The sequence below is a fragment of the Phyllobates terribilis genome, unplaced genomic scaffold (genome assembly GCF_046119375.1).
Source record: "Phyllobates terribilis strain yellow unplaced genomic scaffold, ASM4611937v1 Scaffold_2__4_contigs__length_985480577, whole genome shotgun sequence".
NCBI lineage: Eukaryota > Metazoa > Chordata > Amphibia > Anura > Dendrobatidae > Phyllobates > Phyllobates terribilis.
The window spans coordinates 452,337,332-452,398,832 of NW_027362762.1; the positions used below are offsets into that span (position 1 = coordinate 452,337,332).

The 61,501-nt window shown below is 43.0% G+C and overlaps 1 protein-coding gene and 2 non-coding genes across 5 annotated transcripts; all 3 read right to left on the reverse strand.

Annotated features, from left to right (window-relative positions):
- Nucleotides 1-25,376: 25,376 nt before the first annotated feature.
- On the reverse strand, nt 25,377-59,338 carry PABPC4 (poly(A) binding protein cytoplasmic 4). Of its 3 annotated transcripts, XM_073665604.1 has the most exons (15): nt 58,671-59,338; nt 53,278-53,471; nt 53,080-53,195; nt 51,363-51,502; nt 51,009-51,103; nt 50,708-50,845; nt 46,906-47,001; nt 39,137-39,409; nt 38,973-39,060; nt 38,754-38,870; nt 34,856-34,974; nt 32,713-32,806; nt 32,474-32,604; nt 32,115-32,214; nt 25,377-25,654 (listed from the first exon to the last, which is right to left on the reverse strand). In XM_073665604.1, the coding sequence occupies exons 1-14, from the start codon at nt 58,861-58,863 to the stop codon at nt 32,128-32,130; spliced, it is 1,881 nt and encodes a 626-aa protein (XP_073521705.1). In that variant the 5' UTR covers nt 58,864-59,338; the 3' UTR covers nt 25,377-25,654; nt 32,115-32,127. The 3 variants fall into 3 exon arrangements, 2 of the variants coding, with proteins under 2 accessions (XP_073521705.1, XP_073521706.1); XR_012284508.1 differs by lacking the exons at nt 25,377-25,654; nt 32,713-32,806; XM_073665605.1 differs by lacking the exons at nt 25,377-25,654; nt 32,115-32,214; nt 32,474-32,604; ... (5 more) ...; nt 46,906-47,001; nt 51,009-51,103 and having other exon boundaries at nt 58,671-59,336.
- LOC141256944 (small nucleolar RNA SNORA55) lies at nt 38,307-38,438 on the reverse strand. The gene has a single exon (XR_012317883.1). It is a non-coding gene; the product is annotated as a small nucleolar RNA SNORA55 (small nucleolar RNA).
- LOC141256945 (small nucleolar RNA SNORA55) lies at nt 39,483-39,611 on the reverse strand. The gene has a single exon (XR_012317884.1). It is a non-coding gene; the product is annotated as a small nucleolar RNA SNORA55 (small nucleolar RNA).
- Nucleotides 59,339-61,501: the final 2,163 nt, after the last annotated feature.

Sequence of the window (61,501 nt, forward strand, 5' to 3'; positions counted from 1 at the left end):
CACAGCATTTGGCTAAATCTAGCAAAGCTAATCCTTTTTGGCCTATTGCAGAGTGTGTTAGTCAGTGGAGTAGCCTATCTGTGTTGCAAGCTATACCACCTGTGTATAGAATACCAATTTTTTTACTGCACCTAGTGAAGTAAAACCTTTTGGGCATAGTATCATTCTATTAGTCCATCTATACTGACCTCCATCAGGTTGCAAATTAAAAGTAATTTTTATCTGTATCTAGCTCTGAAAAAATATTTGGCCTTCTAGCAGTGTGTGGGACTTGTTCTATTAGTCCATCTATACTGAACTCCATCAGGTTGCAAAATGAATATAATTTTTTTCTGCATCTAGCTCTGAAAAAATATTTGGCATTCTAGCAGTGTGTGGGACTTGTTCTATTAGTCCATCTATACTGACCTCCATCAGGTTGCAAATTAAAAATAATTTTTATCTGCATCTAGCTCTGAAAAAATATTTGGCCTTCTAGCGGTGTGTGGGACTTGTTCTATTAGTCCATCTATACTGACCTCCATCAGGATGCAAATTAAAAATCATTTTTATCTGCATCTAGCTCTGAAAAAAATATTTGGCCTTCTAGCAGTGTGTGGGACTTGTTATATTAGTCCATCTATACTGACCCCCATCAGGTTGCAAATTGAATATAATTTTTTTCTGCATCTAGCTCTGAAAAAATATTTGGCCTTCTAGCAGTGTGTGGGACTTGTTCTATTAGTCCATCTACACTGACCTCCATCAGGTTGCAAATTAAAAATAATTTTTATCTGCATCTAGCTCTGAAAAAATATTTGGCCTTCTAGCAGTGTGTGGGACTTGTTCTATTAGTCCATCTATACTGACCTCCATCAGGTTGCAAATTGAATATAATTTTTTTCTGCATCTAGCTCTGAAAAAATATTTGGCCTTCTAGCAGTGTGTGGGACTTGTTCTATTAGTCCATCTATACTGACCTCCATCAGGTTGCAAATTAAAAATAATTTTTATCTGCATCTAGCTCTGAAAAAATATTTGGCCTTTTAGCAGTGTGTGGGACTTGTTCTATTAGTCCATCTATACTGAACTCCATCAGGTTGCAAAATGAATATAATTTTTTTCTGCATCTAGCTCTGAAAAAATATTTGGCATTCTAGCAGTGTGTGGGACTTGTTCTATTAGTCCATCTATACTGACCTCCATCAGGTTGCAAATTAAAAATAATTTTTATCTGCATCTAGCTCTGAAAAAATATTTGGCCTTCTAGCAGTGTGTGGGACTTGTTCTATTAGTCCATCTATACTGACCTCCATCAGGTTGAAAATTAAAAATAATTTTTATCTGCATCTAGCTCTGAAAAAATATTTGGCCTTCTAGCGGTGTGTGGGACTTGTTCTATTAGTCCATCTATACTGACCCCCATCAGGTTGCAAATTAAAAATAATTTTTATCTGCATCTAGCTCTGAAAAAAATATTTGGCCTTCTAGCAGTGTGTGGGACTTGTTCTATTAGTCCATCTATACTGACCCCCATCAGGTTGCAAATTGAATATAATTTTTTTCTGCATCTAGCTCTGAAAAAATATTTGGCCTTCTAGCAGTGTGTGGGACTTGTTCTATTAGTCCATCTATACTGACCTCCATCAGGTTGCAAATTGAATATAATTTTTTTCTGCATCTAGCTCTGAAAAAATATTTGGCCTTCTAGCAGTGTGTGGGACTTGTTCTATTAGTCCATCTATACTGACCTCCATCAGGTTGCAAATTGAATATAATTTTTTTCTGCATCTAGCTCTGAAAAAATATTTGGCCTTCTAGCAGTGTGTGGGACCTGTTCTAATAGTCCATCTATACTGACCTCCATCAGGTTGCAAATTAAAAATAATTTTTATGTGCACCTAGCTCTGAAAAAATATTTGGCCTTCTAGCAGTGTGTGGGACTTGTTCTATTAGTCCATCTATACTGACCTCCATCAGGTTGCAAATTGAATATAATTTTTTTCTGCATCTAGCTCTGAAAAAATATTTGGCCTTCTAGCAGTGTGTGGGACTTGTTCTATTAGTCCATCTATACTGACCTCCATCAGGTTGCAAATTGAATATAATTTTTTTCGGCATCTAGCTCTGAAAAAATATTTGGCCTTCTAGCAGTGTGTGGGACTTGTTCTATTAGTCCATCTATACTGACCTCCATCAGGTTGAAAATTAAAAATAGTTTTTATCTGCATCTAGCTCTGAAAAAATATTTGGCCTTCTAGCAGTGTGTGGGACTTGTTCTATTAGTCCATCTATACTGACCTCCATCAGGTTGCAAATTTAATATAATTTTTTTCTGCATCTAGCTCTGAAAAAATATTTGGCCTTCTAGCAGTGTGTGGGACTTGTTCTATTAGTCCATCTATACTGACCTCCATCAGGTTGAAAATAAAAATAATTTTTATCTGCATCTAGCTCTGAAAAAATATTTGGCCTTCTAGCAGTGTGTGGGACTTGTTCTATTAGTCCATCTATACTGACCTCCATCAGGTTGCAAATTGAATATAATTTTTTTCTGCATCTAACCCAGACAATAGTTTTGGCCTAATACCACAGTTTGGCCACTTAGCTCTGCTCGGCTCCCATCCACTGTTTTTTTGTGCTAACAACTCCAGAGTTGTGAATTAGTTAACCACCAAAATGAGTGGAAAAAGGCCTGCTGCTGGTGGAAAGGGGAATAGGCGTGTTGGGAAGGGGAAAAAAGGTTGTGTCCGTGGGGTAGGTGTTAAAGCAACAGTAACATCTGCAGAAGAAAGACCATCTTCCAGCCAAACTAAAATGTCTACTTCTTTTAGCGGACAATGTGATAAGATCCCTTTCTTACGGCCACGCCAATCGCTACAAATTCCAGATGAGGCACAAAAACAGCAGGTGCTTCAACGGATATCAAGTGCTCCTTTAAGTGGGCTCTCCTCCACATCAACTTCAACATCACAAATACTCCAGTCCTCAGAGGTGTCACCCCAATCGCACTTGCTTCCTCACAGCTCCCAAATCTCCAGCCGCCCGTCTGAGTATAAGGTAGAACAGATGGTTGAGTCTGCAGAGCTGTTTACTCATACTATAGCCTGGGAATCAGAAGTCGGCTCCAGCGCTTCTGTGAATCCAGACGAGGAAATGATCTGCACTGATGCCCAGAATCTTTATGAGTCGGATCCAGGACCAGACGCAGAAGGTTCTGACCATAATGTAGACCCTCATTCCCAAACTGTAACTCCTGTTGGTGGAGACAATGAGGAAGACGATGATGAGACTCAAATACCTGATTGGAGCGACAACTTTAGTTTTTTGTCAGGGCAGGAACAGGTTGGCTCTGAGGACGACGGGTGTGATAACACACAGGGTGATGATGATGAGGTTGGAGATCCCACTTACTGTCAACCCACAGTCAGCCAAGAGATGAGGTCAGCAGAGGAGGTGGAGGAGGATGCTAGTGACGACGAGGTCAGGTTGCGCCTTCCTGGACAGAGACGTAGTACTGGAAGCACGTCAACAACTGCATCCTCAAACACAACTCTGCCTCTGACCACAAGTCGTGGTGGCTCTTCAGGTCGCATGGGTGCTAAGCCTTGCATAGCCTGGGCATTTTTTCAGATCAATAAAGATGACCCAACTCGTGTTATCTGTAACATTTGTCAACAAAAGCTAAGTAGAGGCCAAAAAATACATAGTTTGAGTACTTCATGCATGAACCGGCACATGGACATGAAGCATAAGTTGCAGTGGGAAGCTCACTGTGCTACAATGCGGCCTAGCCGGCCGGGCTAACCACCGTCTGCCCCATCTTGTGCATCTGCAGCCTCTTCATCCTCTGTGACTGGGGGGACAGCAGTCATACCTGTTTTGGGACGCAGACCTGCCACCTCTTTACCCGCAACAGCCAGCGTGATTGGCAGGTCATCATTTTCTTTGGAGGTGGTAACACCAGCTGGTGTTGAGCGCTGTCCGACATCGATAGCACCACCTTTGGATCAAGGCAACCTAACATGTCCGCCTGCATCTTCCTCACAGACCGGCAGTTTGCCGGGGACACCCTTATCAACCCCGTCTAAGCACAACAGCCAGCACTCGGTCCCTCAGATGTGGACAAGTAAAAGACCATTTCCTCCTAGCCATGAGAAAGCTAAGAGGTTGAATTTCACCATCTGCAAGCTCTTGGCTACAGAAATGCTGCCTTTCCGCCTGGTGGACACAGAAGATTTTCGAGACCTTATGTCCGTCGCAGTGCCCCAGTACCAGATGCCCAGTCGGCACTACTTCTCAAAGAAAGGTGTGCCTGCGCTCCACCAGCATGTCACACACAACATCACCGCTTCTTTGAGAAACTCTGTGTGTGACAGGGTACATTTCACCACAGACACTTGGACGAGTAGGCATGGACAGGGGCGTTACATGTCGCTGACTGGGCACTGGGTAACTATGGTGACAGCAGGACAAGGGGCTGCTGTCCAAGTCTTGCCGTCCACACGAGTTGTGCGTCAATCCTCTTTATCTCAAAGTTCCTCCACTGCTTCTGCCTCCTCAACCACCTCTCGGTCCTCCACCTGCACCCAAACCCTGTCTGGTCATGCCACAAGCTTTCTAACTGCGCAGAAGGGATCCTGCACACCTCCTTACTACCTTACTATGCTGGCAGTAGGGCTCAACGTCATCAGGAGGTTTTTACTTTGAAATGTCTGGGAAATGTGAGTCACACAGCTGAGGAGTTGTGGTCAGCTCTGGAGAACCAATTTCATGAATGGTTGTCTCCACTGGACCTGAAACCAGGGAAGGCCGTGTGCGACAATGCTGCAAACCTGGGTGCGGCCCTTCGCCGGGGCAATGTCACACACGTGCCTTGTATGGCTCACGTGTTGAACCTGGTTGTCCAGCAATTTTTAGCCCACTATCCAGGACTAGATGGCCTTCTGCAGAGGGCACGGTCGCTGTGTGCTCACTTCCGCCGTTCGCATCCCGCAGCTCAGCGACTTACATCTCTACAGAAGTCGTTGGGCCTGCCACTTCACCGGCTAAAATGCGATGTGCCTACCCAGTGGAATTCAACTCTGCACATGTTGCAGCGACTGTGGCAGCACCGACAAGCCCTGGTGCAATACGTTCTGACGTATAGCCTGGGCAAACGAGATCCAGAGGTGGGGCAAATCACGCTGGAGGAGTGGTCTCAGATCAGGGACCTATGCACCCTTCTGCACAGTTTTGAAATGGCGACGAAGATGTTTAGTGCTGACGATGCCATTATCAGCATGACTATTCCGGTGATTTACATGCTGGAGCACATGTTAAACAGAATTCGGAGTCAGGTGGTGGCACAAGAGGAGGTGGAGGAAGTAGAGGAGGAGGAGTTGTATGCGGAAGGGCTAACATCTGCAAGGTCCAGACGGTCGGCAGCACCAAGGCGGCAGGCATGTTAGGGTGGGGGAGATGGTTTTACCAGGGCGCATGGTAGCAGCCAAACTAGTGAGGAAGGTGCAGGAGCCCAGGAAGAAGTGGAGGACGAACTGATGGAAGACTCATCAGATGAGGGAGACCTTGATCACATTTCTGTTGTGCGAGGTTGGGGGGAGAGGACAGAGGAAGGAAGCATGATTGTTACCTCGCCACCAACACAACAGGGACTTGGTACTCCTGGATGCGCAAGACACATGAGTGCCTTCTTGCTGCACTACCTGCAACATGACCCTCGAATTGTGAGAATTAGAAATAATCCTGACTACTGGGTTGCCACACTGTTAGATCCCCGGTACAAAAGTAAATTTGCAGAAATTATTCCTGCCATAGAAAGGGATGCACGCATGCAGGAGTATCAGCAGAGACTGTTGCAGAATCTTACATGTGCTTTTCCACAAAACACCAGTGGTGCACGTAGTGAATCTCACAGTTCCAACTTGCCAACTGTGGGACCGTCGAGTGTTCAGCACTCAAACCGTAACAAAAACACAGTATCTGCTGGTAACATCAATTTTGCGGAATCATTTCACCACTTTTTTAGCCCATCCTTTGCAAGGCCACAGGAGACAAGAAGTCTGACACATAGTCAACGCCTAGAGACTATGGTACAGGAGTATCTCCAAGTAAACATTGAAGCCATGACTGTGTCACTGGACCCTTGCTCTTTTTGGGCTTCCAATCTGGATAAATGGCCAGAGCTCGCCACTTACGCCTTGGAGATCTTGTCATGCCCCGCAGCCAGCGTTCTGTCTGAAAGTGTGTTCAGCGCTGCTGGTGGTGTGCTGACAGATAAGCGCACGCGGCTCTCCACTGATAATGTAGACAGACTCACGTTCATAAAGATGAACAAATCATGGATCCGAAATGACTTTTCTACCCCTGTGTCATCCTGGGGAGAGTAAAAGCTTGATGATTGGTTAAAATCACCTCACCAACCATTTTAACCTTTCAAATTACTAATCATGTTTATCTATATCTTGGCTGGAAAATAATTTGGGCTTTGTAGCAGTGTGCAGTACTGATTCTATTAGGCCATCTATACTAAACTCCACCAGATTTAAAATTACTAATCATGTTTATCTGTATCTTGGCTGGAAAATAATTTGGGCTTTGTTGCAGTGTGCAGTACTGATTCTATTAGGCCATCTATACTAAGCTCCACCAGATTTAAAATTAATAATAATTTTTAGCTGCATCTAGCCCGGAAAATAATTTTGGGGCTCCGAGATGCGCAAGACACATAAGTGCCTTCTTGCTGCACTACCTGCAACATGACCCTCAGATTGTCAGAATTCGAAGTAATCCTGACTACTGGGTTGCTACACTCTTAGATCCCCCACACTCTTCGATCAACCTTTTCATTTTAATAAAGACCAAAAAAATGGTCATTTTTGAAATTATAAGCATTAGCAGGTTATTAGAAACTGAAATCAAACAGTTTTCAACTCAAAACTTTATTCTAGGTTATGTTACATTTGCACATAGGACCCCTTGTTCGAAAGGAGCTTCTGAGCTCTCTCGTCCATTGAATTTGTCAGGTTTTGGATGGTTTCTGCTTCAATTGTTTTGCATGAGGACAGAATACCCTCCCAGCGCTGTTGCTTAGATGTGAACTGCCTCCCGCCATCATAGACACTCCTTTTGATGATGCTCCAGAGGTTCTGAATGGGGTAGAGGTCAGGGGAGCATGGGGGTCACACCATAAGTTTGTCCCCTTTTATGCCCATATCAGCCAGAGATGCATATGTGTTATGTGCAGCATGAGACGGTGCATTATCATGCATGAAAATGATGTTGCTGTGGAATACACGGTTCTTCTTCTTGAACCATGGCAGGAAGTGCTGTTTGAGAAACTCCAAATACATTATGGAGTTCATCTTTACCCCTTCAGGGATCCTAAAGGGGCCAACAATCTCTCTCCCCATGATTCCAGCCCAAAACATTACTCCACCTCCTCCTTGTTGGCGCTGTAGCCGTGTTTGCGTGGGGTGTCCATCAACCAGCCATCCTCCACTCCATCCATCTGGACCATCGAGCGTTGCACGGCACTCATCCGTGAACAAACAATTTTGAAGTCAGTCTTCATGTATTGTTTGGCCCACTGGAGCCATTTCTGCTTGTGTGCAGTGGATAGAGGAGGTCGACAGGATGGCGTATGCACAGCTGCAAACCTCTGAAGGACCCTGCATCTTGTTGTTCGGGGGACGTTGGAGGCACCAGCAGCTTCAAAAACTTGTCTGCTGCTATGACAAGGCTTTTTTGCCGCTGCTCTTTTAACCTGACGTAATTGCCTGTAGGAAAGAGTCCTCAATTTGCCCTTATCAGCACGCACACATGTGTACTGTGAATCAGCTACATACTTCTTGATTGTGCGATGATCAGGATGAAGTGTCTTGGCAATGTTGATTGTAGTCATGCCTTGACCTAAACACTCCACAATTTGTTGCTTCTCAGCAGTCGACACATCCTTTTTCTTTCCCATTTTAGCAGAAAATGTAGGCTGCTTAATAATGTGGGACAGCCTTCTTAAGTAGTCTTGCCTTTCATTGGACACACCTGCCAAACTAATTAGCACAGGTGTCTGCAATTGCTTACAGTGATATAAAGAGCCCTGACACACATCACCATCAATGAGTTTAACTGACAAACCAAAAAATTCTTACCTTATCACTCCTAAACACTTTTTGCATAATAATTTGGAACACAGTGTACATGTGCTTTTCCACAAAACACCAGTGGTTCACGTAGTGAATCTTACAGTTCTAACTTGCCAACCGTGGTCTGTATGGAGTTGTTCAATAAAGGACCCAAAATTAAGATAACATAGACGGGAGAGGTCTCTATGAATAGGAATTCCTAAGTATTTGATACCCTGTGAGGGCCTGGCAAAGGGAAAGTTGGACTGGATGGAATCCTGTATGGATTTGGGGAGGGACACATCGAGGGCCTCAGACTTCTCTGCATTGATTTTAAAATTTGACCATGTAACAAAGTGATCTATTTCAGCCATAACAGCAGGGATGGATATATGTGATTGAGTGATATATACTAGGACATCATCAGCAAATGCAGAGCACTTGTACTCGGTGCCTCCCACCTCAATCCACCTAATATTGGGGTTATGGCGAATTGATGAGAGCAGGTGCTCCGTCACTAGGATGTATAAGAGAGGGGACAGAGGACATCCCTGCCTTGTCCCATTGGTGATTATGAAAGGTGATGAAAATGTTCCATTTATCTTCAGCCTAGGTGACGTATTGCGATACAGGGCCGTGATTTTGCCTATAAAAGGGTCCCCTAGACCCCTACCCCAAGCTTTTTAAGAGAATAATATATGGCGTGCCAGGAGACTCTATGGAATGCTTTCTCAGCATCCAACGAGAGTATCTAATTACAAATTTTTAACTGCATCTAGCCCAGGAAATACTTTGTGCCTAGTAGCGGTGTCTGCTAGTCAGCGGATTATCCCAGCTGTTAAGCAAGCTACACCACCTGTAGTTGGGACACTTAATTTTTTCAAAGTAAATGGTTCGGGCCCCCGACACACTCAGTGAAGAGCATCGGGGAGGCACCCCAAGGCACAGGGGCTGGGACTGGCGGTAGGACGCCTTGCGGTGGACCGCCAAGCTCGATCCTTATAAAAGCTTTTTAACTGCAGCAGCTTTAGTGGACGCTACTGGAGCTGGAATTACCGCGGCTGCTGGCATGAGACTTGCCCTTCAATAGATCCTTGTAAAAGGATTTAAAGTGTACTCATTCAAATTAGAGAGACAATTTAAATTAAAAAGATTAGACCTGCCTCCACCGCAGGGGGGCTCGCTCGACCCACCAGCGGACAGGCACCAGTATTGGGAGAGGGGGGCTGGCAGTCAGGGTCCACTGCGGCTCTGGCACAAACCCGGCGACACGGAGGTCGCACGGGCAGGAACGGACTGGTCGTGTCGGCTTCGCACTTTTTTGGTTTTAGAAGGGCATGACATGCCTATATTTGTGTCTCCCCCTTCTTTTACTCCTCCACCTCTTTTCTTTTCGCATGACTATATGTACTTGTCACTTTTCCATGTGTTAGTTGTGTCTTCTGAGCAGTTTGTCAGCTTTTGGACACCTTTGAAGTGTTTTCTATGTGTTTTCTATGTGTTTTTGTTTGCCTGCCATTGGTTTTAACGGTGTTCGAAGGTGTTTGACGAACAGTTCGACGAACATACGGGTGTTCGACAAACCGAACCGAACTCGAACACTGCGGGGGTGGCTCAACACTACTCATCAGACCAAAGCACAGATTTCCACTGGTCTAATGTCCATTCCTTGTGTTCTTTAGCCCAAACAAGTCTCTTCTGCTGGTTGCCTGTCCTTAGCAGTGGTTTCCAAGCAGCTATTTTACCATGAAGGCCTGCTGCACAAAGTCTCCTCTTAGCAGTTGTTCAACAGATGTGTCTGCTGCTAGAACTCTGTGTGGCATTGACCTGGTCTCTAATCTGAGCTGCTGTTACCCTGCGATTTCTGAGTCTGGTGACTCGGATAAACTTATCCTCAGAAGCAGAGGTGACTCTTGGTCTTCCTTTCCTGGGGCGGTCCTCATGTGAACCAGTTTCTTTGTAGCGCTTGATGGTTTTTGCAACTGCACTTGGGGACACTTTCAAAGTTTGCCCAATTTTTCGGACTGACTGACCTTCATTTCTTAAAGTAATGATGGCCACTCTTTTTTCTTTACTTAGCTGCTTTTTTCTTGCCATAATACAAATTGTAACAGTCTATTCAGTAGGACTATCAGCTGTGTATCCACCAGACTTCTGCACAACACAACTGATGCTCCCAACCCCATTTATAAGGCAAGAAATCCCACTTATTAAACCTGACAGGGCACACCTGTGAAGTGAAAACCATTTCCTGTGACTACCTCTTGAAGCTCATCAAGAGAATGCCAAGATTGTGCAAAGCAGTCATCAAAGCAAAAGGTGGCTACTTTGAAGAACCTAGAATATAAGACGGATTTTCAGTTGTTTCACACTTTTTTGTTAAGTATATAATTCCACATGTGTTAATTCATAGTTTTGATGCCTTCAGTGTGAATGTACAATTTTCATAGTCATGAAAATACAGAAAAATCTTTAAATACCGTATATTCCGGCGTATAAGACGACCTGGTGTATAAGACGACTCCCCTACTTTCCTGTTAAAATATAGAGTTTAGGATATATTCACCGTATAAGACTACCCCTTTTCCAAGGCATACCAAACACCGGTAAAAATTTAAAAAAAACAGATTTGAATTTAACATGGTCCTTTTTTAATTTAAATTCTTATGACATGCAGGTATATAGCAGGAAAACTGTCACTCATAAACATAAGGCATACAACAACAACATTACTATCATCCATTTTCATCAGCGGCATACACCGGTACCCGACAATTTACAACAGAAAGAATAGAGCTTCACACATAGATTAGATAGATAGAAATATGTCAGTCACATATATATGAAGTACAGTGACATTGTTTCTTACTGTACTTGTCATTTAGTGTAAAGGATTTATTAAAAAATATAATAGTGTTTTCGTGCACCGTCTCTTTAAAAAAGCCGGCCGGCAATTCAGCATCTGTACCCGACAATTTAGAATAGAAGGAATAGAGAATCATACATAGATTAGATAGATAGAAACATGTCAGTCACATATATATGAAGTACAGTGACAGTGTTGATTACTGTACTTGTCATTTAGTGTAAAGGATTTATTTAAAAAAATAATAGTGTTTTCATGCACCGTCTCTTTAAGAAAGCCGCCGGCAATTCAGCATCTGTACCCGACAATTTAGAATAGAAGGAATAGAGAATCATACATAGATTAGATAGATAGAAACATGTCAGTCACATATATATGAAGTACAGTGACAGTGTTGATTACTGTACTTGTCATTTAGTGTTAAAATAAAGGATTTATTTTAAAAAAAATTGGCGTGGGGTTCCCCTTAATTTTAGTCTCTAGCGGAGGTTAAGCAGACAGCTGGGGCAGATGTTTGAAGCCTGGGAAGGGGGTAATACCCACGGAGCTTCCCAGACTACTAATATCAGCCCCCAGCTGAATACCTAGCCTTTACTAGCTATTAAAATGGGGGACCCCCCAAAAAAATGACGTGGGGTCCCCCCTATTTTAATAGCTAGCAAAGGCTAGGCAGACAGCTGGGGGCTGATATTAATAGCCCAGGAAGGGTGCCATGAATATTGGCCCCCTCCCAGGCTAGAAACACCAGCCGTCAGCCGCCCCAGAAATGGCGCATCCATAGGATGCGCCAATTCTGGCACTTAGCCTCGCTCTTCCACGCTGCCCTGGTGCGGTGGCAGGGGGTAATAGGGCTGGGGTTCATGTCAGCGCCAGCTGCCATGAAGCCCAGGTTAGTAATGATGGGCGTCTATAAGACACCCCCATTACTAACCTACAAAGTGTTAAAAAGAAAAAACACACACTACACCAAGAAAAAATAATTTATTTCAAATAAACCACACCATTTTATTTAATTCTTAGTTTACTAAAAAAAAAATAGTTACCTGTCCACGTTCCTGCGCTGATCTCCCATGCACAGCTGTCACATCTGGAGATGGTGACAGCTGTCATGGCTGCTGTAAGCTCACGCTGCCGGGAACACGTCCGCTCCCGGCAGCGGGAGCCACTGACTGAGGTCACCGGAGTGCATTCAGTCAGCGCAGCTCCGGAGACCTCCTTTACGGCACTGCTGTACCATGGGAATTTCTCACGATACAGCAGGGCCGTAAAGCAGCTAACCGAAGCAGCGCTGCCTGAACTCCGGCGAACCCGCTTATGCAATGACGGGGCTGCTTTACGGCCCCGTCATTCTAGCGGCGGCAGCGGTTCAGAGCGGTCACATTCTATGTGGCTGCTCTGAACTGGAGATCTTCGTGGGACACTCGTGGACTACTACGGAGGGGTAAGGATAAGGTTGTGGTTTATTATTTTATATTTTATTACAGGAGATCGATGGCTTCGGGGAATTAGGTGTCTAGGTGAGTATAGGTGTAGTTTTTTATTTTTTACTTTATTTTAGGTGGCGATCGGCGGGGACAGGTAATGTATGAACTAATTTATTGTAGGTAACCACTGGCCACCAATGACATGTATTTAACCACTTCGCGCCAGAGCCTGTTTTTGCCTTCGTGACCGGGCCAATTTTTTCAATTCTGACCACTGTCACTTTATGAGTTAATTACTCTGGAATGCTTCAACGGATCCCCCTGATTCTGAGATTGTTTTTTTTGTGACATATTGTACTTCATGATAGTGGTAAAATTTCTTTGATATCACTTGCGTTTGATTGTGAAAAAATCGGAAATTTGGCGAAAATTTTGAAAATTTTGCAATTTTCAAACTTTGAATTTTCATGCCCTTTAATCAGAGAGATATATCACACAAAATAGTTAATAAATAACATTTCCCACATGTCTACTTTACATCAGCACAATTTTGGAACCAAAATTTTTTTTTGTTAGGAAGCTATAAGGGTTAAAAGTTGACCAGCGATTTCTCATTTTTACAACAAAATTTACAAAAACATTTTTTTAGGGACCACATCTTATTTGAAGTGACTTTGAGGAGCCTTTATGACAGAAAATACCCAAAAGTGATACCATTCTAAAAACTGCACCCCTCAAGGTGCTCAAAACCACATTCAAGAAGTTTATTAACCCTTCAGGTGCTTCACAGGAATTTTTGGAATGTGGAAGAAAACAATGAACATTTAACTTTTTTTCACAAAACTGCTACTTTAACCTCAAATTTTTAATTTTCACAAGGGCAGCCAGAAAAAATGGACCCCAAAATGTGTTGTGTAATTTCTCCTGAGCACGCTGATACCCCATATGTGGTGCAAAGCCACTGTTTGGGCGCACGGCATGGCTTGGAAGGTAAGAAGCGCCATTTGACTTTTGGAATGGAAATTTGACTGGAATGGATAGCGGACGCCATGTTGCATTTGGAGAGCCCCTGAGGTGCCTAAACAGAGGAAACTCCCAACAAGTGACCCCATTTTGGAAACTAGACCCCTCAAGGAACTTATCTAGATGTGTGGTGAGCCCCTTGAACCCCCAGGGGCTTCACAGAATTTTATAATGTTGAAGTGTGAAAATAAAAAAACACATTTTTAACACAAAACTGCTACTTTAGCCTCAAATTTTTAATTTTCACAAGGGCAGCCAGAAAAAATGGACCCCAAAATGTGTTGTGCAATTTCTCCTGAGCACGCTGATACCCCATATGTGGTGCAAAGCCACTGTTTGGGCGCACGGCATAGCTTGGATGATAAGGAGCGCCATTTGACTTTTGGAATGGAAATTTGACTGGAATGGATAGCGGACGCCATGTTGCATTTGGAGAGCCCCTGAGGTGCCTAAACAGAGGAAACTCCCAACAAGTGACCCCATTTTGGAAACTAGACCCCTCAAGGAACTTATCTAGATGTGTGGTGAGCACCTTGAACCCCCAGGGGCTTCACAGAATTTTATAATGTTGAAGTGTGAAAATAAAAAAACATATTTTTAACACAAAACTGCTACTTTAGCCTCAAATTTTTAATTTTCACAAGGGCAGCCAGAAAAAATGGACCCCAAAATGTGTTGTGCAATTTCTCCTGAGCACGCTGATACCCCATATGTGGTGCAAAGCCACTGTTTGGGCGCACGGCATGGCTTGGAAGGTAAGGAGCGCCATTTGACTTTTGGAATGGAAATTTGACTGGAATGGATAGCGGACGCCATGTTGCATTTGGAGAGCCCCTGAGGTGCCTAAACAGAGGAAACCCACAACAAGTGACCGAATTTTACAATCTACTCCTCTGTATAAATTAATCTAGTGGTGGGAAAATAAGTAGATAGGTAAATGGTCACTAAACCCATAGATGAATTCCCACAGAGGTGTCATTTCTATAATGGGGTCACTTCAGGGGGGATTATGCTGTTCTGGCACTTTTCAGAGTACCAGAGCTAAAGAATCCCCCCTGAAGTGACCCCATTTTGGAAATGAAACCCCTCTGGGAATTCATCTATGGGTTTAGTGACCATTTTAACTCAATGGATGATTTCCAGAAACAAGCACGCAATGGAAGGTTTAGATTCTGGAGAACCCCCTCTGGAAATTAAGTGAGCTCTACTCGAATGTGTCATTCACTAAATGAACCAAATGTCTGAATGACAAATTGGGATACATTTTTACAGTTTAAAAACGTGGTTCTGTGTGGAAGATTTTAAAGCAGTCAGTGATGCATAAGGCTGGCAATGATGGGCATTGTGGGCAATAGTAGCGGGTATCACGCCTCATTCCTCTCTTAGTACATACACGACATCTTTTCTGGGGGTTCCTTCTTGTTTCCGTTGCTGGAATAAGTGCAATAAAATGTCGCTCAGTGAGTCTTTTCACATCCTCAGATTCTAATGGATGAGCGGGGCTAACACTTTGAAAGACAAGATTTTCAATTACCTTTTCTTGATAATCAAGAAAAGGATCTGAATTTCCTGCTTTTTTGTACAACACAAAAGAATTGTATGTAGCCACCTGAAACAAATAAATAACCAACTTTTTATACCAGGTATAGGACTTTCTTGATACCTGGTATGGCTGTAGAACCTGGTCTGCAAGGTCCACACCTCCCATGTGTTTGTTGTAGTCAATGACTGACACAGGTTTTTGCTTCGGAGTGGTGGATCCTAGTTCTACAGTGGCCCTTGTGGCATCTGTGTGGATCAAGCTGAGGACAAAAATATCCCTCTTATCCCTATATTTCAGGGCAAGCAGCTCTCCGTTGCGTACAGCCCCTGACTGCCCCTTTTGAAACTTTTGGTTGACCAATGGTTGTGGAAACCCCTGACGGTTTTTACGGATGGTCCCACAAGCCCCGATGTTGTGTTCAACCAGACTTTTAAATAGGGGTATGCTGGTGTAATAATTGTCCACATATAGATTGTAGCCTTTTTGAAAAAATGGACTTATCAGCTCCCAAACAATTTTTGCAGATGTCCCCAGATAAGTAGGGCATCCTGGTGGGTTTAGTTGGCTATCTTTCCCCTCATATATACGAAAAGCGGATGTGTATCCGGTTGAACTTTCGCACATTTTATAGAGCTTTATTCCAAACCTTGCCCTTTTAGATGGGATAAATTGCTTGAGGTGCAGTCTTCCTTTGAATTTTACAAGGGACTCGTCTATAGAAATATTTTGTGTTGGGGTGTAGAGGCTTAAGAATTTTTCTGACAAATTTTCAATGATGGGTCTAATTTTATATAACCTGTCATGTTCTGGGGCATTTCTGGGCAGGCATTGACTATTGTCGTTAAAATGCCAAAACAGCATGAGCATTTCATAACGGGTCCTAGGCAGAATGACTGAAAACATAGGGGTGGCTTGAACAGGGTGGTTGGACCAGTAGGATCGAATGCTCGGTTTTTTAACAAGCCCCATGGCAAATGTAAGTCCTAAAAATTTTTTTATTTCCGGGACATTAGTTGGTGTCCATAAATTTGCCCTAGCATAGTAAGATCGGGGATTCTGGCTTATGAATTGGGACGCGTATAAATTTGTTTGCACGACAATATGCTCTAGCAAGCTGTCTGTAAAAAAACAAATTAAAAAAATGAATTGGTCCAAAATCTTCCACCTCCACATTTATACCAGGAGTGGCGTTGAAATCAGGGCTGAATGGAGCAGCCAAATCTGAAGCCTCCCATCTGGGAAATGCTAGATCATGTGGCAAAGCCCCTTGTACACTGGCGTGCGCCAATTCACTGGTAGCAGGGACAGCGCTTGTACTGGGCAGTGTTCCCTGATTTGGAGACGTTTCTCCAGTAGCGCTATTTGCCCCTATTGCTGTACTGGTCCTTGGGCTTGAGGATGGAACAGAATCACTGCTCATTTCTGAGCTCTCAGTGTCGCCGCTACTAAAGCCCTCAAAATCCATATCTCCATCTGAGATTACACTGTCATCAGTGTCAGAACACAGCAGGGCATACACCTCTTCTGCGATATAAGTCTGACGGGCCATTTTATTTTTATATTTTTTGACTGGACTGAACGGACCGGACTGAAAGGACGGGACGGGACTGGACTGGACTGACTGGACTGACCGGACTGATCTGACAGGACTGACCGGACTGATCTGACAGGACTGACTGACTGACAGATCTGACAGGACTGACTGACTGATCTGACAGGACTGACTGACTGATGTGACAGGACTGACTGGACTGATCTGACTGACTGATCTGACAGGACTGACTGACTGATCTGACTGACTGACAGATCTGACAGGACTGACAGATCTGACAGGACTGACTGACTGACAGATCTGACTGGACTGATCTGACAGGACTGACTGACTGACAGATCTGACTGGACTGATCTGACAGGACTGACTGACTGACAGATCTGACAGGACTGACTGACTGACAGATCTGACTGGACTGATCTGACAGGACTGACTGACTGACAGATCTGACTGGACTGATCTGACAGGACTGACTGACTGACAGATCTGACTGGACTGATCTAACAGGACTGACTGATCTGACAGACTCACTAACCCTAACTCTTACTTTCTTTTTTATTTTATTTTTTTTTTACTTTCACAGTGGCAAGGCTGACAGCTCTTGTCACACTGTTTCTCCTCTGCTCTCTCACTGAGATCGGAGGAGAAACTGCATTTATCAGGCAGATCGCCCGGGAAAGTTTGTTGCTAAAACAAACTTCCCTGGTGATCTCTCTGATTGGCTGGTGTGACGCTGACATCATCGAGACCTGATGTCAGAGGTCACAGCACCGGGATCCTCGCCGCTGACAGGTATGTGGGGGGTCCCGATCGCCGACCACCGGCTGTCCCTATCTTTTAAATGCCGCGATCGCTATGGATCGCGGCATCTAGAAGATAGGAACAGAGCTATCGCTCTGAACCGGTACCGCAGCGCTAGCAGGACCCTGGGGGTCCTGAGCGCTGCGGGACCACCCATCGTTTTTAAACGTCGGCGCTGCACAGAGCCCAGGCAGCGCCGACGTTTATGTACAGTGGGCGGTCCTGAACCGGTTAACATTTATTGGGGACACAGTAGGGCAATTTATATAGCAGGATCAGGCTGATGGGAACTACTGCTCCCATCGAGCTGATCCTGCTGGCAGGAGTGGACGGGGGACAGACATAGGCCGATGGGAGTAGTAGTGTCACATCGGCCTATGTCTGCCTGCACGCACACACCCGCACACATCGCACAGACACCGCGCACACCCGCAGACATCGCACAGACACCGCGCACACCCGCACACACTCGCAGACATCGCACAGACACCGCGCACACTCGCAGACATCTCACAGACACCACACACACCCGCAGACATCGCACAGACACCCCACACACACCAATCATGACGGGACTGGGAGGTGAGGCTGACCTGTGCGGCCGTGGGAAAGTTCATGTGAGTTCATGCAATGCAGTCAAGCATGAACTCACATGAACCCTCTGAGGGCACCGCGGCGACTTCAAATGAACAGCTGATCGGCATCACCTGATACCTCAGCTGTTCATCTGAAATAACCGGCGGGAAAGCGCAGCACAGAACGGGAAAGCCGGCGGTGAAGTCTTTTCACTGCCGGCTTCCCCGTCCGGGTCCTACGCTCCCCGCTCCTTTGTGCTGCACTCCCCGCCCGGTCCTAACTTACGATCGGGATGGGAGGTGGCGAGGGGAGCGGAGGATCGGGGTGGGAGGCTGCGGGGAAGCAGTATGGGGCTGTGTGATTGTTTAAAAGCCGGCGGCTTTTTACCGCCCGCCGGCTTTTAAACAATCAGGAGAATTCTCCCACGCTGGGATGGCATTCTGATGACAGGCTGGATCTCAGCTGAGCTCTGCCATCCAGCTTGTCATCCTTCAGAGACACTGCAGAGCGCAGGCATTATGGGAACTTCCGATTCCGGTATTCGATATTGTAAAAGTATCGGAATTAAGTATCGGAATTCCGATACCGCGAATATCGGCCGATACCCGATATTACAGTATCGGAATGCTCAACACTACTTGTCACAGAAGCGATGCGAACTTCCCAGCTCCGGACACAGCGCAGCGCTTCTGTGACAAGTGAAAGCTGTCGGCACAGAAGCCCTGCGCTGTGTCCGGAGCTGGGAAGACACTGCGATGTGTCAGAAAAGTTCGCTAGGTTCTGTCTGTCTCCGCTGCTGGGAATACGCTGCGCTGTGTCCCAGGCCTGAGAAGACACAGCGCAGCGATGTGTCAGTTTCAGCACAGAAGCGCTGACTGTCTGGACCTACCGCCGCCGTATTTTAACTCCCTCCACCTTATATTAACTCCCACATGGCAGGGATACGGCCACGGCAGCTTATTAACACCCCCAGAGTATCCCCGCATGTCAATTTCTTAAAGTTCAAAAACATTACCGGCGTATAAGACGACCCCACACTAGACAGAAGATTTTTCAGTCTTCAAAAGTCGTCTTATACGCCGGAATATACGGTAATAGTTATACCCATATTCCTATGAGAAGTAGATGAAATATGTTCCTTGGCATGTGCACTTGTGATATTTCACCCATAATCTCCATACAGAACAATAGTTATACACATATTCCTATTGAATGTAGATGAAATATGTTCCTGGGCATGTGTATTTGTGATATTTCACCCATAATCCCCATACAGAACAATAGTTATACCCATATTCCTATGAGAAGTAGATGAAATATGTTCCTGGTCATGTGTATTTGTGATATTTCACCCATAATCCCCATACATAACAATAGTTATACCCATATTCCTATGAGAAGTAGATGAAATATGTTCCTGGGCATGTGTATTTGTGATATTTCACCCATAATCCCCATACATAACAATAGTTATACACATATTCCTATTGAATGTAGATGAAATATGTTCCTGGTCATGTGTATTTGTGATATTTCACCCATAATCCCCATACATAACAATAGTTATACACATATTCCTATTGAATGTAGATGAAATATGTTCCTGGGCATGTGTATTTGCGATATTTCACCCATAATCCCCATACAGAACAATAGTTATACCCATATTCCTATGAGAAGTAGATGAATTATGTTCCTGGGCATGTGTATTTGCGATATTTCACCCATAATCCCCATACAGAACAATAGTTATACCCATATTCCTATGAGATGTTAATGAGATATATCACCAGGCGTGTGTAACCCCGATATTCTCCACATAATCCTAAATAGTTACAATCTGTTTTCCCTGGTTCTATTATTAAACTTTAATCCAGCCGTGTGGATGTTCTGATTCATTTTAGTATTTCCATTGAATTCCCTCTGATTTCTTTCTATATTACAGGTCAAGAGTTAAAAACTGCAGCTTCTTCTAATCTAGTATCAAGGCCAGAAGTCATTTCCTGGTCTGCATTTGAAAAATGTGCTGCCATCTAGTGGTCGAGTCTAGCATTGCAGCCCATAATCCCATCATCCTAATATGCAGTTTAGTACCATTGTTTTACTTTGCTACGTTTAAAATGCCGTGAAATAACTGAAGGAATTATTTTGTAGGTTTTCATTGTTAAAGGGAACCTGTGATGGCATTTCAAGCATCTAAACAGTCCCCAGTGCGTTGTTAGTGAGGCAATGTGCATCACTAGCACGTTATTTTCGTTAAAATCTGCACCAACATCATGTCCCAAAAGCACGATATATAGTTCTATTCTTTTTTAGTAATAGGGGTGTGCTTAATTTTCATTCAGTCATGGGCGTCACCGCCCACTCAATTTGATTGATTATCCTGGAAGCGCCGACCTCACTTGAAACGGTTGTAAAATCCTGCTCTTGCTCAGTGTCGAGCGGGGAGCCGAGGGTCATGGCGCATGTGTGGCTCCCCAATCAACACTGCACAAGCGCGGCTGCCCGATCTCAACACACGACTGAACGAAAATTAAGCACACCCCTATGACTAACCGAGCAGGTACCATATAAGTATAGAAAGTGCTTTTGGGACATGATTAGACTGCAGATTTTATTGAAAGTAATGTGTTAGTAATGCATATTGCATCACTAACAACGCACTGGGGACTGTTTAAATGCTTGAAATGATGTGACAGGTTCCCTTGAAATGTATGTTTTTTCTTTTATACATTATACTCATGACTGTTTTAAGTATGACTTTAATCGGAGTTCTCCAATCTTCCTATTCTCTTATTCTTTCCCAGTTTTCCCTTCCTAATAAATATTTACTCCCCCCCTTTTTTTCCCTTAATGTTCCTCCCTGCCTCTTAGTAATCTTTAAATTCCAATAAAAACACAAAAAACTGCTTCAAAACTCTATGTGAACAACATACACACTCACAGTGAGCTACTATGGCCCTGCTAACAGGCTCACGTACATAGAAGACCTGGGGGTCTTCTATGTACGCGAGTTGGTACACCCAGGAGTTGGTTGAATGAGGGAAATACTAGTGCAAATGAAAGCTAGAGCAGTTATTCAGCACAACCAGTCACTTCACAACTTTTATTTTTTTTAACAGGGTCTATTTCCCACATGAAAAATCTATTAATTCATATTTGTATGTTAGAACCCCCTCCCCATTTATAATCCATTTATATGCATGTAGCCCAGTGAAAGACGAGTTAATTGGTATTTTATATGGTCAATCCGTTGCAATGAATCTTGAGAATTTCATGGTATGAAAATAAGGGGTTAAAAGCTACACACAGTAGAATGCGCTTAATAACCAGAGGAGGCAACGTTTGGTTAACATTGTTGGTGCCTCCCTCTTTCAGTTAAACAGTAGCTGACATACATCTGCAGTTAGGTGCCAGACTGAGAATTGTGTGCCTGCGCTAAACAGCGGTCTATAAACTTCTGCAAACTTATGTGCCCTCCTAAAGGTGCAGGTGTTCGCATTCTGTGGCATGTGCGCAATAGAATGAAGCCTGCGTGCACAAGTCAGGAGACCTCTGATCTGCCCAGGTGAACAATTTAGCAGCCAGTATGCAATGCCAGATGCGACATCCGCAGCCATTCCATTTCTTCTGCTTATTTTTGCATTGACGCTTGCACATTTTGGTGTGGATTTTCCCACCCTAGAACATTTCACACCTATCTGACCTTTGTGGCTGCACCCTTAGAAATTAAAGAAAAAAAATCTAATTGCTATGGACCACTATCAGTTTCATTAAATCTCTCACCCATGACCTTTAACCACATGTATTGGATAGAGCTGTGCTTACAGGATATAATATCTAAAGTGAAGAGCATAGAGTTTTTACACCAGCCTGACAAGTTCTTACGTACTGAATGTAATATTAATGAAAAGGTCCCTGATGACCAATCTCAATTTATAAAGCTACAATAAAAGGTGGTAGATAGCCGCTGGAACATAATAGAAATATACTGAGGTCTACACTTGCTATAGGCATATGCTTAGTGGTGTCAGAAGTTCCAGAAATGTTTTCATAGAGCGACTATAATGCACACAAAGCTGGTAGTTGTTTTTTTGTTTTTTTTTTAGTACCCAAACCCCTTTAAGAACTAGAAAAAAAAATCTTAAATATATCTATTGCCAAGGCAAAAATAATGAAGGAATGAGAGAAAATATTTTGATGCAGTTTTTGAAAATTAAACAAAGAAAAAAATGTTTGCTTTGGCTGACCAAAAAGTCCCGGTCATGCTCCCACCACAAAATATCCATTTTGCCCAGTGCCTTTCCCTTCCCCACCAATAAGCCAGAGTGCTTAGATGCTTTAGATAGGTTGGAGGACCTCTGAGGGAAGGATTCCAACTTATATGAGAAACAGCCCTCCAAACTGTCCTCGATGGTTGATGGTCTTATAACAGCTATAAAAGAAAGTTGGAACGTCACAGACACCAACTTTTTATTTCCAGGTGACTATTTCCTTTCTCACTCAATACCAAGGATTGTCCCCATAGTCAAATTCTAGATGTAAGAACTTACAAATGAATGGGACTTCTGACAAACCTTCCAGTTTCCCATTGGCAACACATATGGCAGACGTAGCTTCATTTCAAGACCTAGAAGATCAGAAAATTGAAACTTTTGCAAAATCCTCTTTTGAAGCAGCTAGGTCGGCCCCCAGTCCAATGTTAGCCACTTGCTGGAATAGAAAGGCAATCACTACCTAGGCAAAGGAGCTGGACTGCATTCTCATTGGTCCTCATCTCCAGGGTATAACAGACATTGCTTAAAAGATCTCTAAGGCAGGCAGATCTATCCACAAGTAGACCACACAACTTATCCCCCATAAACTCCAAAAGAAGCCCCCTTTTTATTGCACTTTTTCATAACACATTGAGAGTGGCAGTTTCCCGGTCACACCATTTCCTTGGTTTTATTAAAATCTTTTTGTGGTTTCCAAAAAGGGAACAGCCATCGCATTGATGGAACAGGGAAAATTCAACTCATTCCTGCTCATCCATAGACATCAAGGGTGCACAACGTAGCTTGTCAGACTCCTCATTGTTTCCCTGTGCTTTGATTTTGGGTCCAGCCACTATCAATTTGTGGTGCGCACATTCAGCCTGGCAACGACCACATGGGTCTTCAAAGGTTTTGGCCTCAGTCATTCTTCACTCCAGAGGTGTTGTAGCCTTTTCTAACTTTGACATTATGATAAAAGGAGCCCTCCTGAGAAGACAGCTTGAAGAGCTTTCACATAACTGGACATGCTGAACCACCTAAATTGGATAATTGATCACTCCAAATCCTCTTTCTCCCCCCTTAGAACACTCTGGTCAGGATTTTCCTCCCAACAGAGAAATTCCATACCCTATAGCACAGTCCTGTCTCTACAGGTCCATTTTTCACTGTTGCGGACAGATAAAAGGTACACTTCAGAACAAGTACCATCATACCAGTACTGTATGCGAGTCCTGAGCCTCAGTTTCATCCATAGAATCGATTCCATATGCCCAAATTCACGTGCCCTCTTCAGCAAGCCATCCTGGCTTGGTAGAGCAAGTTGATTCTCTGGACCAAGCTATTTCTTTCTCTAATGTTAGCTGCACTCCACCTCTCTCTCAGAGATGGTCCTTCCACCCACTCCAATGGCAAGTTAGTAGAACAGATGTTAAGTCTTCATGATCAAAGGGCAAGGAATTGGTCCCATCAGGAGTTGACACTTCTGATTAACTTCCTTGAACTCCATTGTCTTAGTCATCTCTGAGGCACTGGACTCCGCCCTGGAAAGGTCACCCAATCAGAGTCCACACAGACAATAAGATTGCAGTCATCTATCACTAGGGTGGAACCAGGAGCATAGTTGCCATTTTGGAATTGGCCAAAATCCTATTGCTCAAAGCACACATACCAGCTCGCTCAGCAGTCTATGTTCCAGGAGTGGACAACTGGATAGCAGACTTCCTTAGTCACAAACTATTCAATACTGGAGGATTGGGGTATAGCAGCCAAAATATTTGCCAAACTCCGTTTCAGATGGAGGTCCTCCTCAGATATTAACTTCATGGCCTCCAAGCTTAACTAGAAGTTGCTGAACTCAGTGCAGTTTGCAGGATCTCAAAGCTGTAGCAGTAAACACTCTGACCAGCCCTTAGAACCATTATTAGTTACTTTGCACCTGGCTCTACTCTTCTACTTCTTTCTTGGATCCTCAAAAAGGTCAAAAACAGAGGGCAATCAGACTGGCCAAAACAGGAAGGAGCGCTGTTCCACCAAAATGTAGCCACCCTTCATGTAATGGCATGGCTGTTTAATCTGTGGAATTAACAGCAAGAGGATTCTCAGGACATGTCATTCCGACTATGTTTAACCCTATTGCAATAAAAAAAAAAAATCCCCCGTACCCAAATATTTTCTGAAATTAGAGATGTGGCACATTTTCAAAACTCAGCACTTTATACAAAGTTAGTCATACCACACAAAATAGTTAATTATTAACTTTTCCCATATGCCTGCTTTATTTTGCAATAATTTTAATACTGTGTAATGTACCAAAAAATGTAAGTTTAGCAGCAGTTTTTCAAACTTTAAGAAACCTATTTTCTTGGAGGGTCAATTTGGTTCTTGAGTCTTTGAAGAGCTGATATATTAAAAGCCCTACACAAGCCACCCCATTTTAAAAAGTGCACCCCTCATATAATGCAAAATAGTAGTTAGGTAGTTTGTTAACTCTTAAGGTGCTTTCCTTGAACTCAATATGAAAAGAAAATCCCATGTTTGCCATTAAAATGTAAAATGATGACAAATTTCTAAATTCCACAAGGAGTAATAGGAGAAAAAAAAAATTCTACAATTTGTTATGCAATTTTTGTTCCCCATTGTCATTCAGAAGTTGCGTATTCCTTTACCAAACCACCTCTTTCCTGTGGTCTGACTACCCTTCGATTTTTCAATAGGGTCCCAATGCATCCATGAGTTCTATTACATTTAATACATTTTTCTTTTTCTGCTTCTCCTACTGCTCCTACTGTCTCCTTGTGGCAGCCAGCTATAACCCATGGTCCTTTTTCACCTAATGTAGAGTATGAGAAAAGGATTTTTCAGGCAAGAACAAAGTCAAATTTTCACTGCAGGGAGATGGAGCTGAGTGTATAAGCAATGTACTAATCATAAAAAAAATTTTGTCCCTTTATATTTTACAGATGTGTCTTACACATTTACATCAGGCAGTATTGTTCTTAAGATGTTTTTGTGGATTTTACAAGTCAGAAGGAAAGATTGACTACTGCAGGGTATAACTGAATATGAATGGAGAGCTCTCGGCATGTCAGCTGCATAACAAGTATCAAATGTTAATTGGGATGTGTTATTGAATGCCAAAAAAATTGCACCTGAAGTGGTAAGAAATAAAACTATGGCACACATACAAATCAAACTAAATTCATTGGACTAAAACCTTTTTAATATTTCATTGAGAAAACAGTGTAGATCTCACATTCAAATTTCTTCAAACCGGTACTGCAAAAAATAAAAACCCTTTGCAATTAGGGAGAAAAGTCCTGCAGGAGAATCCTGGAGATGTTTCACTCAAGATGCAACTTCATCCTAAGAGCAATAAAGCGACATAGTGCATAGACCCCATGTTTTACAAACAGATGGCATCTCTCTTGAGATAAGCATGTGGACGAGACAAGATTCTTGGCAGCCACTTTCCAAACTCACACATTCTGGGATTATTTGGCTTCTTTACTTCCTGCAATTAAAAAGGCATGAGAAAATAGAAAATTAGACATTTAATTGCAACTTCACATCTATATAGTTTACACAGATGAAAGATTGTTGCATCCAAAGGCGATCTCCTATCAAACTAATAGACGGAATACAAATCCCTGCTCTTTCCCTGCTGATATCTTCAGCAATCTCTTGTTCGGAAAATAAACTACTAACTTAATGTGCTGGCAGCCATATATTCTGTTAATACAAAGGATAATGGCTGCAGCAGAAATTAAAGGGTTAGACCGGTTTGAAGAAAAATCTGTTACAATGTTTTCAGTTCCCCATGTAGGGGCAGCATAAAGTAAGGGCAAGGACCGAAATTCTAAGGCAGTGTCATTTCCTAGGTCATTTCCTAGGCTTCTTGCTGAAGATTTGATACAGCACCATTTTATTTGCTGCAGCTCTGCTAGTCATTATGTAATGAACTCACTGTATTCATGATATCTTGTTATCCCTTTCATCCATCATTGGTTGGTAGCTTTCTGCCCATGTAGAATGTAGGCAGAAAGCTTTAAATAACATGTGCAGGGTTACAGAGCTCATCTACAAGAGTGCTAGCAGAGCTGCTGTAGATAAATCTGATTTTAGCAAAATACAGCAAACAGCCAAGTGACACCATCAAATCAAAATAGCGATAGCAGCATTTAGAAGGCAGGGGGCTCACTATCCCGCCAGATTGGCACCCCCGCCATGTCATTGTGAAGACCCAATCGTTGCCATGGCAACCCAAGGTCGTCATGACTACCTCTTGGTCAGCCAACTACGGCGAGCCTTTTAGACCATGCTCAGAGCATGGTCTAAAAGGCTTCTGTCAGTGCAGCACTGACAGGTATAATGCATTGTGGGACTGGTGCAATGCATTATACCAGTGAGCAAACTAAAAAGTTATAGTCCCATAAACCAAGTAGAAAAAAAAGTTGAAAAAAATAGTAAAAATACTTAAAAAAAAAAAAAAAAAAAAAAAAAAAAAAAGTGGAATAAAATGCGATCAAAGTTAAATGTAAATAAATATGGCATAGCTGAAATCATCATCTTGTCCCGCAGAAAACAAGCTGCCATTCATCTCAGTCAGTGGAGAAATAAAAAAGTTATAGCTCTCAGAATAAAAGACACAAATAGCAATTTTATAGAAAAAAAAGAATTGTATGTAAAAGAGGCAAAACATAAAAAAATTACAGTATATAAAATGTGGTATCGGTGTAATCTTACTGACCCGAACAATAAAGTTAATCTTAGAACTTTTCCCAAACGGTGAATGGCATAAAATTCCTGAATTGCTGGTTTTGGTTCATTCTGCCTCCCAAAAATCAATTGAAAGCGATCAAAAAATGTTGCCCAAAAATGGTAGCAATAAAAACTTTCAACTCGTCCCGCAAAAAACAAGCTCTTACATGACTGTCGGCATAAATACAAAAATTATAGCTCAAAATATGCCGAAGCAAAAACTTTTTTTCTTATTTTGCAAAACAAAAAGAGCGTGTGTGATAACAGCCTCCGACCTCAAGAATAAATTCATCTATCACTGATAATGCATGAGGAACAGCGTAAAAAGTAAAACCAATTCTTGAACTGCTGTTGATTTGTTCATTCTGCCTCCCAAAGATCGCAATGAGGCTCAGCTTACATTTAACTTGCGTTCTGCGTTGAGCGCTTACACCGGGGTTTCCGTGTAAATGTCTGAAATACGTGATTCAGAGGGAACACCCTGCGGAAGATTCAATATGAGGCAGATGGAGGCACTGTGGACTGTCTAGCTTATGATCCAGCGGTATCCGTCTTTTTAGGCGTGCTTAAAAGTACTGTTGGCGACAGTTTTGTGCACCTCTGAAAAGGACAACACTAAACAGAGGCCAGATGGAGTCCAGAGTAACTCTGCTGCCTCGTTCTAGTGAATGGATCCCTCAGGGTATCATCTGAATCAAGTTACTTGGAAATTTAGATGGAAACCCTAAAGTAAGTGCTTAGTGTAGAGCGATGGATAAAAGTCCCCATTCAGGTCGGTCACTGGAATAGGGGGCTTCCTTGTTACAGGTAGCACAAAGGGTCTGGAAAAGAACTATGGTTCCTCGCCCTCCAAAAGAAATCCAGCAAATTCTGCACTCCCAAATACTCCCCTCCTTTCTGAGCCCCAGTGTGCCTAAACCACATTTTGCATCCACATGTTTGGCATTTCTTTAGCGATGAAGCCTGCTTAATTTATGAGTGCATGTCTCCAGAAGCATGACCTAGACATAATGTACGGGCACTACAACATACGGGCACTACACTGGCAGATTTCCAATTTTCACTCATTATCATCCACTGCTGCTTGTTTCTAGAAAACATCCATTAAGTCAAAATAGTCACTACACCTGCAGATAAATTTCTAGATGGTTGTAATTTCCAAAATGGGGTCACTTGAGGGCATTATGCTCTTCTGGCACTTAGGGGCTCTGTATATGGAGTCCGCAAACTATTCTACGATAATTTCTTCTCCAAGAGTCAAATAGAGCTCAGTACCTCCTAATCTCATTCAGCAGAAATTGTGTTACAAATTTTGGTGCCATTTTTTACCCATTTCCCCTAGTGAAAGTGTAAAACTTTTGGCTAAATCACAATTTGCGGTAAAAAATGTAATTGTATTTTCTTCACTGCCCAATGGTATAAAATTCTGTGACACTCGTGGCGTCAAGATGATCACTGCACCCTTGGATGAATTCACTGAAAGGTGTAGTTTGGAAAATGGGGTCACTTATGTGGGGGGCGGGCGCCCAAAATTGCGCTCCAGAGTTCAACTGGCACGCCTTCCTTTCTGAGCCCTGCCGTGCACCCAAACAGTAGTTTTCACCCACATATGACATATCTGTGTACTCAGAAGAAAATGACCATACAATTTGTTGTGCAATTTCTCCTGTTACCCTTGTAAAAATGAAAAAGTTGGGGCAAAAGCAACATTTTTGCGGGAAAAATGTATTTTTTCATTTTCACAGCTCAATGTTATAAAATTCTGTGAAGCACCTGTGAGTTTAAGGTGCTCACACCTCTAGATAAGTTCCTTGAGGAGTTTACTTTTCAAAATGGGGTAACCTGTGTGGGAGTATTCCACATCTGGGGCTCAGCAAACATGACATGGCGTCCGTTATCTATTCCAGTCAATTTTGTGCTCTAGAAGTCAAATGGTGCTCCTTCCCTTCCGACCCCAGTGCCGAAACAGTTTTCCACCACATATGGGGTATGTGCATACTCAGGAGAAATTGTACAACAAATTATATGGTCCACTTTCTCCTGTTACCCTTATGAGAATACAAAATTTGGGGCTAAATCAACATTTGAGGGAAAAAGTAAATCACTGGGGCATGTTGAAGAGCTCTAGAGTTATTTACCTCAAAGTGACACTGGTCAGATTTGTAAAATTTGCCGGGGGTCAGGAAGGTGAAAACAGGCTCTGGGGTGAAGGGGAGGGGAGTTTATTAAAAATATAATATAAATATGTATAGACTGATTACAGGATGACTATAGCAACAATTTGTATTAGCATGGGTGGAGAGTTATTTCTTCATTAGTACCTTATTTAAAAAAATATTTTGCTTATGTGTAGCGATTTTAACATAACTTGCATTTGGTGTTGTTATAAAAGACCTCTGTGGAACAGGTTCTCTGAAGCAGGGCATCACTAATCAACTTTCCTTCCTTGCCATCACCGAAACCTGGCTCACCACCTCTGACACAGCCACTCGAGCTGCACTTTCTTCCCTCACTTCCTCCTTCGGCCTCGCTCAATGGTCCTCCGCAGCCACTCGCTGGACTCATCTTCACCAGTCTCTGTTCTCCATCTATCTTTAACTTACCTCTACATGTCTAACCACAACCTACTCACATTTTCTTTCCTGCCCTTTCCAAGTGCACAGTCTCAACTCCACAAACATGCACACCCTCGCAGAAATCTTAAACAACTTGATTTACGCTCATTTGTAGACATGGGCTCCTTACACGATGCAGATGCTGCTTTATATAACACCACAACAACAGCAGCTCTTGTATCAGTCGCCCCCCTCACACTACCAAAGCTCGTATAATCAACAGGCAACCCTGGCACACCAGCCTGCCTAAAGAACCTAGGGTTGCTGAGCGGAGAGGGACCGTTCCTCACCAATTTCAAGTCCACACTCACTGCTGCAAAGCAAACCTACGTCTCGCTCATATCCTCCATCTCGACCCTAAACAGCTATTCAACACTTTCAATTCTCTCCTCAGTCCCCCAGTACCTCCTCCCTTTCCTCTCAGCTTAATACATTGCCTCATTCTTGAAGCAGAAGATTGATATCAGAGAAAGCTTTGGGCTACAGGCCCCTCCTCATAAGCACTCAGCCCTCTTCCTCCAAAACCAGCTTCTCCACCATTACAGAAGATAAGCTTTCCCACCTCATACCAAACCTCAACAGTCTTGATCCCAACCCTAACCCATCTCTCCAACCCATCACTGACAACTGGTGTTTTACCTTAATACTTTAATCAAGCCTCGATCACAGCCCATCCTTTGTATCTAGCAATCGCTCCATATCACTTCTCCCCTATGCCCCAAAACTAGTGGAACAGCATGCCCATCTTGAACTGTCCTCATACCTCTCCTCCTGCTCCCTCTTTGACCAGTTACAATCTGGCTTCCACTTCATCATTCAACCGGAACTGCCCTAAATAAAGTTACCAATGACCTACTAACCGCCAAAGCCAAGAGACACTATTGCCCTTGACCTCCTGGACCTGTCCTCTGCGTTCAGCACAGTTGACCATTCCCTCTTACTACAGATTCTCATCTCTTGGCATCCCAGACTTGGCCCCATCATGGATCTCTTCATACCTTAACAGACCGGACATTCAGTGTCTGCCACTCACACACCACCTTCTCATCTTACCCTCTATCTGTCAGTGTCCCCTGAGGTTCAGTTCTAGGACCCCTGCTCTTCTCCATCTACACCTTTGGCTTGGGACAGCTCAGAGTCCCACAGCTTTCAGTAGCATCTGCATGCTGATGACACATAGATCTAACTCTCTGGACCAGATATCACCTCCTTACCAACCAGAATCCCAAAATGTCTGTCTGCTATTTTATTCTTCTCTGCTAGATTTCTAAAAGGTAACATGGATAAAACAGAATTCATCATCTTTCCCCCATCTCAATCAAATCCCCCCCACCAACAGACTTATCCATCAAAGTCCATGGTTGTTCACTCTCCCCAGTCCCGCAAGCTCGCTGCTTCAGGGTGACCCTGGACTCTGCTCTCTCCTTCAGACCACATACCCAAGCGCTTTCCGCCTCCTGCCGACTCAAATATATTTCCCGGATCCATACATTTATCCAAGAATCTGCAAAGAAAACTAGTGCACGCCCTCATCTCTCCTCGACTACTGCAACCTCCTGCTCTGTTGCCTCCCTTCTAACACTCTCGCACCCCTCCAATCTATCCTAAACTCTGCTGCCTGACTAATCCACTTATCTCCCCCACTATTCCCCAGCCTCTCCTCTCTGCCAATTCCTTCACTGGCTCCCTATTGCCCAGCGACTCCAGTTCAAAACCCTAACCATGGCATACAAATCTATCCACAACCTGTCTCCTCCATTCATCTGTGACCTAATCTACCGGTACTTGCCTCCAAGCAACCTCCGATCCTCACAAGATCTTGCTCTACTCCTGTTCCCACAATCGCATGCAAGATTTCTCCCGTGCATCCCCCCTACTCTGGAACTCTCAACCCCAACATATCAGACTCTCACCTACTGTGGAAACATTCAAAAGGAACCTGAAGACCCACCTCTTCCGACAAGCCTACAGCCTGCAGTAACCCTTGTTCCACCATACCGCTGCATGACCAGCTCTACTCTCACCTACTGTATCCTCACCCATCCCTTATAGGATGAGCCCAAGCGGGCAGGGTCCTCTCCTCCTGTACCAGTCGGTGACTTGTATTGTTCATGATTATTGTACTAGTTTTTTTATTATATATACCCCTTTTCACATTTAAAGCACCATGGAATAAATGGCGCTATAATAATAAATAATAATCCATGGGAGTGCTAACTAAGAGGAAAACAGCTCCCTTGTGGTACAATTAAGTCATAGGCAGAACTGATCAGAGGAGTCTGATAAAACTCAGCAAGCCTTGCCAAGCTGGGGGACATCCTGAGATCATGCGATCACCTAGTCCAATTGAGGCAACAGCAATGTTGCTTCCTTGAATTTACTATAATCATTGAGCGCTATGTATGCTGGAAAAGAGAAGACCGGAATAGCTATAAACCTGCACAGTACACAACGGTGCGGAATTATTCCCCATGATCAAATGCTGTACTTCTCCAGGGCTTGGTTATTATAAGGTGACATAAGTACATTCAAGAAACCCCTAGCTTAATACAACCAAGAGATAAAGATATAGATTAAAAAAAAAAGTCAAATACTTACAGGATACCCTGATTCAGGAGGTAGCAGCAACGATCCCAACTTTCTGGGCAGCGTCTTTCTTAGCCTGGTGAGCTTGTAAAACTGCTACAGCTTCTTCCACCTTAAGAAAAACAATTCACAAAATGGTAACTTTATCCATTGTAATGAGCCTGAGCGTGGCACATTTTTTGTTAGTCGCTAGAAAGGTTTATTGTTTTATCATTGCAAATCTCCATCCTATTGGAAGCTATGTAAATGATTAAATAGATTGTGCAGAATTCTGCACAAACATTACTATCTCCATCTACAACTAGTATCAGCATAGCCAATATAACCTAACAAGTATTTTGCATAAAACAGCAGTTTATATGGATATTCACCTTGGAGCGCAGAGATTCTGGAGATTCCAGCATGTGTAGTAGCTCTGAGTTATCAATTTCTAGCAGCATTCCTGTTATTTTACCTGCCAATGAGGGGTGCATGGCTTGGATAAGCGGGAAAAGACGTTCTCCTATAAGAAACAGAAGATTCAAGGAATACACTTATACTATCACTACTAGCATTAAGGCAATGCCAAAAAAAAGTTCTACATATACAAACTACACCTCAACTGACTCACCTAGCATTTGTTTCTGTTCTTGGGGAGGGGCAGCGGCCAGCATTGAAGCAGTCAGTGGCTCCTGTCCCTGTACATGGACAGCAGCCTGGGGGTTCTGATTGAAAAGGATATTACTTTACTATTGAGTATATAAATGTGGTCTAAGCTGTGCAGCAGTATAATAAGCTTATTCTAAAAGCGCATGGGTCTGATTATTGGATATGTACACCGAGATGACTGCCTGACATACAACTGTTAAAGAGTACAATCATAAAATTGCAGCAATTCACAGTTGGGGTATGTGCATACGTTGCGTCTTTTCAGCAGATTTTCCTACACCAAAAACCAGTGTTGACAAGAAAAACTGAGGAAATGAACTCAGTTTTCTGATCCGAGATTGGAGACCAATGTACACACGAAAAAAAAAAATTGCGTATGCTACTTCAGCTTTCATACAACTTGCTCCTGGCATCTACTTTGAGGAACATGCAGGGAGGGCTCCTAAATAGTCTCCCTGCTCAGAATTAGTAAGCCTGTTGTCAAGCTGAACTGGTGATGCAATAGTGGCTGCAAAGTGAAATAAAACGTGTTTGTTTTGAATTTTGCTTCTCGATTGCAGAGATATTAGCAAGCAAACTGTTGGTTCCTAATGAGTTAATTAATGTTAAAGAGAGGATCTCCAAGATCCTCTCCCAATATGTAGTAGGTGTAATAAAAATATTACCGAATCAGAATACTAATACTACATTTCTAATTTGAGGCATTTGCTATGTCACTTTATGTGCAGGGCATTGAAAGTAGCTTAAGTATCCATGGCTTACAACTACTAACAGTTAACTAACTCACTATATGAGTGGTCATAACCATGGATACCCAAGCTACTATAATGCCCTGCACATGGGGAATCAGAAGAACCATGCTATATTTTTAATTGGAGGTTTTACTTGCTAATATTATATCTACACCTACTACATATTGTGATAGGAACTTGGAGATTGGAATACCCCTATAACTGGGTGTTATCAGATAGCAACTCCTACGGAGAGAAAGTATGAGCCCCCAGTGAAAACAGCGATATAGACAAAAGATATAAAAAAAAAATTCCTATTCTGAGATAATCTTCTAAATTCCCCCTTGCTGTTTACGGTTTAATGGCTCTGTCTGACCATACAGGAACATGGTTGGATATACCACGTCTCCTGGCCAGAGGAGAAAGCAAAAGAGTATACAGACATTACAGCAGGGGTGGGGAACATTTATTCTGCCGGGCCATTTGGATATTTATACCATCTTTCGTGGGCCTTAAAAAAATATCAATTTGAAATGTATTCCGCTATATTAGGTTAGGGGCCTATAGACCGCTCAGGAAGGGCTGGGGGCTATCGTCATTGGTAAGAACGAAGCGCAGAGTGCGCTGACTCCAAGGTACGTCAGCATCTCCAGTGCATGTGCCGCAATGTTCTGTACTGAACGCTGCATGTACTCAGTCTCAGAAGCAATTAAAGGGCCCACGGCCGGCAAAACCCGTTTGCTGGTCCAAGCACTGCGGTCCCCGGGAATCTGCCAGGGGGCCGAAGAGAAGGAAACTGCGGGCAGCAAACGGACGGAGGTGCCACACCCCTGCATTACAGCATGGGATCACAGCTGCCACTTACTGGGAGGTAAACATGTTTAAAAACAAGCACCTCACAGAAATCAGCAGCTGTGATCCCCTGCTGTCAGTATACTCTTTTGCTTCCCCCCCCTGCCCAGGAGATGTGGTATGATCAGACCATGTTCCGTACACGGTCAGACACAGCCATTACACAGGACACAGCAGGGGCACATGTATAAGATTATCTCAGCACAGGAACATTTTATTTAAACATATCGAATTGTGGAAGTTATTTTTATTCCATGATCAAGTGTTTAAAATGCACTTTGTGAGACAACCCCTTTAACTAAAGTTAGCTCATTAGGTGCCAAATAGTTTGTTCGCTAATATGTCCACAATGGAGAAAAACAAAAGTTGTATACTGCTCTGCAGGCACTAATACGTAGTGTATCCAGCTCAACATGAAATGGTCCTCTGGAAAATGCTTACTAATATTACAGATGGCTGTATTCTTAAGTAATGCACAGCAGCCTACTTATTCTCAGGAGAGCAGTAACTGACAGCATGTACCTGCAGAGGCTGAACTCCAGGGAGTGGGCAACGTGTGTACTTGTATGGAGGCACAGCCCGAGGAGGAGGAGCAGAGACTGGTTGCCGTGGGCCTAATGTCTGAGTCGCAGAAGATACCCCTATTCGTAAAAAAAAAAAATTAAAACACACCATTTTAAATTATCAAGTATTATTACATGAAGCACGTGTTATCCTCATACATGTGTAGTGTTAAAGCTGAAATTACATTATATTGTAATCCTCCTCTGCCTAAGTACTGTACATTGCCCAAACATTTCAAAGCCTATGCTGAATTAACCTAGCCTGAGATGGGTGTAATTTTACAAAAGATTGGGTAATGTTTTAACTTCTTCCCACCACTGCCAATGTCCCCCTCCCCTTCTCCCCCCTTGCATTACAACTGCAGTAAATGTGGAGCCCTTCCCCACAGTGCAATATAAACAATAAGTCCATTTTTTTAGGGGGTGGTGTGAAGGGGTGAGTTTAATTACGGCATTCGTTGCATGATAAAAATGATTATAAAAATGTATGATTACGGTGATACCAAACTTTTGTTGATTTTTTCGCAACATTAAATGCCAAAACAAACAGAAGTTAAAAAAAAAATGTTTGTGGCACTATTTTCTGTGAACAGTTACAGTAGGTTTTTATTTTTATGTAGATGGAGATACGTGAGGGATTGTTTTTTGAGTGGTGGTTTATGTTTTCATTCATACCATTTTAATTAACCCCTTAACAACCCTTGCCGTATTAGTACGCACATTTGCGTACCCCCCATTCAGTGAGGGTTGCTGCGCTGAGCCCTCACTGAACCGAGCACATGTCAGCTGATTCTTATAGCTGACATGTGCCCGCAACAGCCGCGGGTGGAATCGCGATCCACCCGCTGCTGTTAACATGTTAAATGCCGCTGTCAATCTCCGACATCGGCATTTAACGCGCGCTTCCGGGTAGCGCGTCATAAGCCCCGCCCATCGGCGACCCCGCCACGTGATCGCGGGTCACCGATGGGTGGGCATGACAACCCAGGGTCTGCAGCAGACGCCTGTGGTTGTCATGATCTGGTCGCTATGAGCGCCACCTAGTGGTCGGCGCTCATAGCACAGGACCATTTCTGCTGCATGCAGGGGATCTGCTGGTCCCCTGTATGTAGCAGAGCCGATCGGACAGTTGCTGCTTCTAGTCTCCTATGGAGACTATTGAAGCATGCAGTAAGTGGAAAAAAAAAAGTTTTTAAAAATATAAAAAAATATATAAAAGTTTAAATCACCCCCCTTTCGCCCCATTCAAAATAAAATATATAAAAAAAATACCCTACATAAACATATTTGGTATCGCCGCGTTCAGAATCGCCCGATCTATCAATATAAAAAAAGAATTAATCCGATCGGTAAACGGCGTAATGAGGAAAAAATTTTAAACGCCAAAATTACGTTTTTTGGTCGAAGCAAAATTGCAATAAAATGCAATAACAGGCGATCAAAACATCGGATCTACCCCAAAATGTTAATAAAAACGTCAGCCCGTCGCGCAAAAAATAAGCCCTCACCCAAACCCAGATCGCAAAAAATGGAGACGCTACAGGTCTCGGAAAATGGCGCCATTTTTTATTTTTATTTTTTACCAAATTTTGGAATATTTTTTCACCACTTAAATATAAAAGAACCTATACATGTTTGGTGTCTATGAACTCGTAATGACCTGTAGAATAAGAAGGGCAGGTCAGTTTAAGCATTCAGTGAACGTGGTAAAAAAAATAAATAAAAAACAACTGTGGTATTGCACTTTTTTTTGCAATTTTACCGCACTTGGAATTTTTTTCCCGTTTTCCCGTATACGATATGGTAAAACTAGTAATGGCGTTGAAAAGTACAACTCGTCCCGCAAAAAATAAGCCCTCACATAGCCATATTGTCCAAAAAATAAAAACGCTATGGCTCTGGGAACAAGGGGAGCAAAAAACGAAAATGCAAAAACGGAAAATGCACCGGGGCTTAAGGGGTTAAGTTACATTCTATCGTTTAATTGCTTTTTTTATTATTTTTTTTTTTTTTTTAGGATGTCGAGGTGATCGAAAAAAATAAAAGCAATACCGACATTTTGATTATTTTTCTTTTTATAGCATTTACCGGGAGTGTTAATTTTATATTTTGATAGACCGGACTTTTCTGGATGTGGGGATGACAACAATTTTCATTTATTTTTTTTAAAAAACTTTGTTTTTATTCTCTAAACTGTGTAAAATTGTATGTAGTGTAAGCGTATTGATATACTCAGATCGCCATCATCAGCGTTCCGGGCCTCTTTTCAGTCATGTGAAGGCAATTCCAACTCTCCAGATCACACTGATCTATATGTGAGCCAGAAGTTGCTATTACAATGTAAGCTTATGGAGCAGATGCTCTCGTGACTGAGAAAAGGACCAGAGATCCGCTGGGAACCAGGTGAAGACTGCAATTGGTGACAATAATAATTCTATTTATATAGCGCCAACATATTCCGCAGCGCTTTACAATTCAAACAATTTTACAGACATTATCATCACTGTCCCCATTGGGGCTCACAATCTACATTCCTTATCATTAAGTATTTGAAGTGTGGGAGGAAACCGGAGAACCCGGAGGAAACCCACGCAAACTCCTTGGTGGGATTTGAACCCAGGACCCCAGCGCTGCAAGGTTGCAGTGCTAACCATTGAGCCACCGTGCTCTCATCAATATCAATACAGTTCCTCTACAGTAAATACAATTTTACACAGGTTTAGGGAATAAACATTAGTGGGAGTGATTATTTAATATTCAGAGGGAGATTTTAAATTTCTACTGTTTTTTTTTTTGTTTGTTTTTTTTTAGTTCCCTTGGTACATGCTCTGAAAACTGACTGACCCCTGTCAGTGTAAAGACTCATTCAGGGACGTCTGAATGAAGCTTTACTGCTACAGCTGCAAAGCGCATCAGAACAGATGACTGTCACTGGTTACAAGGTGTTGTATATTGAAGTTGAATTTACAATAAACTGGCAGCGGCGCCACCCACCCCCTACCCATCTTCTGTGAACTGGGCAGCCCAAGTATAACAGAGATGAAACACTGATCGCAGTCTCTTATGGCTTTATTTACAGTGTGTAAATGTTGTGCTCAGACACTTACACCCCAGAAAAATATAAATGGCAACCCCCAGCAGCTAAAGAAAAATTTCAAAATAAACATGTTAAAACTGTAAATTCTATTTTGTTTTAAAAGCAAATGCTTATGTAATTAATGATGATTTATAAAACAAAAATGTGACATTCCCTTTAAGACCAGAATTTAAATGCTGGTTTTAATCAAAAATCCGCTGACCTAAAATTTACCAAATTAATCAAATGCTGCGCAAGAGAAATCTTTACACTGCCTGAACTGGTTATTTTTCAGGCATGTTTACAGATAATGATGAATACGATCATACTGAACAAATGTGGCAGAGGTGTAGAGACAGAACACAAGGTCAAGCATGCTTTGTCTGGATTTCCTCTGCACTTCTTTAAGCACATATTTACCATTCCTCCTGCACCAAGTAGCAGGGACTGGATGAGTTTACAGTGCATTCAATACATAACTACACGTTATAGCCATCATACAAATATGCTGCAGGGAAACATAAAATGAGAATTTGTTTTTCTTTGTGGCCTTTTGAACAGAATCTACTTTGAAATCCACTTTTTCTTTTTTTAAAGTGGGAAACATAGGGATGAAATACGCTGACTGTACAATATCCTCAACTTCTTCACAGGTAGGTGCAAAAAATATGGATTTAAAAAAAAATGCAACTTATGAGAAGACTCCTTATACAAGAGCACTCTTACATTGTTTTTAACAAAAGTCTAAATCTGAGAAAGCTCAAAATTCAGTTATACTCACCAACTCTCTGGGCTACGTTGGGGACACCACGGGTGCCCTGAGTACTTGAAGGTGGTAGATGGCGTAGTGACTGTCGTGGCCCACTCTGGCGCAGTGTATTAGGCATGGGTTGAAAGCCTAAAATAAACAAATCAACAGTCAGCAAGTTAACACACACAATGACTATTAAAATAAAGATACTGCCTTATGTCTGCAGCAGTGTTTTACAAACGATTTCACCTTGAGGGCGTCCTGCCTGCTGCCACCGAGGGCCTGGGCGAACTTGAGTCATATGATTAGGTGCATAGTATGTAGGTCTGTTTTGAGCCTGGAAAAGAGCACCAGTATTAAAAAGTGATGCATGTGATGGGGCAACTTCAAACTGTAATTTGCCCTACACCTACCTGTGGAACAGCAGACACAAAGTATCCTCCAGGAGCAGGCTGAAATTGGTTGATGAGGGTGTTGGCAGGAAGAGCCCTCATTCCTGCTATACGCTGCATATACTGATTGGTAAGATGAGCTTTCCTTTCTTCCTTTCTTTGAGCCAATGCCACGTACAGTGGTTTAGACCCTACAATTCTTCCATTCATCTCAGTGACTGCTTTAGTGGCTTCTTCTGGAGAAGAAAAGCAAACAAATCCAAATCCTTTGCTACGGCCATCCTCCAGCATTACCTGGAAGAGACATTATGCATCAAAAGGTGGAATGCTATACGTTTATCACAACATTAAAAATATGCAAAGGTTTGCATGTAGAAGAGGCGTAGAGACAAAGCGCAATGCAATCTATGCTCCGTCTGGATTTCCTCTGCATTTATCTAGCACTGCATTACCTCTCCCTACACAATGTTGAAGGGACAGGATGAGATTCCAGTGCAATAAAGGGTGGTAATAAAATTTTACTTTCCAGCAAACATTGGGTTTGACCAATCACCATGAACAATCCAAAACTATTATATTTTGATGGTAACTACTATAGATAAATGTAGAATGCTCACAGCACCGTAGATGCATAGCACAGCACCTATGCAAGAGCGGTACCCACCCTATAAGTAGTAGCTTTACATCTCCACCATCGCTGCACCCATAATCTATTCACCTTACAGTACAGGTTATTTGTCCTGAGGGGTAAATGCAGTTATGTTTGGGTGTAGGAAAAGATTTTGTTTATTAAGTAATCAAAAAGCCCTACATAACCCCAAATGGTCATGAATACGTATGACAACATGACAGGATGTCATCACGGAGAAAATCAACCCGAGCGACAGCAGATAAGTGTTTAATCAAAACAGCAAGTCCAGTAAGTGATGCAGCATTAGCTTCAGGATTTCTGCCCCTACTTTATGCTACTCTCAAAAAGGATAGCATAAACTTGGTGACAAATTGTTTTCAAAGTTAGATCACATATGTCAAACTCTGACCCAAGGGACAAATCTGGCCCGCAACACTGGGGCAGGTCCCCCCAGAGTATTTGGCCCACGATACTGAGCTGGGCACTTTCACCCAGCATTGCAGTTTCAACTATATCAGCACCCTACATGCCGATACAGTTGAAAGCAATGACGATACTGTATGGAAGCACTAGGTGGGGCCATTCTACTGTATGGAAGCACTAGGTGGGGCCATTCTACTGTATGGAAGCACTAGGTGGGGCCATTCTACTGTATGGAAGCACTAGGTGGGGCCATTCTACTGTATGGAAGCACTAGGTGGGGCCATTCTACTGTATGGAAGCACTAGGTGGGGCCATTCTACTGTATGGAAGCACTAGGTGGGGCCATTCTACTGTATGGAAGCACTAGGTGGGGCCATTCTACTGTATGGAAGCACTAGGTGGGGCCATTCTACTGTATGGAAGCACTAGGTGGGGCCATTCTACTGTATGGAAGCACTAGGTGGGGCCATTCTACTGTATGGAAGCACTAGGTGGGGCCATTCTACTGTATGGAAGCACTAGGTGGGGCCATTCTACTGTATGGAAGCACTAGGTGGGGCCATTCTACTGTATGGAAGCACTAGGTGGGGCCATTCTACTGTATGGAAGCACTAGGTGGGGCCATTCTACTGTATGGAAGCACTAGGTGGGGCCATTCTACTGTATGGAAGCACTAGGTGGGGCCATACTGTTTGGAAGTATTAGGAAGGGAAAATTATTGGTGGTGTACACCTGTGGATACAGATCTGATGAGAATAGACCACCTCTTTGACACTGTTTAGAAGGCAGTGCAAGGCACCATTAAACTGTATGGGGGACTATGTGGTGCAGGGCTGTGGAGTCGGTAAGCCAAACCTCCGACACCAACGCCTCAATTTCCATTATACTGACTCCCTCATACATGGCTCATGTTTAAGTGATAAATTTACTGTAGCACAGATTCAGGAATAGGACATTTCATAACTTTCCCAAATTCTTTTTTCTTTTTAAATCAAATGTTTATAAATTTTTATAAAGATTTTCACAAAAGGTAAAAATAAAAAAATAAAAAACAAACCAGTCAAACATTGGAGAAACAGTTCTCTAACCCCCAACCTTAAGAAGCATTAAACATGAGTTATTTATACATCTTGGCTCTGCAAAACCAGCAGAATTAGATGAACAAATATTAGTAACAATAGTCAATCCAATTACATATAACTTGTGGAAGTACTAATAGCATTTTAATTAATTTTCAAAGAAGTTTAATTTGAGGCATCATATAAAAGTAACTCAAAGCAAGCAGAGGCTAAATCTCAGTTCCCTAGATGTCAAACCAGAGCCATCAATCCATAGACCCCATATATTGTCAAATTTAGAGATAGCATCTCTTTAGGTATATGCCTTTTTTCCAAATTTACTAGCCAGTTAACTATCAATAAATTCTGATATCATAGGCTCCTGATCTGCTATACATTTTTGGGCTATCAATTTTCTTGCCTTATATAACATACGTGCCGCAGCAATTTTGCCATACTCCTCAATAGTCAGATCTTCAACATATCCCAGTATACATACTAATGGTGAAAGCTCTACATCAATTGAATAAACCCTGTTAATCATTGCTACAACACTCTTCCAAAAGGACATCAGGTTAGGACCGTTCCTCACCATATGAAGCATATCTGCTATGGTAGTTTTGCATCTAGGACAGTGGGGACTTGAACGAAATCCTATGTTAAATTTAAGAATTGAGGTGTCCTGTATACCTGGTGTATCACATATATATGGGACAGTCTATGGGATTCACTCAAAGACAGCTGTGGAACTCTTCCCAGTATATCTGACCAGTGATTTTCCTCTATGGGTCCCATTACACTCCCATTTCTCTTTTGATCGCATCCGCTGGTTTGTCAATATAATGTCTAAGAGAATGTTATAAAATAATGAAATCAGTCCACGAGAACTGTGTAGATTAGCTATTCTCTATTATCGAGTTTTGGGGTACCCCTTCTTCCAGAACAATGCCTTCCACCCGACATGCGTGCCTAAATTGTAAGTATTTATAGAATTCAGAGGGAGGTAACCCATATTCGTTTTGCAGCTGTGAGAATTCCTTAATCACATCACCTATCAGCACTTGATTAAGTCTGTTTAAACCCTTGGAGCTCCAGGAGCTAAATCCTTCCAGTTGGTTTAGATTTGGAAGCCATGAAGTGTTCCATAATGAAGTAAATTGTGAAACACCTTCTATTCCTTGTAATTTTTTCACCGTCCCCAAAGTTTGTGACATAACAGCATAGTCGGTATTTTGCTTCCAAGTGTCCCAAACTTATGTGCCTCCAATTCCTCAGAGTTTATCAGATTGGAAATAATGCTGTAGCAACATACACAGAGATCCCCCTCCCCCAGGGTCGTCCGATCCCCGAATATGTTGAAGCTGAGATGCCACATAATATACTCAGGTTAGGAACCGCAAGCCCTCCCATTGTTTTGTTTTTTTGCAATGTTTCCAGTTTAATTCTCGGAGTCTGTTTGCCCCATATTAATTCTCTAAACTCCTGACTGACTTCAAAGAAAAACCTCTGGTTTACCCATATTGGGGAGTTGTGTAGAACAAACAGCAATTGTGGCATCCAGATCATTTTGACCAGGTTAGCAAGGCCCACAACAGAGAACGGTAACTTAGACCAGGCGCCTAGTTTACCTCTAAATTTAATTAAGACTTGATCAATATTCAACTTCTCAATCATTTATTTTTGCCGATATATTGATGCCTAAATATTTAAACTCTGATACCACTTGTAAACCCGAATTAATTTAGTGGGAAGTATTCTCATCTGTATTGTCCAATGGAAGTATGACTGATTTGCTCCAATTTATCTTCAGACCAAAGTATTTTCCAAATGTTTCTATCGTTTCCATTGCTATAGGAAGGGACTCAGAAGTTTTAGCCAGAAATAATAAAGCGTTGTCAGCATATAACGTGACCACCTCTTCACTATTCCCTCTACGAAACCCAACTATTCCTGGATGCTCCCTGATAACCGATGCCAGGGGTTCAATGGCCAGTGCAAAGAGCAGGGGGGACAAGGGGCTCCCCTGCCGCGTACCTCTAACTTTCTCAAATTCTTATGAAAAAAATATTCCCCACAAACTGCATTGAACTACTGTACTCAATTTATTATATATTTTGGGAGTTGGAGTCTGTCCATTTTATACCAACTCCGATTCTGACTCCACCAAAATGGACACAGACTCCGACTCCATAGCCCTGATGTGGTGCCCATTATACTGTATGGGGCTGTGTGGGGATTACAGTTCAAAAATTATACTGTGATTGGGTCACCATTTTTTGTCGAGGGGGATTGAGGGAGGGGGGGTATAGTAGGTTCATTATACCATGCGTGTGGAGGAATTCACTGTGGGGGCGTCATTGTGTTTGGAGGCACTTTTGTTTGCATAATACTTTACTATCTGTATTATTCAAGGTTTATTTATCCTTTGTTATTACATATTTAAATTAGACAATTGGGCCATATGATTTTACTGCTCTTTTTTAACATTATATTATTCCAATATTTTATTCTAAGATCTATTAATAGTTCGTGGGACAACCCTGTGCTCGATCCTTTATTGTTCTTAACACCACTAGTTGCTGCAAGGTTAATATACCGTATATTCCGGCGTATAAGACGACTTTTGAAGACTGAAAAATCTTCTGTCTAGTCTGGGGTCGTCTTATACGCCGGTAATGCTTTTGAACTTTCAGAAATTGACATGCGGGGATACTCTGGGGGTGTTAATAAGCTGCCGTGGCCGTATCCCTGCCATGTCGGAGTTAATATAAGGTGGAGGGAGTTAAAATACGGCGGCGGTAGGTCCAGACAGTCAGCGCTTCTGTGCTGAAACTGACACATCGCTGCGTATTCCCAGCTCCGGACACAGCGCAGGGCTTCTGTGCCGACAGCTTTCACTTGTCACAGAAGCGCTGCGCTGTGTCCGGAGCAGGGAAGTTCGCATCGCTTCTGTGACAATATATGAAAAGCCGGCAATTCAGCAGCGGCATAAGCCGGCACCCGACAATTTAGAATAGAAAGAATAGAGCTTCACACATAGATTAGATAGATAGAAACATGTCAGTCACATATATAATAAGTACAGTGACAGTGTTGCTTACTGTACTTGTCATTTAGTGTAAAGGATTTATTAAAACAAATTAGTGTTTTCATGCACCGTCTCTTTAAAAAAGCCGGCCGGCAATTCAGCATCTGTACCCGACAATTTAGAACAGAAAGATAGAGCATCACACATAGATTAGATAGATAGAAACATGTCAGTCACATATATATGAAGTACAGTGACAGTGCTGGTTACTGTACTTGTCATCTAGTGTTAAAATAACGGATTTATTAAAAAAAAAATTGGCGTGGGGTTCCCCTTAATTTTAGTCTCTAGCGGAGGTTAAGCAGACAGCTGGGGCAGATGTTTGAAGCCTGGGAAGGGGGTAATACCCACGGAGCTTCCCAGGCTACTAATATCAGCCCCCAGCTGAATACCTAGCCTTTACTAGCTATTAAAATGGGGGATCCCAAAAAAATGACGTGGGGTCCCCCCTATTTTAATAGCTAGCAAAGGCTAGGCAGACAGCTGGAGGCTGATATTAATAGCCCAGGAAGGGAGCCATGAATATTGGCCCCCTCCCAGGCTAGAAACACCAGCCGTCAGCCGCCCCAGAAATGGCGCATTCATAGGATGCGCCAATTCTGGCACTTAGCCTCGCTCTTCCACGCTGCCCTGTAGCGGTGGCAGGGGGTAATAGGGCTGGGGTTGATGTCAGCTTATAATGCCAGCTGACATCAAGCCCAGGTTAGTAATGGAGAGGCGTCTATAAGACACCCCCATTACTAACCCCATAGTCAAAGTTAAAAAAAACACAAACACCCAGAATAAAGTCCTTTAATTGAAATAAAGACACAAATCTTTATTGTTCTAAATTAAACCATACTTACCATCACGCCCATTCCAGCTGAAGCCAACGATCTCCTGCAATAAAAGTAAAATAATAAAGCAACCTCATCCTTACCTCTCCATGGTTCCCAGGACGGGTCCAGCTCTGCTACATCGAGATGACAGGCTGGACCGCAGCAGAACGCTGCCATCCAGCCTGTCATCCCGCAGACACTGAGAAGCGCAGGCATGCTTGCGCTCTGCAGTGTCTGGCTGGGACGGCATCCAGATGAGCCGACAATGAACTCAGCTCACCTCCTGGACGTCCGTCACTGACAGCGTGGGAAACTTCTACTGTGCATGCGGGGAGCAGAATTTTCCCACGCTGTCAGTGACGTGCATGAGGTGAGCCGAGTTCATTGGACATGATCTCTGCTCATCTGGATGCCGTCACAGTCAGACACTGAGGAGCACAAGCATGCCTGCGCTTCTCAGTGTCTGCCGCATGGCAAGCTGAACGGCAGCGTTCTGCTGCGGTGCAGCCTGTCATGTGAATGTAGCAGAGCTGGACCGGTCCTGGGAACCATGGAGAGGTAAGGATGAGGTTGCTTTATTATTTTACTTTTATTGCAGGAGATCGTTGGCTTCAGCTGGAATGGGCGTGACTGTAAGTATGGTTTAATTTAGAACATTAAAAAATTGTGTCTTTATTTCAATTAAAGGACTTTATTCTGGGTGTTGTGTTTTTTTTAATTACTTTACTAGAAATTCATGGTGGTCATGTCTAATATTGGCGTGACCCCATGAATTTCGGGCTTAGGGCCAGCTGATAATGCCAAGCTGGCCCTAACCCCTTTATTACCCAGTGAGCCACCGCACCAGGGCCCTGGATGAGTTGGGTACAGCGCCAGAAGATGGCGCTTCTATGAACGCGCCATTTTCCGGGGTGGCTGCGGACTGCAATTTGCAGCGGGGGGGGGGGCCCAGAAAGCTTGGGTCTCCCTGCGCTGCAGATTCCAGCCCCCAGCTGCCTAGTTGTACCTGGCTGGACACAAAAATAGGGCGAAGCCCCACGTCTTTTTTTTTTTAAATTATTTCATGAAATAATTTTTTAAAAAAAGGGCTTCCCTATATTGTTGTGTCCGGCCAGGTACAAATAGGCAGCTGGTGGTTGGGTGCAGCCCGTTCCTGCCTGCTGTACCTGGCTGGACACAAAAATATGGCGAAGCCCCACGTCAACATTTTTGGGAAAAATTAATTACAAAATTAATAATTTAGGGACTGCATCTTTATTAACCCCTCAATTGTCATTTAGTGTTAAAATAAAGGATTTTTTAAAAAGAAAATTGGCGTGGGATCCACCATCATTATAGTCTCTAGCGGAGGTTAAGCAGACGGCTGGGGCAGATGTTTGAAGTCTGGGAAGAGGGTAATACCCACGGAGCTTCCCAGGCTACTAATATCAGCCCCCAGCTGAATACCTAGCCTTTACTAGCTATTAGAATGGGGGACCCCCCCAAAAAACGACGTGGGGTCCCCCCTATTTTAATATGTTTATGAGTGACAGTTTTCCTGCTATATACCTGCATGTCATAAGAATTTAAATTAAAAAAGGACCATGTTAAATTCAAATCTGTTTTTTTTTAATTTTTACCGGTGTTTGGTATGCGTTGGAAAAGGGGTAGTCTTATACGGTGAATATATCCTAAACTCTATATTTTAACAGGAAAGTAGGGGGGTCGTCTTATACACCAGGTCGTCTTATACGCCGGAATATACGGTAAATAAAATAAGAGCTTCCACTTACCTTGGCACTTGTGATTGAACCAAATGGGGAAAACTCTTTCCTCAGCTTTTCATCATCAATGGTGTCATCCAGATTTTTAATATACAAATTTACTCCCTGTAAATAAATACAAAGTATATATCAGGGGTATAGTTTTCTTTATAAACAAACCCTTGTCTAACAACCACCTCCCTTTTAGATGCTCTATTATACAGGAAGTCCATAAGACAGAGTCCACTATGAAAAATATCACAAAAAAGTGTACTCCCCATCCCTCTCAACAAATAAGGCTGGGGTCACACAGCAACTTTGGTCGCTATACAGGTTGCTTGGCAAAAGCTCACAATGTGCTGTTGCTACATCGCAGCATAATGCAGGTGAATAAGGTTACATTGCAAGGTACCACAACAAGCAAGTCGCAAAAAAATTAGAGCTACTCTGACTCACTTGTTGAGAAACCATTCACCTGCATTATGCTGCGATGAAGCAACGGCACATGGTGATCTTTGGACACACAACTTGTTTAACCCCTTTACCCCCAATCTGTTTGTACATTAATGACCAGGCCAAATTTTACAATTCTGACCACTGTCACTTTATGAGGTAATTACTCTGGAACGCTTCAACGGATTCCCCTGATTCTGAGACTGTTTCTTCGTGACATTCTACATCGTGATAGTGATAAAATTTCTTTGATATGACGAGTTTATTTGTGAAAAAAAAAAAGGAAATTTGGCAAAAATGTTGAAAGTTCTGCAATTTTAAAACATTAAATTCTTATGCCCTTAAATCAGAGAGATATGTCACACAAAGTAGTTAATAAATAACATTTACCATGTCTACTTTACATCAGCACAGTTTCTGAAACAATTTTTTTTTGCTAAGAAGTTATAAGGGTTAAAAGTTGACCAGCGATTTCTCATTTTTCCAACAAAATCTTTTTCTGCTGAACGTGGCAATACCCCATATGTGTCTGTACAGTACTGCTTAGCCACACGGCGAGACTCTGGAGGGACAGAGCACTATTTGCCTCCTGGAGTGCAGATTTTCCTAGAATAGTATGCGGACTCCATATACAGAGCCCATAAGTGCTAGAAGAGCAGAATCCCCCCCAAGTGACCCCATTTTGGAAGTTATACCCCTTTGAGAATTTATCTACAAGTGTAGTGAAAATTTTGACTCCATGGCAGTTTTCCAGAAACAAGCAGCAGCGGATGTTGCCGAGTGAAAATTGCAAACTGCCGTTGTAGTGACCAGCTCGTGCTTCTGGAGACAGACACCCGTAAATTAGGTGGGCTCTCATCACTACAGAAATTCCAAACATGTGGACACTAAATGTGGTTTAGGCACACTGGGGCTCAGAAAGGAGGAAGGGGGGGGGGGCTTTTGGATTTGGGAGTGCAGAATTCATTGGATTTCTTTCGGGGGTCGAGGAGCCGTAGAGTTTTTCCAGAGCCTTTGTACTGCCAGTAATGTGGAAGCCCCGATTATTTCCGTTAACAGATGATGAACCTGAGTTTTTGGGGTTTTTTTGGATCGAGTTGAAGCTTTTGTTGGGAACATTTTATATAGCACTTGGGATCACATTTGTCCTGCGCTCTACGCTGAACACTTGCATCGGGGCTTCCATCCAAATCTCCAAATGGCGTGATTCAGATAAAATCCCAGAGGGATCCATTCACTACAATGAGGCAGCAGGGTTACTCTGAACTCCGTCTGGCTTCTGTTCAGCCTTGTCCTTTTCAGAGGTGCACTAACCTGTGGCTGACGGCACTTTTATGCACGCCTAAAAAGACTGACACCACCGGATCACAGGTCAGATGGCGTCCACAGTGACTCCATCTGCCTCATAGGCAATCTTCCCCAGAGGGTTCTATCCATCTGAATCAAGTATTTCAAAGATTTACATTGAAACTCCAGTGTAAGTGCTCAGCGTAGAGGATAAATGTGCACCGAGCCTTACTGCAATCTTTGGGAGACAGAATGAACAAATCAACATTAGATCAAGAATAGGTTTTATTTTTTACGCCGTTCCTTGTGAAGTACAAGTGATTAGGAGACTTTATTTTTCAGATCGGTGCGATTAAAGAGATACCAGATTTATATCTGGTTTTTATGTTCGGCGTCTGTCACACGTTAAAAGGTGCTTTTTTTTTTTTCTCTGCAAAAACTAGTTTTTGCATCTCCATATTTTGAGAGCTATAATTTTTCCATATTTCAGCCGACAGTCATGTGAGGGCTTGTTCGTGCGTGACGACTTGACATTTGTATTGCTACCATTTTTGGGCACATAACATTTTTTGATCACTTTCTATTTTGATTTTTTGGGAGGCTAGATGAACAAAACCCTGAAATTCAGGAATCGTTTTTTTGTTTTGATTTTTTTATGCCGTTTTGCGTGTGGTAAAATTGATTCGACTTTATTCTTCAGGTTAGTATGATTACAGCGATACCACATTTCTATTGTTTATGTTTTAGCGCTTTTACACAGTAATTATTTTTTCTATAAAAGTTTTTATTTTGGCATGGCTGCATTCTGAGAGCTATAACTTTTTCAGCTGATGGCGCTGTATTTTTATTTACATTTGTCTTTTTGATCACGTTTTATTCCATTTTTTTGTTTGGGGGTATGATGAAAAAGCATTGCTTTTTTTTTTGTTTTTTTACAGTGTTCACTGAAGGAGTTAACAAGTGTGACAATTTTATGGGGCAGATCTTTCCGGACGCGGCAATACCAAACGTGTATTTTAAAAAAACAAAAATACAAATTTATCAGTAAGATATACATATATATTTTTTTAGTTATTTTTAGATTTATACAATTTTTTTTTTTTAATTAATCAGCATCACAGCGACATTTGCCTTTAATTTATAGGGCTAAATCCTGCCGACAAGTTCTCTTTAAAGGGAATCTGTCACCCCCTGGGACTTATCAGACCTATAATATGGGTATACAGGTGATCTAGATTTACATTTCTACATACCTGTATGCCCCATACTAGAGGTTTGGCTGCTTTGAAAAGTCTTATTAAATCAGTTTTTTCACTCTTGCCATCCGGGGGACGAGAAGAAACCCCCGCCTACTTACTTCATTTCAATATTCCCCCCTCCGCTGCACGTCACAGTGCCCTGTGACGTGCAGCTTCGTTTTGCAGATCCTGTGCGTGCTCTTGTGCACAGGCGCTGGGGAGTCACTGTGACTTCCGCTCCAGTGACCTCCGGTGTGCGCAATAAGGTTTGCTCCCCACTTCCTCCCGGCATCCTGATAGTTAGGAACCATATTGTATATATGTATACACGTGCATATGTATGCATAAATCACCATGTAGCCCCAACCTAACTCATGGCTGCCATAATATTATACACCGACCGTTAAGAGGCTAGGGGAAACAAAGCAGTACTCCTGAAATATTTTTTTGGGGCCTTTCCCCCCCCCCCCAATAGTCCCTTGAACACTTATTTAACAAGGGTAGGATTTTAAAGCAAACAATGGTGTCCGATCTACAGGCAACATGGTAAAGTCGGACAGACTGAGCAGATTGCTATATAGTTTTGTATTATAATATTCAGAATTACTTGTATTTTAATTTACTTAAATACCTGCTGTTCTATGCTTAAGAGCTCAGTGACTGGTTCTAATTGGCGATGACAGCTTTCCTTGTACTAGAAAGTAACAGGGACAGCTGGAACATTGATGAGGGCTGCCTACTTGACTCAAGCATTGAAAGAAGGGATTGAAATGAATAAACTACAAGTAATACTGATTCCCACAAACAGGACTGAATGTACAATGTCATGCATTTAGAATAAATGTAAAGCATACCTGATAGCGGCTGATCCTCTCTTGTTTTAACTGTTCAAACCTTCTTTTCAGCTCTGCTTGGCGCTCCACCTTTTTCTGGGCTCTGCCTACAAACATCACTTTCCCATTGACATCCCTCCCGTTCATGTCATCTACAGCCTATTAAAAAAAAAAAAAAAAAAAAAAAAAAAGGTAAATGTTAAGAGAATGTTATAGTTCAGTTTTGCCTACATTTAATCATCACTTTTTGCAGAGCTCCCGAGTGTCTGGCTCTCCCCTGCAGACATTCTTTGTCTGCCTGGTCCTCCAGGGGAGCTCTTACCTTATTTGCATCTTCATGTTTTTCAAAGCTGACAAAGCCAAACCCTTTGGACTTGCCACTGGGGTCAGTCATCACCTTAACGCTCAGAGTCTTCCCTGCAGCCAAGAGACACCAGTTAACCACAAAGGTTACAGGGTCACAGCATGCAGGTGCACGGCACACGCTTGATACCAGGCGCCCACATGCGGGAGCAGGGCCAGATCTCATTGGGTTAACCACGGCATACGCGTGAAACCAAAAGCCCACATGCATGGGCAGAGCGAAGGAGCTCACAAAGTTATCCACGGCACACACTAAGCCAGAAGCAAGTGGTGACTTGATGGGTTCAGGATTTCCAGGATTTCAGGCAGTTACCGTATTTGCTGAAAGTCTCCTTTAGCCGTTCATCATCCATATCTTCCCCAAAATTCTTGATGTAAACATTTGTGAATTCCTTGGCTTTTGCTCCAAGCTCGGCTTCCCTCTCTCTCCGGCATTTAAAGCGACCAACAAATCTGCATGCCAAAGAAAATAAGGTTGTATTAGAACTGTGTAGTAGAGGTTATCTTATGAGGACAAAGCCACCTCACATTAAGGCCTCATACAGGTGTTTTTTTCACGAACAAGAAAAAAGGACCAAGTTTTACCAATGATTTTCATCAGTTTCTCATACGTGAAAAAAAAAAAAATTAAGTTTCTACTCCTACTTTTATGCACCAGTCAGTAAAAAGGACTGCATTTGGATGGCATCTGAATGCGGACAGACTTTTTTCATGGCCCCATAGACTTGAATTGCCAATTTTGATCCAACACTCAAATCAATATCAGACATGTCTCCATAATTTGGACTGCTTGATCCATGCAAAAATCATGGACCTGTGAACAGCCCCATTCACTATTACAAGTGCTATCCATGAAAAACATGGATAGTACGTATACACAAAAAACGGATGACTGAACAAGTCCCAATGTTGTGCAATTTGGCAAGGTCACAAAGAAGGTGCTGATGGCTACAATTTTTTCCTGTAGGGTAAACAAAGCACTATATAGCACTCATTTAAAGAAGCACTCCCATTAAGATTTTTTTTTATATATAAATCTGTGTATAGGTGTTTCTATCATACATTCACCTACCATCACCTTCTCTGGGATCCAGCACAGTTCCACTCTTCGGAGTGAATACACCACTCTTCAAACAAGTCAGGTCATACTGCACTCTGCATGACTTAGAAGTAGCTTATACACCTATGGGGCATCAGAACGAGGCTCCATAGACTTACATTGTAAAAGACTACAGGCTCACATCGAACTATCCTGCTAGTCCAAAGAGCGATAACGTCAGACGAGGAGCAGGACAGTGCTGGATCCCAGAGACAGCAGCGGTGAGTATATTACCACACACACATACAGAAAGCAATATAAAAATAATTTTCATGGGAGTGCTTGTTTAATGGAATGGATGGCCATTTAATAGATGGTCATGCCTTGTCTGTCAGAGAACCATTCTGTCCCAAGGCTCTCTCTGCTGGTTGATAGATTGGGCCCCCAAACGGACAAGTCACACAAATGATATATGATATTAAACACTGACAGTGTTGCAGGTTACGTTCATGAGCTGAACAACTTGGCATTAAAACAGGCAAACACAAGGAAGTGGGGAATATGTATACGATAAGCAGTCTGCCCTTAACCCCATGATAGCAGACAATGCTGTGTACACCTACCAAGCAGCCCAGAAAGAAGAAACCATGCAGATTCGGAGGACAACTTTGTACCAAAGGATGATTTTAGATCTTAATACTTAATTAAATTATATTTGCTAGAACCAAGATAATGCCTTTAAAGGCTTGCAATACAATTAGAAAATAGGTAGTATACGGGCAAGGTGTGATTTTCTAAAATACATCTTAGTTCTGCCAGGGTAACAAGTGTTGCTTCATTCCCCTCTCCCAATGTGGCATCTAACAATTCTAATTTACATACAGAATCAGTACAGTATGACATACAACGTATGCCCTGCTCCAATTCTAGCCTCTATGGCTCATTTCACTGCATAATCTCAGTATACAGTAATACTTTCACACAGCCTCACACTTTGCGGTCATTGAGCAGCATGCCATTCATCTTCTCTATGGCTCTATCCGCAGCATCTTGTGTCTCAAAGTGCACAAAAGCATATCCCTTGGAGCCATTCTCATCGCACACCACCTGTAAGAGACATGTATTAATGACCTAGTGGGCGCTACAAAACAATAAATAGCCTAGTTCTACAAAGTGGGGATAAACTTACCTTACAGGAAAGAATGTTGCCAAAAGCAGAAAAAGTGTCATAAAGTGCTTTGTTGTCAATTGATTTGTCGAGATTCTTAATGAAAACATTGCCCACTCCAGATTTCCTAAGAGACGGGTCACGCTGGGACCACATAATCCGGATTGGTTTCCCTTTGATTACATCAAAGTTCATGGTATCCAGAGCACGCTCCGCTGCAGATTAAAAAAAAAAAACACATTCAAATATCGAATCTGTTTCAATACAAAAATCATATTACAGTTATCAGACCTCTACTATGGGCATACAGGTGATAGAAAAGTAAATCTATACATACCTGTATGGCCCACGGTAGAGGTCTGATTGCAGAGAAAAGTAGTTTTATCTTCTTGTTTTTTCACAGGCTTGGTGTCCCCCGGACGCCAAGCTACCCCTGCCCATCTGCTTATTCCACCAATTCCCCACCTATGTCCACGTTTACCATATTCCCCCCCTCCCCGCACGTCACAGGTCCCTGTGACGTGCGCTTTTTTTCCCCCTCACCTCCCGGCATATGCGCAAAGCGCGGCTCACAGGGAGCACGCTTTGTTTCCTCCTGGGCCCGTTTGGCTGAGCACAGTGCCACAGTGCTCCATTGCGCAGGCGCCGGGGAGTCACTGTGGGCTGGAGCCAGCCCAATAGAGCCCTGTGGCACTGTGCTCAGCCAAACGGGCCCAGGAAACAAAGTACGCTCCCTGTGAGCCGCGCTTTGCGCATACGCCGGGAAGTGAGGGGAAAAAAGCGCACGTCATAGGGACATGTGACGTACGGGGAAGAGGGGGTGGAATATATTAAAAGTGGACATAGGCGGGGAATTGGTGGAATAACAACCAGATGGGCGGGGGTAGCTTGGCGTCCGGGGGACACCAAGCCTGTGACATTCCTTTTAACATCCATATCTCAATCATTATTTTGCACAAATTTGTTTTTCCCTGCATGTAAAGGGTACAAATACCCTGTATATTTGCATTGCATACAGAACAGTGGATTTTTTTATGAGTATTTAGGCACAGAATCAGCACCTAAATCCATATCAAATCTTGAACATGAGAACAGCCTTAATTCTCTCTTATATAGGTATATCTGACTGCTGCAATAAAATACACAAATAAAAACAAGAAAAAAAAAATCATATTACTGCCTTAGTAAGCCTTTTAAAGTTGTTCAGGCTGTAACTGGGACACATGTTCTCGGTCCTGGCAATAAAGCACCGAGCTCCCAGCAAGAGCAGCAACTGGAATGTAGAGGAGTTTATTTATAGTAATGCAGATTTACGTGCTGATTACTGCCACACAAACCTGACACTAACAACACCATGCACATCAGGGTGTTCCTGAGGAGATGTCAAGATTTCCAATTATCTTGCCTGCAACACATTGGGCACACATTTGGCACCAGTGATTATCTTTACCAGAGTATAGCTGTATATATACTTAAAGGTGCCAGATTCATCAAGGTGAATTCGTCATAAAACACCCTTAAATGTCACAATTTTTGCACAACTCTAACTTGTGCAAAAATGTTGTGAATTTAGGAGTTTTTACACGAGTTACAGAAAGATGACAAAATTGGGCAGCAAATTCATCAAAAGTTACACCACTTCAGTACCATTTCTGGTAGAGGCAAACAAGTTGTGAGCTGTGCCTAATTCATTACATGGCATGCACCTCTTAATGTATAAGGTGCATCTCACTCCAGTAGTCCCTTCATTAAGAATGGCAAACACCACCAGTCTTAAAAAGAAGCTGACACATGTTGCCCGATCCACAGGCAGCATGCGTCAGACACTGGCTGTATGATCGCAGCCAGGTATGTTTAACTCTGAAACACTGTAGCATTTCAGAGAAAAACACACTTAGGACAGGCGAATGCCTGGCGACGTCTCTCCCACTGCCCTGGATTGACAGGTCTCTGCCTACTTGTGTGTTATAGGCAGAGACCTATCACTCTGGGCAGCGAGAAGCCGCCAGGGACCAGTCTGTCCGACTAGCATCCTTTGCAACTCGGTGCTTGGCTACTTTTAAAGTATGTTTTTCTGTGAAACGCTGCAACGTTTCAGAGTTAATCATACAGCCAGTGTCGGACACATGCTGCCCACGGATTGGGCAGAATGAATCAACTGGCAGGCTCACATTAATGAATCGGGCCCAGGACGTATGTATGTATTTACATCAAACAAGTCCACAGCCTATAACGGGAGAAAGTTATGTCACAGAACATCTATTCTGCCACTTTCACATACATGGCAGGTCCCTATTTTGCATCAGCATTTGTAAGTCAAAACAGAAATGGATTGAATACAGAAAATATACAAGTAAGATTTGCCCCCACTTTTGATTTTGGCTTACAAAATCAGCATAAAATGCATAGACTTATCACTCTTCAATACAAAACGTATACTACACAATATGCATTTTCTCTCACAATGGGTGAAGCAAGCAACCTTCAATGCGGTGTGTAAACAGCTTTAGGGTGCTTTTACACTGCGCTCTGGCACCCGTTGGTTGGTCCCATCAGGGCTTACATGCAAACCTTCCCCCACAAAACAGGATTCGGGCATATGCGTCGGTGGAGCCATGGACTATAATGGTCCCGCAGAGCGAACGTGCGCTCTGCAGTGCATCATTTTCTGGCATGTACGCCTACTATAGATGAACACCCAGACGCAGTCTATTACATCTGAGTGTCCACCTCCAGTTGGCGTACACGCCTGAAATTGATGCACGGTAGAGTGCACGTTCACTCTGCCGACACCATTATAGTCTATTACCCTGTCGACGCGTATGTCCGAATCCCATTTTGTGGGGGATTTGGATGCAAGACCCGACAGGACCAACAAACGGGTGCCAGAACGCAGTGTGAAAGCACCCTTATTTCCCCCATGACCGTATAACAAATATACATCATATGGATGGGTATAAGGAGCAGACTCCGTAGCAAAAAAAAAAAAAAAAAAAACGCTTTTACGTGGAAAGTTACTCTAGAGTATGTTTCGTTTTGATAGCTGCTTTTTAACTATTTAGATGCAGCTTTCAAGTGCAGAAAGTGACATTTAAGTGGTTTGATGTTGTTAGTGGGGAGAGTATGTTCACATGTAGCTGCTGTTACTGCACTACTAGGAAGCCCATCTTGTGGCCGAGCTTCATAGGACACTAGTGCTATGGAGTCACAGGACACTAACCATATACATTTCTATTGTACAAGCGATTCAACAATGCCAGGTTCAAGTATCCTGTTGTGAGGTGGTGGGGAGCCCAAATATGTGAAAATACCTAAAGTGGTTGTCCACTACTTTGATAACCCTTATTCCCATACTGGCGCTGTGTCTTCAGAGGCTCGCGCACCATTGTTTTGCCACCAGAGCCCTGCAGCCAATCTGTGGCAGCTAATGGCTGCTCCTCTCTCATTCCCTTTGGATATTTATGTTGCATCCAAACAAGAAAAACATTTAGCCATGGGTAGATGGACCTTTTTATTGGTAATGGTGTGGTGATGAGACCAACTTTACTTTCACTTTCTGTCCTGTTTCTCCAACATAGAAAGATCATGATTAGACGCTCAACACACTCCGATACAGCAAAAGGAACCTATCCTTGCAGTGTAAGGAGCAGAAAAACCTGTATTTATAAAAAGAGCAAAGACCGAATACAAATCCCCCATGCACAGGACTATATGATTCTTGAGACAGTCACATGGTCTTCTTCAAACGTGGTGTACTTAATTCTGTGCCCTAAATGTCCTACTGGGGGTCTCCATGTTGGAAAAACAGGACAGAAACTGAAAGTACAGATGAGGTCTCATCACCACACAATTCTAGACAAAAAAAAAAACTATCTACCTTTGGCCAGGACACAACAAACAATATGAAAGTTGTCATTAAAATGCAACTTCGAATCGCAAAATCACTGAAGGGTCGGTGACTACATATACATGACAGTCTGATACACTGCACACAGGACTAAATCTGTCACAAGGGTTTAGGACTTCTTGCTTTGTAACAAGTTATTTTATTTTGGTAGTCATTAAAAGTTATATCTACCTACAAAATTACTTAGGTTTCTCAAATCTTAAAAATGGCTAAAATACAGAAGGAACTCTGAAGTACAAAGTATGTCTTCAGTGTTTCATCTGTCTAAGGGTATGTGCACACGATCCTTTTTAGCAGCGCTATGAACGCAGCATACTTGTGCTGCGTCCAAAGAGCTGCACGCAGGTGAATCAGCATGTGTTCATTGAACCATGCGGCTTCACCGCATCCTATACATTGCACTGATCTAATTTCTCTTGCAGTGACTAGCGACTCAACAGAAATTGACATGCTGTGGTCTGTGAAGACTAGCCGCATGTCCGTGTCCGCAGATGCATGGAGACGCATAGTGGGCATGGGATTTCTTGAAATCCAACCACTATGCTCTAACACCTGGCTGCTGCGTCCAATCCATAGCGTTTACTGACTGTGTGCACGCACTCTTATATGGACACTCAGACTTAATGGCCAAGTCGGACCTGTAAAACGGATGGTAGTAGGACATACTGTCAGTCACACGGACAAGAAAACTATGGGGCAGTGTGCTGTCCAAAAAATAAAAAGTACACTCATCTGAGATTTTTTGGAGCGGAAACTCTGCAAATCCTCTTAAACTTGGGAGCTTTCCACTCCACTCCAAAACCTCAGCCTTCGTACCCTTAGGCCGTGTGCCCACGATGCGTTTTATGGTGCGTATTTGCAGCGCGTAAACGCTCCAGAAACGCATTGCATACCTTATCCCATGACATTCTGCAAGTTCTGTGCACATGGTCAGGATTTTTTCTGCGCGGATTTTACTCGCAGAAAAAATATGGACATCACCAATTCTTGTGCGTTTCTGCATGCGTATTTGCCTATACAATGCATTGGAAAACCGCATGGCAAATACGCATGTAAAAACCACATGCGTTTTTCTGCCAAGGAGATGCAGAAATGCTCAGGAAAATTTCTGCTTCATTTCGGCATCGTGGGCACTAAGCCTTTGGGTCTGTAGACATCAAAAATGTTTCCTGAGATATACAGTAACATTCCCATATGCCTCTATTCACCAGGCGGAGGCCATAATTTGTGTTCTGTCAGTTTGTACTGTACAGAAAGTACAGCAGACTGCTCTCCTATTTAGAGAGCAACTACAAAGAAACCCTATACCATTTTACATTGTGACCGTATGATGACGGATGTCTCAGCCTCCATCCTGACTGTGGCCGGTGTCCGGCACATACCTTCTCAGTTCATGGGCCCAGTGTGTCATCAGCAGGGCTGAAACAAAGCGGCAGCAACACAAACACGAAAAGCCAACCACCACATTACACTGGGCCAGTCAGTGGGCCAGCACAGCCATACTCACCATCTGCAGGCTGCTGGAAGTTGACATAGGCATAACCGAGCGACCTTCTTGTGATCATGTCCCTGCAGACTCGTATAGACAGCACAGGCCCAGCTGGACTAAACTTCTCATAGAGCATGGCTTCTGTGACATCTGGATGGAGGTCACCCACATAGAGGGAGGCCATAGGATAACTGCTAGTGGCTGTGTGCATCACCCGACCAGGTTATACCGAACTACAGGACCGGGGGATCTCCACAGGAGACGTAACCGGCTATTAAGGCGCCTGGGTCACCGGCAGCTACAGGTAATCTGTGCGGAGTGATATAAAGCTGGGGCAGATTACTGCAGGATCGCTACCACACCGAGAGAAGCCGGGTTTATGGGCTCGGCGGAGTTACACTTGTGATGAGAGTCATGTGCTCACACTGGTGCTTGGTTATTATGGTGGTTTCACTAGATGCAACGTGACGGGCAAGGAGCAGGTGACCGGCTGACGTTCCGTGGAGAGACCGGGGGGTTACAGTCTTACGTAGTGACCCGTGTACCGAGCAGTGTGTGTCTTGTAGTTACCCCTCCTATTTATGTCTTTAGCTTTGCGCCCCGGTCGCCCTCAGGAAGCACCTTGTAGCCGGCACCCCGCTCGGCAGCGAGTACAAGAGAGGCCGACAATAGCTGGAAGCACGGCTTTTATATCCAGGTCGCAGGTGTACCGGCCTAGCCCTGTAATCATAGCGCCCTCTGGTGCGCGCCAACCATACAGCAAGTAGCTATACGCCATATTAGTAGTGGCGTATGGTACTTCAGTCATCGGTTTCCGCTTGTTAAACTCATCTTTCCACTCTGTGTTTCTTTTTTGTTAATCTGTTACATGGCGTTGGTCTGCTTCACTACTGTTCAGAATACAAGGCTGCTTGATGTAGACCTGCGAACGTGAAATGCATGTCTGTAATGTTGTCCTCATCCACTACTGCGCATGTCTAGAAACTGAGAGCCGTGCGCAATTGCGCATGCTTCGAATTCGTCCCGCGCGAGCTTATACTGTGGCACCTGAAGTGAAGTGGTTATTTGCATACTTGTATTACAGAGTAAGGCCATGTTCACACTCAGTATTTGGTCAGTATTTTACCCCAGTAGTTGTAAGCCAAAAACCAGGAGTGGAGCAATCAGAGGAAAAGTATAATAGAAACTCGTCACCACTTCTGTATTCATCACCCACTCCTGGTTTAGTGTTACAAATACTGAGGTCAAATACTGACCAAATACTGAACGTGTGAACGTGGCTTTATGGACGCGCACACGTGAGGCGAAAATTGCCAAAGATTGTGGTAGTAAAGAGCAGTTCGCAAGTTTATTACACTAGTGTGTGTTCACTAACACTGCACAAGAACATAAAGGTCCCTGCTTCATAGGACAACTGCACGGGCACCTGCAAATACCCATGTTACACACAAGGCGATGATAGTGTGTCTGTGGCTCAGTGAAATAGTATGGTAATGTTCCTAGGAGTGAACCACGTGTTGCTGTATTGTGCAGATTTGCCATTGCATGAACATTGTACACTTGGTTTAAAGGGGTTGTCCGGCCTCAAGCTACAAGTCTGCAGTCACTCTGTGTCTAAATCAGCAGAAGAAAACAACCGACAAAAGGTCAATAGTATAAGTGCAATCTGTTGAAATTTTATTGATCAATAATGAGTGGACATGGGTGGGAACAACAAACAAGAAAGCGAGCGCATGGTACGGGTAGCAAACAAGTAATCACAAATAGGTAAATTTAAGCAACCAGAAAATAAGAAGACGACATAAGGAGTCCACATTACTATAGAAAAGTATATCACTATTTATTGGTAATAAAAGATCAGACATATAGAAAAATTCAGTGCAGCAACACTAATAGGCATTAAAATCCACAAACCCTCTCCGCATGTAAAGCCAATACATGACCCAAAGTATAGATATCCTACTATATCATGTCCATACCGTCGCCACACAAAAAATATGTAGTTTCGAAATGGAATATGTATATCTATGGAAATGCGAAATGCCCTCACCATCCCGTTAGACATATATATGTGTTTCACATCACCTGCATCACATCAAATAACCCAATGACTATCCAGAGAATCCGATCAATATTTGCAGAGTATAGCCTGTGTACAGACCCGTATGGATATATATAATATCACCTCATCATCCAACTCATATTGGGCATATATATCCCATCACCTATATCTTATAGGGGATATACAGAGCAATTTGATGTCATCATCAGATATATACCAGTATCTCAGTTTATGCACACCGTATGCCGAGGGCAGACAAATTTGTCCGGGTCCTTGTAGCAGCAGCACACGCAGAGTAGGGGCGCCCCGACGCGCGTTTCGGTGGTTCCCTTCGTCAGGGGGCCTGTTTGTACCACCTCCATTCCTTGCTTATATCGGCGCCAAATGTGCCGTAAAACAGGAAGTGGCGTGTGCGTCGTCATGGGGACCAGGACGCCGGCCGGCGTCAGCATCACGTGACACCGCGCAAGGCGGAACAAAGTTCCGACGCTGTATGTCACTGAGACGCAGAAAGCCGGCAAGCGCCCCGGTCCCCACTGACAAGGCCACACTCCACCATCCATGCACCCACATACACTCACCGGACACCATGCATAGAACCCCACACACACATAGAGACGGGGGAAGGGGAGGGGGAAGTGCCAAAGTGAGGACCACAAACAGGAGGGATAGAGCACATATACCACAGAAATGTAACCCTGGGTTACAGGAACCCTTCACAAGTTATCATAGAGGGGAGGGACAGTCAGGAAAGATGTATGCCCTCCATGTATGATTATGAACAGGG

Coding starts and splice junctions, on each gene's coding strand:
- PABPC4 (XM_073665604.1), bottom strand. CDS start 58,863: ATGCACACAGCCACTAGCAGTTATCCTATGGCCTCCCTCTATGTGGGT. Junction 53,472..58,670: donor CTTCCAGCAGCCTGCAGATG/GTGAGTATGGCT, acceptor TTTAATCTGCAG/CGGAGCGTGCTCTGGATACC. Junction 34,975..38,753: donor CAACGTAGCCCAGAGAGTTG/GTGAGTATAACT, acceptor TTTTACGAATAG/GGGTATCTTCTGCGACTCAG.